At 41.0% G+C, this 72089-nt stretch overlaps 1 protein-coding gene across 2 annotated transcripts; it reads right to left on the bottom strand.

Moving 5' to 3' along the window:
• Window positions 1–29350: 29350 nt before the first annotated feature.
• Window positions 29351–71429, bottom strand: SLC25A36 (solute carrier family 25 member 36). 2 transcript variants are annotated; one of them, XM_028731040.2, is made up of 7 exons: window positions 71271–71429; window positions 53276–53446; window positions 48419–48496; window positions 43445–43545; window positions 35528–35594; window positions 34908–35197; window positions 29351–34186 (listed from the first exon to the last, which is right to left on the bottom strand). In XM_028731040.2, the coding sequence occupies exons 1-7, from the start codon at window positions 71309–71311 to the stop codon at window positions 33993–33995; spliced, it is 942 nt and encodes a 313-aa protein (XP_028586873.2). In that variant the 5' UTR covers window positions 71312–71429; the 3' UTR covers window positions 29351–33992. The 2 variants fall into 2 exon arrangements, with proteins under 2 accessions (XP_028586873.2, XP_028586874.2); XM_028731041.2 differs by lacking the exon at window positions 71271–71429 and adding an exon at window positions 67129–67528.
• Window positions 71430–72089: the final 660 nt, after the last annotated feature.

Here is a 72089-nt window from a genome sequence, read left to right as displayed (position 1 = left end):
CTATATTTTTTTTTGGGGGGATGAACGAATTCCTATGCCCCACAAATAACCCAGAGATGCATTTTAAATAAAAGGACACATTCTACTCATGTAAAAATACGCTGATTCCTGGACTGTCCGCAGGCCGGATTGAGAAGGCGATTGGGCTGGATCCAGCCCCCGGGCCTTAGATTGCCTACCCATACATTTAAAGCACCCTCCAAGAATTCTGGCAACTCACAGCACCATTAGCAAACTACAATTCCCAATATTCTTCGGGGGATGTGCTTTAAATGAATGGTGTGCTTGCAGCCTAGTCGTTTCAGAAATGTAGTTTTCATCAGGACCAAGGAAAGAATGAGTCCCCACCCCCAATTGCCTACAATGATCTGATATTTATCAGTCCCTCAGTTGTTATTTTTCTTACTTTTTCCTTTTAATTCAAAGACATTTAATGTCTTGCCTAATTTGGCCCTGAAATGCAGCTGAAATGTGACCTGCTCCAAAAGACTTCTTTATAAAACCAGTGTTTTGTAAAAGTGAAAGTTGTAAATCCCAATTCAGCTAATCTGAAACAGATTGCTAATTTTTTTAAAAGGCATGAATGAAAGGAGCAATTCTTCAAGGTGACTTTGGAAAAAGTTACACAGCATCAAATTGCTATGCAGGGAACTTTATTATAATTCCATTTTGATTACCCTGTGGCAGAGAAACTGTCAACAGGCTAGTGGGCAAGAAGAACTCTGAGTGATAGGGAAATAATCATAGGGGAACATGCAATCACCTGGGAAATGAAGCTTCTCCCAGAGCAATCGCACACGTACTTGTGGCAGCATAATGTGCCAAGAGCTATCCCCATCCCTTTTAAGAGCAATCACAGATGAATATATAAGTAAAGCTTCCCAGCATCCTCAGAACATCTGTTTCTCTTCAGAGTTTTTGTCCGAAAACATGCATACATACATCCAATCACTAAAGTGGGCACAAAATTCCCCGCCTTCTTTCCCTCATCACCACTGACTTACTAATTGCCCTCCTAAACCCCCATCTCAAGGCAATATACACAATAAGATAACCAAAAGCAGCTAAAAACACAAAAGCTAAAAACCAAAAACTGCAACTACATTTGAAAGACTAAAGTAGACACTTGTGGTAAAGACCCATTTATCCATATGGGAAGGCCTGTCAGAACAAACATGTTTTCAGTTGTTTCTGGAAAGTGCAATAGTGAGCACCTGGTGTATCTTGGCAGAAATGCTACTCCACAGAGCAGGGGCAGCCACACTAAAAGCTCTGCTCTGAGGTACTGCTAAGGAGGATATTTCTCTGTCAGCATCTGAATTCTAATAAGCTCAGATTCATGTGCAGTACAGTGGAAGCTTGGTTCCCAAATGCCTCCATTGCTGTACGGGTCGGTTCTCGAACGCCGAAAACCTGGAAGTAAATGCTTCCATTTTTGAACGTTTTTCAGAACCCAAACATGCAATGTGGCTTCCACTGAGTGCAAGGAGCTCTTGCAACCAATGGAAAGCCGCACCTCAGTTCCGGAAGCCGAACGGGCTTCTGGAACAGATTTCGTTCAAGAACCGAGATACCACTATATCACCAAATTGCAATGAGCCCTCACTACAGTGACATCTATACCATACATTTAAAGCGTTATTATGTCACTTTAACAGTCAAGGAGAATCCCAGGAACTGAAGTTTGTTAAGGGTGCTGGGAATTGTAGCTCTGTGAGCTCAGCATCTCTACTGCGTCGGCATGTCTAGAACTGTTAAGCATGATGACTCTGTATGGAGATAGCAGAAAACTGTTTCCCCGCGAGCTGCACTTGGTATAGTAAACATGCTTAAAATCTGATTTCCCCAATCAATTTGCATGTAGCTTATCTGCACATCAGTAGCACATGGCGCTGGCACTACTGGGACGGAATGCAGACATGGCATGCAATTGTGGAGACTCAAGCAGAAATTGGCTTTGAAACTATCACAGGGTTTTGCTTTCTGTCAATCTCCATTTCCATCAGCCCAAGACACATCACTATGCTACTGCATTTTGAAGTCTTAAATACACATCAACACTTTTGGGGTGCAATCCTAAGACTGCATACTTAGCTTCAGTGGGTTCAATATGGCCTACATCCAGCCAGCATGGATAGGATATACATATACATATACATATACATATACATATACATATACATATACATATACATATACATATACATATACATATACATATACATGCCTTGCTTAATCATAGGGATTCGTGAGGATCGGGCTATGTGCTTTCTAATTTAGAATTGTTAAAATCTATCTAGCTCAGCTCACTTTAAGAGAAAACACCCTGTTTATACTTCTCTAACTACAGAACATTTGTCCATGTTGAATGTATAGACAGCTGCTGTCCAGGCCTTTTGAATTATGTATGGAGCCACCTGGCATAGTGCAAGTTCAGTGAGATGCAGAATATATTTTCTCATATAGCAGACACAAGAAGAAGGATTCATTATCTTGGTGATCTGAAGTTTCTGCGATATCTCTGTAGATAGTCTCTCTAGTCTACAGCATAACTTCCAGCTGTCTTGGCATAGCCAAAATTTCTGAATATGCTGAAATGCAATTAAACCAGGGTCATAAGGTGACACTGGAACACACAGAGAATTTTGGATTAGCGGGTGGTTAAGCTGACCAAAGCTTAGATCATGGGAATGAGAATGCATTCACGTTATGGCCAGAGAAAATGGGTCTTATTCTGGGGCACACATCATAAATATCCGCTGATACTCCCTGAGAAGTTAGCAACTTGACTCTTTAAATGACAGCCTTTCATTTTACAGACACAGCAGTATTTGTATATCTGTAAAACCATATGCTGAGATGCTTACCTGCTACTGAGTGCCTAACCAAGAAGGATCTTGAATACAAAGCAATATATTTAGGATGCAGTTGTCCTGAAATTGCAACCTGGAGATACGGAGCCAGATAACAGACTCCACTTGTGATCATATAAAATCCACATATTTATTCTAATCATATTGCTGAAATGTCAATGAGTATGTTCGGGATGCAAAGTGTGCACAGAAGAATCTTTTCTGAGACAGAACAATAACCACGATAGACACATTGGCAGCATCACACTGGTTGTTTGCATATTCATGGTGAGATGCTGATTTCAATTCACATGAACCTTTTCATTGTATGGAACAGCTAACAGGGGAGTATGCAAAGTGGCAATTCCCCACAAATAGATGATGAATCTGACTAGGAAAGAGAGATGTTTCCTGCTGGGGCATTGTTGCTATTGTTGCTATGACTGGGTGGCCCTGTGGTCTGATTTTTCACTTGTGGAAGTGTTCCATTAGTTGAGGGTACCAACCAAGACTTTGCTATGGTTACTTTTTAAAGAGCTCGGAGTAGAAAGAAAACCAGAAAAACAACGTCTCAGAAAACAAACAAACTTGATTTAATGTTTTGGCAGATGTAAAACCCCTCATGCTTACCTATGTACAATATTACCACCTAAGTTTTCTATTTGTGTCTATCCCTAGCACATCCAACTTACACTTTCAAATTCCTTATAACTGAAACATAAATACTGAATTTTGATCATGGGCAATGTGTCTGAACTCCTCTGATGCAAATGGAAAAGCAAAGGCATCATAAAGTGCTTACTCTGGAGTAGAGATGGAAGATTCTGTCCATTTTGGGTCTCCCAGTTTCTCATTTTTCCAATCTTAAATTCAGTTATCCACATTTCTGTAGCAGTTTTCAATTTTTAAAGAAAGATCCTCTTGAAAAATTTTCAGCATTTCAGTGCAAATTTCTTATAATAAACACATTTTTATGCCATTTTGACTAATATACTCATCTTTCCAAGTGATTTTTTTGTAATAGCACTTTGATGTGCTATTTTCATTAATATTATCATTTTTAGGCACACATTTACCTAATATATGCATTTTTGAAAATAATGCTTAGCGAACTGCATGACAAAATTTGGACAAGTGTGCATTTTGACAGATGGCTGTGTTATGGTTCTCATATTGTTTTGGAAAGTGAGCATTTTAAAGATTTAAATGCGACTGAATTAAATTTCCCCCATCCCTACCTTGATGTATTCTGCCCCAAACTAGACCAGGACTAAGTGGTTTGAGACAGACTGAATTTTAACAGCTTTCAGGCTACAGTAAAATAATGTCGGAGAGCTCTGCAGGAAGCAAAACCTCACTCTGGATGATACATCATAATTTGCCTGATCTTGTGGCTGATTCAATGCTGTCACCTGTCACTATCTGAAAGTGCTTATCACATACAAATGCTGATACGCTCAGCGCTGTTGACGGAAGAGTAACAGCATGACCGCAATCTGCAGCTTCTCAGATAAGGAGACAAGTATGCTTATCATGTTGTAGGGGATCACCTGTCAGTTTCACAATAAGGAGAACAAAGTGCACGCTCTCTGGAATACAGGATGGGTGTGCATGTAGCATCCTCAGTTGTTATCTGAAACCCATCTTGTTTTTAAGTGGAAATTGTGTTAAAGAGTTCCACCTTTGTCTTTTGTCCTTTTTTGGGTGAGGTGGGGTGGAGTGTGTAGGGTTTTCTGTCCTTTTAATATATTCACATTGCACAGAAATTAAATTTCACCATCGAGTTCTTTTCAATTTTATTCTCAGTGACTACAAGTGTCTTTTACCAGCTCTGTTTGGTAAGACAGCTATGGCCATTTCTGGACTGGGATATCTTGACCACTGTTGCCAATGTGCTGGTAACTTCATTGGGGTGGAATATTGCCATCACATTGCATCACTACTGAAATAATTGCTTCCAGTTAGCTACTGGTTTGTGTTCAAGAGGTTGTTCTTGGCGTACAAAGACCTATGCATCTTGGAGCCAGGATATCAAAAGATCATCTCATCTCCGACACACCCAACTGGTTACTGCTTTATCCAGGAGAAGTCTTGATGTCAGAATTGGGCCTTGGAACTCCCTCTTGTTATATAGCAGCCAGGCAGCATCTCTCTTGTCCTCCATTGTCAAAGACAATTCTCTTTCAACAAGCCTCCTAAGTGAATTTTAAAAAATCCTACAGTGGTGCCTCGCAAGACGAAAAGAATCCGTTCCGCGATTCTCTTCATCTAGCGGTTTTTTCGTCTTGCGAAGCAACCCTATTAGCGGCTAAGCGGATTAGTGCTATTAGCGGTTTAGCGGCTTAGCGGCTATTAAAGGCTTAGCGGCTTAGCTGCTAAAAGGCTATTAGCGGCTTTGAAAAAGGGGGGGGGGCGGAAAAAAACCGCAAGACTCCCAAGACGTTTTTGTCTTGCGAAGCAAGCCCATAGGGAAAATAGTCTTGCGAAGCAACTCAAAAACGGAAAACCCTTTCGTCTAGCGGGTTTTCCGTCTTGCGGGGCACCACTGTATTTGGTATGTGAATTAGTTTCTCAAGCTTAGTTATGTTGAGATGGCGCTGTGTGAGAATGCATCTATTTAAGATAAGGCTTCAGCCAACACCTGGAATAAGGAGTATAGGATAGCTTTGTAAGTTATCTATCTTGACGTCCTAGCAGTCTTTCACTCTCAGATGGGAAACTCAGATGTCAGCTGTGACTTATGTAAACCCACCATCACTTTGGTGGGAACAGACCCCCAAGGGTATGTAAGCCCCAAGAACACCTTTGTGAGCTGGAACCTCTGTGTCAGGCTATCTCAAAAGCTCTGCATACCGGCAAGCTCCAGATGTGGAAGTCATACACATTGTCATTTGAGGGGTTCTCTGACAGTGCCAGGGGTGTAAGATGATGGCAATGCTTTGTAGATTTCTTTGAGCTATTTGATTACCCATTTGCTTGTTCACTGTGTTCCAAATTCAAAAAGAATTCCCCCTTTGGTAATACATCTGTTAATGGTGTTCACAGAAAAAGGTGCTAATATTATTAAAGATAGCACCAGCCCTGTTCAGATAGGACCATTCCCAGTGATCGTTCCCCAGCTAGCTCCACTTCTGACCTTCATATGTTCAGCATGAAGGTCCCAAGGGGGCTTCCAACAGTGTCCATTTGAGTGTCCTTAGAAGCCTCTTTGGTGATTGGTCAGCATTCCCAATAGGCCTATTCAGCTCAACAGAGTTGGTGCCCCTCAGGTCTTCACACTGAATGCATAGTGGTCAAAACTGGAGCTGATAACGATGTTACGGATGGCAAATAGCCCGCGTGTGAGTTATTTAATTCTGGTTCTAATAAGACCTGAATTGGGCTGATAGTCTATTGAAGCAGAGCTGGATTTAGGGGAGTTCAGCTGGTTCAGTTGCACTGGGCATAGAGCCTCAGAAGCTGGAGGTGCCACAACTATGAGGTAGAATGGAAAGCTGAGAGGTGGGGAGCGCCAAATTTTGATGTCACACAGGGAGCTGCTGAAATTTGGGTCCATTCACATGACATTGGATATCGCCCATGAATCTTTCTCCAACATGCACTTCCGGGATGATAGTGAAGTCCACAGCTAGAATCACAGATCCAATAGAATCTGGTATCAAACGGTTCTTCATTAAGTGTGGCTTTTAAGACAATAGAGTAGTTTTGGGAATCCAAAGCGTATGTTTCCCATAGCATGGAGAAGGAAGTCCTTCATCAGCCATTATTAGAGCCCTACATTTTCTTGCTCTTGATTTGACCACTAAAATTATCTTACAGCTCTAAACTTGGCTCACATCTATTTTAGGCTATATTTCTTTTTAATAGCACTAATAAAAATAGCATAACTGTGTTCTCTTGAATGTAAGTCATCGAGCTTCAGATTGTCAAAACAAATCAAATCAATTTGTTATGTGTTTGCATGAAGGGGTTGTGGCAAATCAGCGGTCCAAAGAAAAGGCTAAAAAAAGAGAGAGTTGTATAACATCTAAAATCAACACCAGCTATCAGTGGCCCTTTGAACTGCCATATGTAGTTTTATCTTCAATCTGCCTATTTCCGTTCAACCATGTCTTTTTTAAAAGCAGAAGTCAAGCAAATTGACATTTGGTCTTAGGATAAATTGTATTTTTACAAATCTGACATGGTATTTTGTCTATTTTGCTCTGGCATAGGATGTAATGACACAGGGCCAGCTTAAGGCTGCCAAGCGATGAATATACTTCCTTCCAAAGAGAAGACATCAATAGTATAAATCAATAGATGATAGCTGTGTACAAGGTAATCTGTTTGCAGCACAAAAGTGTCTCTCTTCTCACTCCAAATTCATTTGTGTTTGTCCTGAACATGCTGCTTTCACTCTGGATCCTGCCATACATAAGAGTGGTTGTGATCACTTGAAATCCATTTGAAAACCCTTCTCTTGGTTCGGTTATTCATACCTTTCCTCCCCAGCATACCCAGGAGAATGAAGGAGGAAGTGGTGATTGTGATCTAGGTACATGCCCTCACATAATGTCATTGGGCAAGGGTGAATACACGCCCCATTGCTGGGGCGACATACACCTGTTTTTAAATAAAGTGTCTTTAATAAAGTGTTCTATGCTGAATTGCCAGATTACATGACAACCTGAATGGGCTTAGGTTCTAGCCTAAGTCTCTCCTCTCTGGTCATACCTCTGCCACACCCCAGGAACACCCTTTGGGGAGGACTTGAACCAGCCTTGGCTTAGTCAGCTTTGACTTAACTGACTGAGCCAGGATGAGCCAAGTTATCCCAGCACATTTTCAGTTAAGCCAGGGTTGGGGGCTGAGCCCAAGATCTGCTATATCCTGAGCTGTTCAGTTTAGCAGATCTTGCCATATGATTACCGCCGCCCCCTTAAATGCTAACCACCCATTTGCCTTCATGATATATGGCTAAGGCATCCCTCACCCCTCCTCAAAGTGTTTCAGATAGAGCTTACTTCTAGATAAGCATGCATCTAAATTGCATTTTTGTGGTGTTTTTGTATGCATGGTTTCAGGATTACCATAGCGGATAACCCAAGCAGTGGTCCTGGCATGCCAGAGCTAAGTGTACACAACTACAGTAACTATAAACAGATTTTATTTTTATTTGTTTCTCTAAGATGCAATGCGCTTAATAAGGAACAAAATGTGTTAATAAACTGGCACAAAAGACTAAAGTGTATAAATTGTTGCTACGAATTAAGGGAATAGTTATTGCAAAGCACCTCCTCTTTCTCTCTTCGTATTATGGATGCTACCTACACAGTAGTGTGCAAATATCTCATAACGTACTTTATAGCACAAAAAGGACAGTAAAGAGAAGCCAAACATTTTATTTAAATCTCAGGGGGAGCTTAGTTAATGAAAGCACGATATAGTAAAACAAATCATAGCGCTCACTCAGAAATCTATGTAACTGAGAAGCTGTCCCTGCCTTCTAAATAATTGGTTGTGTTGTTCTCCTGTTACCTAGCATTTTTCAATAAAAATAATCAAAACGCTAGATTATTTTTAAAAAATTGGGTAAGAGTAATTGTAAACATAAATCTGATGAAGGAGCGCTACTCCAAAGGGCACAAAAGATCTAACGTGTTTGGTTTGGGGAAGCTTTTATAGGTTTTCATTTTTACTGTGCTTATTATAGTTTCAATCAGCTTTTATTATTCAGGAGGTTATTAGGAAGTATAAATAGGCTTGGCAATAAACTAAATAGGATGGTTTTAAGACTGAAATAAACAAGGCTAGAATGTAATTCGAGAAAAATGACGCATCTAATTTTTTTCTTCCATGTGCTCAAGCCCTGTTGGATAGGACCAAGGTTCCATCAAGTCTAACATTCTGTTTTCATATCATATGCTTCCAGGAAACCCACAAACAAGGTAGTATAGCAGCAACTTTTGTTGCCCTCTGCTAAGTGGCATGATGTTATGGACTGGCTGGATGCAGAGGAATAGAGGGAGGTGTCAGCTGGAGAACCCCCAAAGGGTAAAGGCTCAGAGCTCAGGGATTGGTGGTGGGATGATGTTGAGTGGTTAAAGGGAGAAGAGGGAGAAGATTGAGAGGAAGAGGTGTCCGAAGCTGAAGAGGTAGCAGGGTTTAGTGAGAGTCTGTAGCAGAGAGAAGTCCAGAATCTGAAGCAGGAGAAGAGGGAGGCTAAGAGGCAGAGATGAGTCAGGTTGTGAAGAAGCCAGGATGTCTTCTCCTCCTGGTGTGACCCTGGCAGCCCCTGGTCTGCCAGAACCTGAAGAGGTATGAAGAGGGAGGAGCAAAGACAGGCATATTGGCATAGCCTCAGATTGCTTGGGAAGGACCTAGGAGAGGAGAAGATTTAGGTAGCTGTGGGAAGGCTGGGACCTTTAGCCTCCACAGCTGCCTCATAGGGGTAAGACCTATCCAGAAGAGCTGCTGAACAGGCCTTGTTTCTTCCCAAAAAAATTAAACTTTGCATACGCTGTGTGATTTATTGCTGGCTGGCTCCCAGACACATACTGACTCCCTGCTTGTAATCCTGATTATTATCACCTCAACCCAGCAGATGTTATTTTCATTTAATACAACAACCCCTAAACACTTGCATATTAACTGAAAACCTCAGTCAAATACAGGACAGGCAAGCAGATCTAGGACATACAACAGACAATGAGGGTAGAGGAGCCAGTCTTGTGGACTAGCCTGCTAGCAGCCACATTAAAGAGCTTCCTGTTGCAGATTTGAGGAGCTTATACTGCCCAAAGAAAGCCACATGGCATTCAAGGAACTGCAGGATTGCTGAGTGAAAACTGACACTTCAATAGAATTAGCTAATGACAGAAATACATATATATGGAAATGCGTGTGATGGCACTGAAGCCTGCCTACACGAGTAGTTGATATCATTTTATGTCTCGGTGAGGGGAGTCGCAGGCTTATCAATTCCAGGCTATCGAGCTCGCTTTCCTCTGATAATAATGCATATCCCCGACTGAGCAGGTGAAGCGAATTAGGAAGAAAGGGTGGGCAGACTTACATAACATGGAAGACTTACATAACATGGAATTGCAGGATTCAGGCTCCTGCAGCTGGCTGGGTGGCTCTGATATCATCTGCATGTGCTGCTGTTATAATAATAATCATGGGAATGAATCATGGAAGTATTTGCAGTTTCTGTGCATAATTTCCCTTCTCTTCACCCCCCCACAACAAATGCTTTAATTTGGGTCAAAGCTTCCCATGATGGAGATGTCTCATTAGCCTATAATAGTTCTCCCCCTTACTCTCCTGCTCTTCATCTCATAACTATTATACCATTGAGGAAGGAGGAGGCGGGCTCCATCACAGCTCAAATCTCTTCAGAAATGCTACATAAGTAAATCCTATCCCTTCTATGTCCGATAACCATCCATTTCTTTACATATTGTAGAGTGGATTGGACAGGAGAGAGTTAATGGAGCTGGACAGCACCTTGGTATAGCTAAGTTACCATCACCTTCCTTTGTTGAAGAAGATTGTCTGATGGCAGTCTCAGTTGCTGGCCTTTTAAATGGCTGGGACCGGGGTAGTCAACACAATGCTCTCTAGATGTTTTGGACTACAACTTTCATGGTCTCTGACCATTAGCTGTTTTGGCCTGGGATTGATGGGAGTTGTGACCCTAACTACCTTGGCAACCACAAACAGTGACCCACAGTGTGGTGTAGTGACATTAGGTCACTACACACCGTCTGTGTACAAATTACTGGCTTACAACTAGGTTATTCTTTTTCTCAGGTTGCATCAAAATGCAGTATTTCATAAGAAATGACAGACTAGATCTGAATTGTGGGCAATGTCTTGTGCGAACTGCTTCCCCAACTAATGGTGGGATTGCACCGGATGCCGAGTAAATGAGATTGTGCACACAGCTTATGATGGCTGGGGACGCATGATCAAAGATGTGAGATCCCAAGAGAACATCTAGTTTTGTACCAACCGAATGGCTACAGGCAGGGTGCCAATGGCAGTAAAACACAACAGTTCCTGTTTGCCAAAGTATGTGACGAACATTTCCCCCTTACGTCTAGACTGAGAATGTTTTCTGCTGACACTCTAAGTTAGAAAATGAGGTGGCTATTACTAGAAGGTTGGATTGAAGTCAGTGGTGCATTCAAGTACTTTTAAAGCCATGTGCTCAATTGGAATCTCAGCGATAATAAGAATATGAAAATTGGATCGTAAAACATGTCTAAAGAAATAAGAGCAGACAATAATGAGATACTTAAAAATGTAAATGAATCGCTTTAGATTTCACAGGGTTTGCCACCCCCACCCCCAGAAGAATAATGAAACTGAACTTTGGTTATCAAGTAAAGTTCTCCATAAACTTATTTATTTTATAAAAGAACCGCTATGCCCTACAGTAAATGATTTGTCCCATTGGGGTATAACTCTTAATGATTTCAGCTAGAGAAATAGGCAAAATTAAAGCCACTTAATGTTTTATTGCTGGCTGATGCTTCCACATTGCTACTGGTCTTTCCCCTGTCTCACATGCTAGAGAAGTCTTCTCACACAGATAGGTCTGATTCAGTATAAGGCAGTTTCCTATGTTGCTAGGGTGTGAGAGTTCAACTGATCTGGATGTTTAAATAATGGCAGCTTCAAGTGAGTCATAGAAAACAGTAGTGAGATGCATTTTGATATGAAACCAGGTGTATTTTGACATACGGACACTTCCAACACGCAACCTCTTCCCTCCTGCTGATAACCACCCAAGAAACCAGGACAGCTTCTTGTGTCCAACAGATCTGCATTGGACAAGTGCTTTAAAACATGTTCATAAAGAATCTGGAGTTAAGGGTGGCGAGGTGTAATCTTTACTGACGACACCAAATTAATTATGTGTTGGAAATGGTGGAGTCAGACTCAATGGTAGCCAGATTTTGTCTCCATCCTCCTGCATTCTTCAAGGACAAAACTGAGACAAAGAAGAAGGGAGATCCACAAATGGGGCACAGCTACTCCATTCGGGACCAGGGAGTGTCCCACACCTGCCCTCCCCCTGTCCCCCAGAAACAGTACTTCTGTTTTGTCAGGATTCAACCTCAATCTGTTAGTTGCCAACCATCCTCCAACCACCTCCAGACACTCACATGGACAAGAGGAAGCGCGTCTTCGCACAATGCAAAGTGATGACTTGAAATTGGTTCTAATAGGGCTATTCATCATCATCATCAACTTTATTGCACTAGCCAAAGGCCATGGCATCATGCACAAAGGGAACAAAAAGAAAAGCAACAATAACCATTAAAACATCAGGCACTGCAGATACAATAAACCACAATCACGTTTCCTCAAAATTATTTGTTGCATACGATGGAATAGCAAGGGGTTCTCAGGTAGAATGTGCCAGCTTAAATGTCCAAATCACCTTTGCAATTGACCACTATTTTATCTAGTTCTTTTCTCCTGATCTTCTTAGCTGCCAACGCATATAGTGCTACTTTATAAGTTACGAAGTCATCAGTATCACTCAGCAGCCATTTCACCCTTTCCACCCTGTTCGAGTGTGTTCCATTCATGAGCAGGGGTTTTATATATTGGTCTCTTGGTTCTATATATAGCGGGCATTGCAATAAATAGTGGTACAGGCCCTCTACGCAAGGTTGCCCACACAGACAAAGTCTCTCCTTGTACTGTACTTTGCCATACTGACCATCCACCACCACCAAGGGAATCGATTGGAATCGTAATTCTGTAAAAGCGATTCTTAGTACGGCAAGTGGGAGCTTTGTCAAATAACTAGCTCGGATGTGCTCTGTTTTGATAAGTGGGAACCCTGGTGAACTTTTGGTAGAGGCAATCGTGGTTAAATCCCTTTCTGCATCAGACCTGAACAGACAATCTCTTAAGTGCCTCTTATCCCTCTTCATGATCACCTGAAGATCTTGTAATTGATATTGGGTCAAGAGGCGTTGGATTCAATTGCGATCTGGCTGCAACATCTGTGACCCCATTGATCACCAGGGTTGATTCGGCTGATCTGGCTGGCTAGGCGGGTGTCCCCTTCCTACCTCACTGCTCCATGTGCGTCCCTCCCGAAGCTGCGCGTTTGGTGGAAGAGGACAACCATCCTAGATAGAAGGAGTGTACCATTCTTCGGTCAAGGGTTCAAATAGGAGACTAGACAGATTCATGGAGGAGGAGAAAGCTATCAGTGGCTACTAGACATGCTAAATGTATGCTATGTTTGAAGTCTTTCTGTATGTAATTAGTTGGGCACTGTGAGGAACAGGGTGCTAGACTGGATAGTCTTATGTTGACATGATATTAAATGCACACCCTCCAACATTTTGAAGCAAAAATTTGGGACGACATCTTATCATATGGGTATCGAAGTTGCAACCTTGGCATTATCAGCGGCACACTCTAACCAACTGAGCTATCCATGTAACAAGAAAAGACTCCAAAGAAATCATCAGAAACATGAACAAGGCAAGCATCAAGGGGGAATTTGATTAAGGGTTTGCAACTTTGGTGTCTGTTTCCTCAAAGCTATCTTCGTATCTTGCGTAAGTGAGGGAGAACAAAAGAGCACTTCTACGACTTTAAAATATAATTTGACAAATGGCTGCCTCCTATTTTCCAATTTGAAGGAGGCTCATGAGTTGTGGAACAGGCACAAGTCTGACTACGTTGGATAAAAATAGATTGAAATCTCTACTGCAAACGGAAAGGATAGCCAAATGGTAGTTTTTATAGATATCTCATTGGCACACACTGTAAATTTATATCCGTTTGATGTCTAAATTGTTTCAAATAACGGCAAACAAAATGAATCTTCTCAAAAAGCAAACAAAAATTTGGCAGAAACCCATCAGCTTGCCAGAATCTCCAGTTGAAGATGACTTATTCCCCCCCTACAAAATGGTGCTTTTCCATCAGTATCAAGTCTGGAGTCAATACATCTTCATCCCAATTGACTACAAAAGTCAATAGTGCTTTTTAAAGGTTTTTGTGGTTGTTGGTGATACAATTCACAGCAGCAAATAATGGGGCCAGAGAAGCTTGCAGTCAAAATACAAGAGTAAAGGCCAAGCTTGACTTTCCTTCCATAAAGGTCATATAATATATAACTACTTTAATAAATGGACAGAGCAAACCAAAAGGAAAAGTGTGGGAAGGTAAACAGATGAACCGCCTTTCTCAGTGCCCCTCCTGAGGCATACTTTCGCCCTTTCTTGTATATATCATATCATCATATCATATCATAAACAGTTTCTAATATTGTGTAATATTGCATTTTAATATTAATGCTGTGTTTTGTTGGCATGTTTGTTTATTACATTTCTATTCCAGCTTTCCTCCAAGGAGCTCACATAGTTCTCCCCCCCCCCTTTTGATCCTTGCAACACCCCAGTGAGGTAGGTTAGGTTGAGAGAGTGTAACTGGCACAAGGACATGCAATGAGCTTAAAGGCCAAGTGGGAGCAGAACCCTGGTTGCCCAAGCCCTAGTCTGACACTCTGACCACTACACCACAACCCATCTGGGGATCTCATGTGATGGGTGGTGGTGATGGTGGTGATAAGTCTCTCTATCTTCTATCTATCAGCAGTCAAGGGCTGACATATGCTTTCTCCATTTGAGGGACATGTCTGAAGATTAGAATAGCTGTGGATCCTTCAGATCCATGCCTTTCACTGGATCACCCCCACTTTGCCTCTATAATGTTGGTGCTCAGAAGTTCAGAAGCTTCAGAAGTTGGAGCAGTGGTGGACAAAAGACCTCAAAAAGTTGGATTCCCCTGTCCTAGAGAAGATTTCAGTCTTTCTTCACCTGCATGGAAGGAGATCCAAAACAGCTTATGACCCCAGGGATGTCCTGAAGTGGCTTTCATGAGATACCTCTTAGCATCGGAATGTAATCTGAGTGGAACCCACACACATCCATGCCTTCTCTGATCTTTGAAAGACATATTTCTGAAATATAGTGTAAACTAATTTCTAACTACAGCATATAATGATCAACTGGCTGGACATTTGTTATATATGCATAGTGTTGGGAGCTGGTCTTCAGAGACAGCAGACTACCAATCACAACTCTCATATTTGTACGAGTTAATTGAACTATTAAATTCCTTAGTGGACTTGAAGGTTAAACTTAAGACCGCATTAGAGCACAGCATCATATTGCACAGAGAGGTATGAAAACTAAGATCTATGTTTTTTAGCTGCAGATTATTTATGTTACATAATAAAAGGCTATAACTTGTAAAAGGAAAACTCATCAATAGCTTGCTTCTTTATTTACTTGCATGCTTAAATATCCTATCTTTTCCCCAAGGTGATGTACATAGTTCTCCCCATCCCCATTTCCTCCTCAAGGAACCAATCCTATGAAGTAGGTTATGCTGAGAGGTGGTGGTTGGCCCAAGGATATGCAATGTGCTTCATAGCCAAGTCCAATACACTAACCACTACAAGTGTGCTCTATCCATTGTGACAACATTCAGTCCTACCCTCTGCTTCCCATTCTTAAGGCAGTGACCAACTCATAAGAAGGCTATCATCCCATGATGGCTAAGTTTGCTCAGTAGCCCTTAGTGAGGGTCTAGATTTTTGGCAGTACATGGCGGCTAGTGGATTCCACAAATGCACACGTTCCCTAACACTTTCAAAGACTCCTTCAAGGTTTCCAAGAAAGGACTTTGATTGCTGAAACCATACTGATTCTCCACAAGGCTTCTCCTTGGATGTGTTTTAATGCATCAATTTGTTGTTGTTGTTTAGCCGTTTAGTCATGTCTGACTCTTCGTGACCCCATGGACCAGAGCACGCCAGGCACTCCTGTCTTCCACTGCCTCCTGCAGTTTGGTCAAACTCATGCTGGTAGCTTCGAGAACACTATCCAGCCATCTCGTCCTCTGTCATCCCCTTCTCCTTGTGCCCTCCATCTTTCCCAGCATCAGGGTCTTTTCTAGGGAGTCTTCTCTTCTCATGAGGTGGCCAAAGTATTGGAGCCTCATAAGGACAAATGTTAAGCTTATAGGTGTTCTACCCCAGCACTGAACTGGACTTCCTGCCTGGCCACATCAAATACATAATTGTATTTCTACCATGATGTCACATGAAGAGGAAAAAGTCAAAAATACTTATGAGAATCACGACTGGAATCTGCTCAAACTGAAAGTGAATAATATGTTTATAGTTTAATTGCATTGTAGTCCCTGTTTAACAAACACAAAACCAAATAAGCCCCCCCCCACCTTTTTAAGCGCAGCTTTTGAAGAAGTCTGCATGCCATTCAAAGCAGCCAGCAAATTTGATGAGATGTACAGCAGAGACAATCTGAGTTAATTGCTATGGGTGCATAAAAGCTTAGCCATCTGTGCTATTTGATAACTATCAGATAAAATAGTTGGCTGATTATTCAAATTGTTTTCAAATAATTCATTGCAATTCTGCAAGCAACACCCAAAGAGATGCCATCATTATTACTATGCAAATTTTGAATGGCACATCACACCATAATTTTTGTTATACGCTTATGAAGAGTCTCCTTCTATCAACTCAAAAGCAAAATAAATAAATAAATAAGCTCAACTGGGGGAAAAACAAAAGAGAGTCGAAATGATTTCTGCTTGGCTTCCTGAAACAAGTTTGGTGAGGCATTTAGAATCATAGAATCATAGAATCATAGAGTTGGAAGAGACCACAAGGGCCATCGAGTCCAACCCCCTGCCAAGCAGGAAACACCATCAGAGCACTCCTGACATATGGTTGTCAAGCCTCTGCTTAAAGACCTCCAAAGAAGGAGACTCCACCACACTCCTTGGCAGCAAATTCCACTGTCGAACAGCTCTTACTGTCAGGAAGTTCTTCCTAATGTTTAGGTGGAATCTTCTTTCTTGTAGTTTGGATCCATTGCTCCGTGTCCGCTTCTCTGGAGCAGCAGAAAACAGCCTTTCTCCCTCCTCTATGTGACATCCTTTTATATATTTGAACATGGCTATCATATCACCCCTTAACCTCCTCTTCTCCAGGCTAAACATGCCCAGCTCCCTTAGCCGTTCCTCATAAGGCATCATTTCCAGGCCTTTGACCATTTTGGTTGCCCTCCTCTGGACACGTTCCAGTTTGTCAGTGTCCTTCTTGAACTGTGGTGCCCAGAACTGGACACAGTACTCCAGGTGAGGTCTGACCAGAGCAGAATACAGTGGCACTATTACTTCCCTTGATCTAGATGCTATACTCCTATTGATGAGGCCCAGAATTGCATTGGCTTTTTTAGCTGCCGCGTCACACTGTTGGCTCATGTCAAGTTTGTGGTCAACCAAGACTCCTAGATCCTTTTCACATGTACTGCTCTCAAGCCAGGTGTCACCCATCTTGTATTTGTGCCTCTCATTTTTTTTGCCCAAGTGCAATACTTTACATTTCTCCCTGTTAAAATTCATCGTTTGTTTTGGCCCAGTTATCTAATCTGTCAAGGTCGTTTTGAAGTGTGATCCTGTCCTCTGGGGTGTTAGCCACCCCTCCCAGTTTGGTGTCATCTGCAAATTTGATCAGGATGCCCTTGAGTCCATCATCCAAGTCATTGATAAAGATGTTGAATAAGACCGGGCCCAGGACAGAACCCTGTGGCACCCCACTAGTCACTCTTCTCCAGGATGAAGAGGAACCATTGATGAGCACCCTTTGGGTTCGGTCAGTCAGCCAGTTACAAATCCACTGAGTGGTAGCATAGTCAAGACCGCATTTTACCAGCTTCTTTACAAGAATATCATGGGGCACCTTGTCAAATGCCTTGCTGAAATCAAGGTAGACTACATCCACTGCGTTCCCTTCATCTACCAGGCTTGTAATTCTGTCAAAAAACGAGATCAGGTTAGTCTGACATGACTTATTTTTCAGAAATCCATGCTGACTATTGGTGATCACAGCATTCCTTTCTAGGTGCTCACAGACTGTTTGCTTAATGATCTGCTCCAGAATCTTCCCTGGTATTGATGTCAGACTGACTGGGCGGTAATTATTTGGGTCCTCTCTTTTCCCCTTTTTGAAAATAGGGACAACATTTGCCCTCTTCCAGTCTGCCGGGACTTCGCCTGTTCTCCAGGAATTCTCAAAGATGACTGCCAGTGGTTCTGAAATCACATCTGCCAGTTCTTTTAATACTCTTGGATGCAGTTCATCTGGCCCATTTGTGGTGTTTGAAAATGCTACTTTGGGATTGCTGTCAAGGCACCTTCCCCACCTACATGTGTTCAATTCACATGCAACTATGTATATATGCATGGCACTGGGAAATAATTAAATAACAAAACCACCACCAACAACAATTTATTATTTATACCCCGCCCATCTGGCTGGGTTTCCATTTAATCCATTTAAACTGCAAAAAGGCTCAAAAAGATGAGAAACAGCCAGAAAAGAGTGGGAGAACTGCAAAAAGAGTGTAAAAAATGGGAAAATAACTAGCAATCCCAAGCACTTTGAGGTATCAGTATACCCCCCCCCCCCGCTTGTCATTGTTTCCACGTTGTCCTCCAGCGGTGAGAAAGACGGAGAGTCACAATTGCCATCATTCATGCCAGTACAGTTGTTTTTTTCAAGGGCTTCCAGAGGTTTAAAGGGTCTTTACAGGCTTTTTAGATGATGTTCCCCACTATAGGTGATTTCACGTACCCTGGAATGTCGCCCTTGCATAAGTGGGGAGATATCTGCACATCAACACATACTGTAGACATCTTTTTTGGATTAGAAGAGAGCCATTTTTTAAAAAAAATCCACTGAGGAGTATCTGGAAAATAGCTGTCCTGCTCACGGCATTAGCATTGAAGCATGGCAGAGCTGGATTCCAGCTCTGAAATAACTTTTATCAGCCTACTACTGGCACAGACTTATTGTGGACAACCGCTATTGCCCTAACTGTGCCTCATTGCAAGTTGTCTGAGATCCTGCACCATCCAAAACAAAACTCCCAAATCACTCACAACTCTGTGGACTCTCCTCCTATGTCTGTCTACGCCATTTTACATATTGGGGCTCATCCCTAGGAAAGTGTGCATGGGCACCAAAGTCTGAGCTGCAGCCGTTGCATATACAAATACCTCCCTAAAGGCGTTCGGGATGTCCCTGCCAACAATACTTAACAGAAATGCCTCTGGTTATTCCAAACGTGTGTTTTTTTAGTGGCAAAGGGGTGTAAGGAAGCTATCCCGACAATAAGAGATTGGCATAACAAGCTACAGTGGTACCTCGGGTTAAGTACTTAATTCGTTCCGGAGGTCCGTACTTAACCTGAAACTCTTCTTAACCTGAAGCACCACTTTAGCTAATGGGGCCTCCTGCTGCTGCTGCGCCGCCGGAGCACAATTTCTGTTCTCATCCTGTAGCAAAGTTCTTAACGAGAAGCACTATTTCTGGGTTAATGGATTCTGTAACCTGAAGTGTATGTAACCTGAAGCGTATGTAACCCGAGGTACCACTGTACAAGAATTTGCTGAAATGGCGCAGTTGACAAATAGCCTGAGAGGCAATTCAAAGCAAAAATTTATGGAAAAGTGGGATAGATATAAGATATATGTTCAAAAATACAGTAAAGGTTCTCTATCTATGCTAGCATTGGAGAGAGCATTGGAGAGAGACTGAGTTGAGAAATAAGGCCAAGGATACATATTGATATAGGAATGTATTAGATAAAATGTAAAGAAATATACAATAATAAGAGTACATTCATCTGTAAAAAAAGGAATATACAACGGGATAGACAGGAAGCCCAAAGTGTTGGTACATATATGATTTTAGAATAGTTTTTTGTCCTTGGTTTTTTTCTTTAGGCATATAAACATTGTATATACCACTAAACTTTGTATACATGCTGAAAATTATAATAAGCCTTGTAATGTAGTATAATAATGTTTACCAATGTAAATAAGAACGTTAATAAATAAATAAAACTTTTTTTAAATAAAGGGAAGTGTGCATGGGACTGAAGCTTGAGGCATGTACCCGCGTCTTATACTGCCTGCATTTCACTGGACGACCCCTTTGTTCCAGTTCACCTGACTTGAAAAACATCTTTCACAAAAGATGAGAAATCACTTTAATGAATGGTTGGTACATTTTATTTTAGACTTAGGTTACTGCCTAAGCTGGCATTTTTACTTCACTTATTCTACTACTGACTGAACGACCTGACACATCCATGAGGAAGCACAGAAGAAAATGTAGCTACGTAAAGAGCCATGAAATGTGGCCTTTTGCCTCTGTCCCACACTTATTCTGCTGAGAAATGTTAAGCATTAGGGTAGAAACCATTTTTAATGGTATTACATAAAAGTCTGTTTCTTTTTATATAGAAGAGATGCACTTTCCCAATGAGAGGATTATTTTTGTGCTTGAACCATGTCACAATTTTGCCAGAGGTAGAATTTGCATCATTCACTCCACGATGAGCTAGGATAGCAGGGGACAGGAAAAAGAAAGAAAATATGCACTGATTTTTTAAAACAACAACAGCAACAAAACAACTTAAAGAACACACAGTCCTTTCTTAACTTATCTTTGTTCTAAGTACAGTGGTACCTCAGGTTAAGTACTTAATTCGTTCCAGAGGTCTATACTTAACCTGAAACTGTTCTTAACCTGAAGCACCACTTTTTCTAATGGGGGCCTCCCGCTGCCGCTGCACTGCTGGAGCACGATTTCTGTTCTCATCCTGAAGCAAAGTTCTTAACCCAAGGTACTATTTCTGGGTTAGTGGAGTCTGTAACCTGAAGCATATGTAACCTGAAGCGTATGTAACCCGAGGTACCACTGTATGCTATATTTTCAGTCAGCACAGCAAAGAGTAATCGTGGCCAAGGAATATTAGGGGGGGGGGGATATTTCACTTTCTCTAGCTCTTCTCAATTGTGCAAAAATATACTCACCTACTTTAATTTCTTCACTTTTAGCAACGATGAGCAAACCATTTGTTTCCACCACGACATCAAAATGCAAAAGAGATCAGGTGATCAATCCATTTCAGTGGCATAACTTACATTAGTATATGACAAGTTAATTCTGAAGTAAGTCAACTGCGAGGCAATTTACTGAAGCAGAAAAAATGTGAATCTCTTTGGATAGACAGCACATAAATTAACAGGCAGTGTAGTCCTCTTGAAATCAATGGCAAAGCTCCCATTGATTTAATGGAGCAGGGATTGCAGCAAAATACTGTAGTTTGTGTACTTCCTTACTACAGAGCCAAAATCTTCTGGAGGCCACTGATTGGAAATAGATGGCACACATCCAACAAAATGCACTGAAATCAACCTGGATTGGCTCTTGGCATGCTTCATTGAGACCTTAAAAAGCTTATCACAATAATATATATTCTGGACTTACTTCAGCATGTGCCATTCGCCTGAATATGACTGGCATTTACCTGTGACAGCATAGCTGGAAGCAGTGTAGATTGACTGAAAACTACACCTGCCATACGCAGCAGTTGGCAGCCAGGACCTTTCTGGGAGGCTTCAGGCAAGTCTGTTTCTCAGCGCTGGATATCATTAGGCAGAGTGATGTGGCGGCTGCCTCAGGCAACTGATTTGGGGTGTCATAGTAGGGCAGCAAGTTGCTATTAATTATTGTTGTGTTTTATTGCCAGTGTGGGAGAGAGGTTTCAATGGGATTTTCTGACTCGGGTACCAGAATAACTCAACTGGCCTTGGGTACTATCTACCCTGACAGGCAAGTCATTTGCTAATCCTCTGGCATAATAGTGTCTTGAGCCGGCCCTGTCAACTCCTTATCTGTACAATTGATCAAACTTAGTCTAAGGCAGCTTTATATGATCATGTTAATCATTTTACATGGGATTGTCCCCCTCCATGCATTGGGAACTTGCTCTTAATTTTTATTCATGTTGCTGCTACTTTATGGGAGACAGGTTTGAGAAGAAAACCAGCAACAGTCAGATCTACGACATATCCTTTCTTCAACAAGCATCAAGCAGATGGCTCTTAGGAGGTCTTCTAGCTAAGCAGCTTTTAAGAGAGAAGCCCACATGGCTTCTGTAGCGAAGCTATATCAGATGTCTTCAGACTATTGACTGGGCCAGAGCACAAACCTTGCTCAGACCTGCTTGCACCTAAGTTTCAATGAAACAATTTAGGTTTGAATCGATATAACAGCCTCTTGATATGAAAGTGGTTAACATTGGTTGTACTTGTTTGGACAAAGGTATATGGTATGGCTCCTTCATGGATCACTGCCTTGTTGTGGTGAAGGGGCTTGAATAACTCAGAGAAGCTATGAGCCATGCCGTGCAGGGACACCCAAGATATACAGGTCATAGTGGAGAGTTTTGACTAAACATGATCCACATGGAGCAGGAACTGGCAAGCCACTCCAGTATCCCTGCCAAGAAAACTCTATGGACAAAGACAACAGGCATATAAAAGTTATGACGCTGGAAGATGAGTCCCTCAGGTCAGAAGGCATCTAACATGCTACCGAGGAAGTGCGGAGGACAAGTACAAGTAGATTCAGAGCTGATGAAGCGGCTGGGCCAAAGCCGAAAGGTCGCTCATTTGCTGATATGCCTGGAAACGAAAGGAAAGTCCAATGCTGTAAAGAAAAATATTGCATAGGAACCTGGAATGTAAGAACCATGAACCTTGGTAAGCTGGATGTGGTCAAAAATGAGATGGCAAGAATATATATTGACATGGGCATCAGTGAACTAAATTGGACAGGAATGGGTGAAATGAGTTTGGATGGCCACGACTGGACCTAATGGTCAGGGGTCCCTTTACCTTTACCCTTAATCCAAATTTATGCACCAACTACTGGTGCTGAAGAAATTGAAATTGACCAATTCTGCAGATGGTGACAGCAGTCACGAAATTAAAAGACGCCTGCTTCTTGGGAGAAAAGCCGTGACAAACCTAGACAGCATCTTAAAAAGCAGAGACATCACCTTGCCAACAAAGGTCCGTATAGGTAAAGCTATGGTTTTCCCAGTAGTGATGTATGGAAGTGAGAGCTGGACCATAAAGAAGGCTGATCGCCGAAGAATTGATGCTTTTGAATTATGGTGCTGGAGGAGACTCTTGAGAGTCCCACAGACTGCAAGAAGATCAAACCTATCCATTCTTAAGGAAATCAGCCCTGAGTGCTCACTGGAAGGACAGATCCTGAAGCTGAGGCTCCGGTACTTTGGCCACCTCATGAGAAGAGAAGACTCCCTGGAAAAGACCCTGATGTTGGGAAAGATTGAGGGCACAAGGAGAAGGGGACGACAGAGGACGAGATGGTTGGACAGTGTTCTCGAAGCTACCAGCATGAATTTGAGCAGACTGCAGGAGGCAGTGGAAGACAGAAGTGCCTGGCGTGCTCTGGTCCATGGAGTCATGAAAACGTCGGACACGACTAAACAACTAAACAACAACAAATATGGTATGGCCGCAAAATGGGTCTTGGCAAACATTTATTCCTGAAAGTTCTTTACAATTTTGTTGCTTACATTTCCAATGCAAGAAGAACCGACAGCAACCAGTATGGTTCACTGCAATGAAGCTGGATTTTGGAAGATTCAGGGTGGATTTTAAAAAAAGTACTTCTTCATGCAGTGCACATGTCTATCTGAAGAAGTGTGCATGCACACGAAAGCTCATACCCAGAACAAACTTAGTTGGTCTCTAAGGTGCTATTGGACAATTTTTTAATTTTTATATTTATTTCGACTGCGTCAGACCAACACGGCTACCTACCTGAATGCAGTGCACAATTAAACTATGGAACTTGCTCCCACTGGAGACAGCCATCAGCTTAGATATCTTTAAAAAAGGATTAGACAAATTCATGGAGAACAAAGCTATCCATGGCTACTAGCCATGATGGATGTGTTCTGCCTCCGCTGCCAGAAAACCAGTTGCTGGGAATCACAGGTGGGCAGAGTGTTATTGCCCTCATGCCCAGCTTGCAGGCTTCCTACAGGCATCCGGCTGGCCACTGTGAGAACAGAATGCCATTAGCCCTATCCAACAGGCTCATCTTCTCTTTTTATCATAGGCAAATAAACTGTCACACACCATTGTCACAAAGATTCTGCTTTGGTAACAGCCCTAGGCTAGGCACTGAAGCATTTGAATCCCACTAGAATGAAACTGTGTTCTTTTCCCATTTGCTCCTCTTGAATAAACAGAGCAAAAATACACACAGCAGTTTTTACGGCACTATTTCACTACTTATTTGCCTCTCTTTATTATTCAGCTTCTGCATGATTTTTAATTCCCTTTACTCAATACCATATATTTAGTCTCCTTGAAGCCATAGGAACATAAGACCAGCCCTACTGGATCATACCAAAGGCTTATCGAGCCCCAAATTTTCTTTTTCCCACAGTGGCCAAAGAGATGCTCCTAGGAAGCTCAAAAGCAGAACATGAATGAACACAATACCATACTCCCTTGCTGCTGTTCTCTAGCAACAGAGAAGCATTTCAAACCACAGCTGGTGGTGAAGAGAGGTTTAACCATTCCCTCCCCAACGGTGATCACAATGGAAAGTGCCCCCATGCCACAATAAGCCTATATCTCCATTTTTCCCAATCATTAATTGCAGCAGGGCTGGAAAGGGAAGGGTTTAACCTTACCTCCCTGTGTGCTGTGGACTCAGTGGTAATTGGGGACTGCAAGACCTGGGAGAAAGATAGATGATAGATGTGGCCCCTGATGTGGCCACAATCCATGCAATTAATGTAACATGTAGCTGGGCCCTAATACAAGAGTTTCATGTATTCAGATGTAATACATGAATGTAGCAGATCTAGGGTGTGCATTGCCATCTGCAATCTTGAATGGAGGTTTTTGGCTTGAATACAACTGGATGGGTTGAATAATAGGATTAGATAATTCCTTTATGTAGTTTTCCTACAGCACCTGATTTGCTGTAGGGGAAAATCATATTCTGTTTGCATGGAATATACAAGCCCGGCCACTGAATCACTATTTTCCTTTCTCGAGTTAAAAGTTCAATATTTTTACACATGTCCAATATTTTGTTAGTGCTAAAAATGGCACTTAAATTTTTAATCCATTCCCTGGAAGGATGTCAAGATTTCAGACCACCCTTACAGCAAAATGAGATGGCTGTCATCTTGCAGCCTACCTAACCTCCTTGGTAATCATAATATATCATTTTTGTTGTGAGTAATTTGAGCCACGGTCCCAGGCCTTCAAGCATATCCAGTATCTATCTGCCTGGAAATCCCCTAAGCAACTTGTGAGTCATTCAATCACCAAAAAGGCTTGGAAGCATTTCTACTAGGAAAGAAATCCCTTACAACCTTTTATTATTACACATTTTTAAGCAGGCTTCGAAGAGAGAGAGACCTTGGGGAATGACGGATTTGTGGTTTATGCCAATACCTGTGAAAATAGCTGAGCAAAATTGTCATGAAAATTTACTTCCACGGGAACAAAACATACACAACTGCTTTTACCAGACGGTTAATGTTTCTTTAAAAAAATTAATTATATTTAACTTGAACATCCATCAAAGCAAACTCCCTTCAGGAAAGTAGACTAGTGCAAAGCTGTGTTTAGTTAAGAATTAGATAGCTTGTGAATTGGACAAGAAGAAAATAACCCATGCTCCAAATTGGAAAGTGAGCCCCATGGACCGACTGTTCCCTATAAAAGATTTTATAGGATGGGGTCTTTTTTTAAAAAAGGCCAAGGCACTTGGCCAACAACATTAAGGTATCTATTGAAGTAACAAATGCATTGTTTCTCCATGGAAATTGAACCCTTCCTGATAAACAAAATTGAATGCTGTGTCAGGATTCTTGGCAAGGTACAAACAGGTTATAGGAAGGATGGGCAAGAAAGAATAGGCCATGGATGGTGCCTTATAGCAGAAATGGGGAATCTGTGACCCTCCACTTATTGCTAGACCACAGCTCCCATAATCCCTGTGCAATGATGCTGGGGATTTGTAGACTGGGCAGTATCTGAAGGTCCACAGGTTCCTCAACTCTGGTTTATAGAAAGCTGCCATACCTTGATTCAGACCATTGGTCCCTCGAGCTCAGTAAGGCCCACACTGACTGGCAGTATCTCTCCATGGTTTCAAGAAGGGATGTGGAAAGGCTGGGGAGTGAACCTGGCACCCTTCTACATGAAAAGCATGTGCTCTACAACTGTGCCGTGTCTACAGCCTGCCTTTACTGTTGCTTCTCCTCACACCTGTTCTCTAATTGGATGCATTTCCTTAATTCGAACACCTCTTTCCCTCTGTTTCAGATCTCCAGTGTAACTCTCATCCTTCCTTCTCAGTGGATGTTCCAAGAGTGGATTCACTGGTGTGTTTTGTTCAGTCCAGACACTGAGGTCCAGCGCTGAGGGCCTTCTAGCAGTTCCCTCGCTGCGAGAAGCCAAGTTACAGGGAACCAGGCAGAGGGCCTTCTCGGTAGTGGCACCCACCCTGTGGAACTCCCTCCCATCAGATGTCAAAGAGAAAAATAACTACCAAACTTTTAGAAGACATCTGAAGGCAGCCCAGTTTAGGGAAATTTTTAATGTTTAATAGGTTATTGTATTTTAGTGTTTTGTTGGAAGCCGCCCAGAGTGGCTGGGGAAACCCAGCCAGATGGGCGGGGTATAAAAAAAAAAGTATTATTATTATTATTGTTGTTGTTGTTGTTGTTGTTGTTGTTGTTATTAAAAAACAGCTCGGAGAACAAAGATGGTGCCCCATTTTTACTGCAACAGTGGAACTAGAGATGGAGGGTGTTTAACCCATTCACTGTCTCTGATCAACAGCCTGCCCTGGAGGAGGAAAATGTTATCTATAACCGGAAAATAGGAACCTGCCCTATACTGAGTCAGACCATTGGACCATCTGGCTTTGTATTGTCTACTTTGACTGGCAGAAATTCTCCCGGGTTTCAGACAAGCTTTTCCCAGCCCTTCCTGGAGACATCAGTAAAGGTAAAGGGACCCCTGACCATTAGGTCCAGTCGTGGCCGACTCTGGGGTTGCGGCACTCAGTGTATAAGTGGCCTGGTATTATGCTGAGAATACAATACTGACCTACCTTAGTGATATCAGTGTCCTGATTAGAATACTATTTATGAAAATTGACTTTTTAAAACTCGATAAATAAATGCTAACTAGCTTGGGATGTTAAATAGGTGAAAGATTCAAGGAAAAATGGACACGGTCAGCTACAGCAGCTGAGTGCAATACTCCCTAATATTTTATATAGAAGTTCCTTCCTTAAGGGATTAGTGATGATGATGACTACGGTACTTGGAATCTGTTCCACAAGCAAGAGGCAAGCCCCAGCAGATGTAGCATCTCTGCACTAGCGACAAAACATCAAACCAAGGGAACAAGTGACATAAACATCTGGGCAAATTCAGCACCAGGGCAAACCAGGCTGCATCTCCCACCAGTGACCTAATAACTCTCAGGTAAACTGACATAATGGGTGTGCAAGTAGAAGACCAGCAGGGCTGTGATGTTGCATAGAAAGCCACATGTATGACTTATCTTCCTGCTTGACAGAAGTCATGGGTGCAATGAGTTTCCAGCCCACGGTGAACGAATACATTTCCTTGAGGCCAAGGCAGGTGATCTGGAGAGAGGCAGAGCGCTTGTGGAATCTGCCAGAGTTGGCTCAGGGGCAGCGATGGAGATAAAGATCAGGCCAGGAAGGTCCATCACCTTGCCTTGGGTACTGAGGGTCAAAAGCCAGTGTAATATGGAGAATCCATGATTAGATCACCTGACTTCTTAATAAGTAAGAGCATCTGCCTTGAATGTGAAGGTCTTAGGTTCAATTACTGATGTCTCCGGGACATGGGTGGCGCTGTGTGGGTTAAACCACAGAGCCTAGGACTTGCTGATAAGAAGGTCGGTGGTTTGAATCCCTGTGACGGGGTGAGCTCCCGTTGCTCGGTCCCAGCTCCTGCCCACCTAGCAGTTCGAAAGCACGTCAAAATGCAAGTAGATAAATAGGTACCGCTCCGGCGGGAAGGTAAACAGCGTTTCCGTGCGCTGCTCTGGTTCGCCAGAAGCGGCTTAGTCATGCTGGCCACATGACCCGGAAGCTGTACGCCGGCTCCCTCGGTCAATAAAGCGAGATGACTAAATCACTTCGATCATCCGGAGAAGCCTTCTCAATTGTCCCATTATGTCATAGTCATTTAGTTTATATGCAAACTAAAGCTTTTGGCATAGTGGTGCCAGTACTTTGGAACACTGTTCTCATTGGAATCAGCAGCCAACAACGATTCTGATATTTTACCACCGGCTGAAAACGTTTCTCGTTTCATCAAATATGATTAGGGGATGAGACTGATTCAGAGTTGGCCATTTCTTTTGCACCTTATTCTTTTGCAATGCTTTAATTATTGTACTCTATACCACCATGGTATTTCCCCGAGTGTTGGTTTAAAAACTCTCCTGTAAATAAAATTAATTGCACAGAGGTGTGTATGCTTGTGTGATGGAAACAAGGTAGCGGCTTACCTAGTGAATTCATAGCCATGGTGACATTTGAGCCAGAGACTTCTCGACCCCCAGTTTCTGGCCTGAGGCTGATCTAACTGGATTATTATTATTTTGGGATAAACCATTAAAAACACTTGATGACCTTGCTAAAATGGATAAATGGCCCCAAATCAGTAAGTGTGATATCCTCCAAGGGCAAAGTAGCAGTTTCTCTTAATGAATATTGGCAAACTTTAACCCCCGCTCCCAAGGTCAGTTGAACAGTTCCATGGGGATTTAGCAGGAGTTGCAGTTGCACAGCTTGCAAGACAAGTAAGGCACTAGATGCCTCACTAATAAAACTTCATTGCATCTAAGTTCAGGCACTCTCCTTTGACTTCCTACTACTTTTGCCCACTTTTTCCACACAATGCAAAATTTTACAAAGTATTCCTATTGTAATATTCCATTTAAAAATAAAGAAATAAAATATTGAAACCATGGTTTCCCCCCTATATTAATCTTGTATTAAATTTTATGCTTTTCATCTTGTCAGACTGATCTGGAATATTGTCCTAATGGAAGTTCACCCAATTCCCTCTTCACTGTCTTTTAGACAAACTGAATATGTTTCTTTTATTTCAACACTTTCTGTGTCACTGTTTTTAGACTGTTTTTGACTACCACTTTTAAATTGTCTTCTTTTAAAATGTGCATTTTTTTTTGTAATGAGAGACTTGTTTTATTTTATTTTATTTTGGCGTAAGGTGCTTTGGGTGCTCTATGACCGGATAAGTGAGGTACAAAAATATTAAGCTAAAATCCCCCTTTAGCGTTTCAGCCTTTGCTGAATTCCCCCCACCACCACCACCAATTGAAACTCATTAAGCAGTCTGTATAAGGCAAATAAACAGCAAAGTAGGGCATGGAGGATATATTTTTGGCCAGTATTCCATTACAAAAGGGGGGGGGGGGAGGAAACTTCATGCAAGGCTAACGGATTTGAATAAACACATTTTATTTTTGAAGTTTTGAGCAGTCCAAACAAAAAGTTGTCGGTATAATATAAATACAAAAGTATTTAAAGCACATCATTGACAGCCAACTACATGGTATGCAAGAACTATAGCAAACCACAGGAGCAGCAGAATATTGGAATATTGGTAAATAACAATGGTTTCCTAGGGCATCACGGTATGTTCACATATACAGGGTATGCAGACTTTTTGAAATAAAACTGAAATTGTACAGAACTTCAGGTCTTTTCAGAAACAGATCAGCATTTTTAAAAGAGAGTAATACATTTACATAGGCACACATCAGTGTTCTGCTTGTTTCAAGAAGGTAAAAAGAAACTTGATAAAGAGAGTCTCCAATTTGTAGGTCTCCATCATTCTTTAAGAATACTGCTATCAGAAAGAATACAACTATTAAGATAAAAACAAACAGAATGGAAAACAAACAAACAAATTCAACATCTGAGATTTGAGTATAGGCGTGGAGCATTCTAACATTGGGCTGGGATTCAGACAAACAAGATACACAACTCCATATGCCCAAGCAGGTTTGGCTTTATGTTTCTTAGGTTGCAGCTTCCCAATGTCATATGGCAAACCACTTTTCACACTAAGGAGAGTTTCAAGACAGCTTGCAAAAAAAGGAAGTAAATAAATGAATTGGGCACATCTAAAGTAGGGCTCTAGTTCCAAGCCCTGGATTAAAATCCAAGACACTTGTCAGAAAATCCCTTTCTGATAAAAGAGACTTTAAGCCAAATAGTATTTTGCATTGGTGCCTTATAATGACAAATTAGTCATGTGTGTTACTTGTTTGTTGTGTAAATCAAAAACCTTTATTCAAACCATTTGTGTATATCCAAGAACAAAGTTTATTTATAATGATTTTAAAAATTATAAACCAAAGCTGACTTTGAAGTTTCTCTTTCAATTCTAGCTGTGCAATACGCATGTTTATTCCTTGGTTTAATGTTGTTTTGTGTTGAATTTTAAAAACAGGAACAAAAATTTAGAAAGTACAGGTTTACTTGTTTAAAAGCATCTGTTATGGCTCATTCCCACAATGTGTATGGCACTCAACCAAATATTTTTCAAGAGCAGAACACAAAACAGTTTGACACACCAGATATTATTTCAAGGATGCATCCTTCCTGCATTGGCATGTACTATAGTGCCACCTTCTGGTCAAGCCTACTGTATACTCACAGCCTCACAGCAAGTTTTCAATTATAGTGTGTAAATTGGGTGTTTGAAGTAGTTCAAATATTGATTTTCCAAGGCATTGTGGTTGAACTCCACTTTATCAAAGATATATTTTACTAACATAGCCAAATCACAATTAGGACGGGAAGAATTTCTCCTTGAATTAAAATGGTGTTAATTTCCTACCCGACCGATCATTGACAATATTTCAACCATGTTTTTGTTATAATTATACAAGGAAAGCTATGGACAGTTTTTGGGAAAGAGTTCAGAGGTATCAATAGTTTAAAAACATATAATTGGTTTAATAATAGCTGCATTTAAAGAAGTACCCTGTGAAATGCTAGAAGCCAAATGTGAAGGCTGAAAAGATAGGATTTTAATATCAAGAGTCTGCAATCTAGTGTTATTTCTAAGACGGTTAAATGGAAGAAACATCAACTGTCTTAGAGACTCTAACCAGTAAAGAGAATTACTTTCTTACGGATTCAAATTTTGCTACTATTAGGATCATGGGGTAAGTGAAGTATAGTGGCGATGGCAAATATGTTTAGAGAAAATTGTTCACTTCATTAAATAACCACTTCCCAATTTGTTACATACGATAAATGTAATATGTAATAAATTTATTACATATGAGGGGAGTGTAAACTTATTACAACCCACATTCAACAAATGTAGACCTTTCCAATTGGAAAGGTAACATTTTTTATTATCAGGCAAAATCATGAACTTGTGATAATTGAAAGTGAAGCTCCCACGGTGACACTAAAACATCTCCATTAAACCCAGGGGTAGTTGTGGTCATATAGGGATAGAGTGGTCTGTTTTGAAGGAGCAGAGAATGTGGGTTCATGTAGTTGACTTTGTGTGACTGCATGCAATTTCAAAGTCATTGAAATAGCTTCTGAAAGGGTTTCCATTCCTGTGACAGATTTGGTAAGTCACATAGTAAACTAGATCTGACTGTTCAGAACAAGTATGGTTCACTAAATTTGTTTAGACAATTTATTACCATTGGAATTCCACTCACAACCACTACACAATGGGGGGAACTCTTGGCTGCCCAAATCCACCTGAGTGTTGACTTTTAGAAAAACCAAAAACACAGAAAACTCCCCCCTCCCCCGAAGTAACTCAGGCTTATAATTAAACAATTTAACATTCCACACTTTGGCCTTTGTGTTGCCCTTTAGCACATCTGCCATTTCTTACCCATGGATGTCAGCAGCAAAATCTACAAATATTTATATGCAGGAAGAAACTAGCTTAAAACAGAGGTTATTGAAGAGCAGTTCCTTTAAATAGGTTTTCATATTAATCACTAAAGGAATATGACTACATTTGCCAAGTTTATGGTAATGTGCGTATAATGGCTATAATGAGATCACTTACAACATTAAGGAAAAGAAGTAGACTTGTTTGCTCCCTACTGAAAAAATCTGACAGGTCACTGTTCTTCATTAGTGACTCTAGCAAGGAGTAGTGCTGAACACTATCTTCAGACCAACGGTTTGCAAGCCTACATTGAGACATTTCTGCCACAGGCCAGAGGACACATAAACCAAAAGAAACTGCTGTTCGGACTGTGAACACATTTGACAGTTCCAGCATTATTTGGCCTAGCAAAATAAAGCCATGATATGCCTGTTTCTGCACAGTTCACAGAGGAATAAAATGTCACATTTTTTTTACAACTTTTGCATGAGCTGAGCATTACAAAGATTAGGGTACAGGACTGCCAAGAGGAAGCACTTACGTTTAATTGCTTTAAGTGAGTGAGATATAAACACACTCAACATTTATCTGCTTTAGGGTGCAATCCTATAAAGATTTAACTGGGAAGAAGTCCTATTGAACTCAACAAGGATTATTCCCAAGGAGAAAAGCGTCAGATTGCACTCTGAAAGTACTAGACTTTGGGCAGGGTTGTGCTCTAAATTACAAATCTTCTCCCCTGGTGTCATTACCATCTAACACAGCTACATTGTAATGACAGGATGTATGTTAAAAGGTAAAAATGTAGGGTGTGTTTATTGTTAGAACCAACAGGTTATCTGCATTATTTCGAATGGCCTGCTTTATCGATGTTGCTTTTCAGAGATAATGTGAATCATGCAAATGTCTGCTTTTATACAGCAGTGAATGCTGTATAAGAAGCATTAAGATGTTCAAAGCCAAACATTGGGAAAAACCACTTGTGTGGTTTTCTGCAAAGTGCTTCAGGAGGAAGCAAGGAATAAAGCAAAAGGCGATGCCTAAACCCCAAGATATTCAATTATCTTCTCTGCTTCATTCTAAGCCACAATCTTAGCACTCAATTTTGGACATGGCCGAAGTGTGCCCTATGTGTTACTGAAATCTAGTAGAGTTTGGTATTCTAGTTACTGCAGTATTAGGTTAGTTCAGGTAAAAGCCCTAGATGAACTTAAGTTTGTTTAAAGCGAGCACAATGCTGCATAAGCACCCGATATCCTGCTGTTTAATCACATACTGTTTGTTGGTTTTCAAGGATTTAAAAGCAGCATGCGAAAAGCCCTTCCAACACACCAAGCCAATTTCTCTTTGCTGGTGGTTTGCTCCACAATGCTGTGATCCTTAATACATTTAGAGGTGTTTTAAGTTCCAAAGGGATTTATGGACACAAATTGTACAAAACTGAAGACAGGAAGATTTGGTTTCAGGTGGATCTTAAGGCTCTTCTCTATTTCCACGGTAGAAAATACTCAGGGCAATTAAAACAGTATACTGCTGCAACACTAGAAATCCCAGGGTCTGATATTAAAGCAACTGGAACTCGATACAAAACGAAACAGCCTGTCCCCCATCTTCACCTCGACAAATAAAGGCCACCTTTTCTGTAGTAAGAAACCTAAGTTCCCTGTCAGATCCCCTGAGGTAGTAAAGTGGGAAGCTTAGTGAATCTTCGTCTTTCATTTTATTTCAGACTGCAAAAGTGGAGTTTCAAGAGATAAGCATTTATGAATCTGCTTTAAATGTACACAGGCATACCCTTCAAACTGGCTACTGTGCAGTAACAGAAAATGAATTTTAAACCAGCAATGAACACGAATCGGAAAAGAGATGTACGCTTTCCAGTGAGAACACACATGTTGTTATGCCTCTCCTTGCTCACAACCAAGTGTCTGATGCTCACTGCATAGCGTTAGAAAAGTTGACACAATAGGAGAAAATTGCAATGTTGAAATATGAGGAGTTTAAAGGCAATCCTTTAGGAGCAGCTTCAGATCATCACATTGCAAAAGATGCCATATGATGAGGCAGCATGACTGCCTACCAGCCTTCCATTTTGTCCATAGCTGCATGTTCTTGATAGATTTACTCCTACCTACCCACACTGAGAGTTCATGGTCCACTGCAAGCTTTTGGTCTTCCATCTTCCTGAACACAGCTGGTAATATTGCTATCCATTCAGTAAGTAGACTACCACTTCATACGTAGACATCATTATAGCTGTGTTTGGAATCTGTCTAATCAGATGCGTTGTTAGGCCACGGTATAGGGCATTATAGCCTTCTTCTCGCACAAGCAAAGACAGTGTCTGGAAAAAAGACCTGTACTTTGTTCCTTCTTCCCGTAGTCTTGTTCGTACAACCTCTGCATCAAAAAAGGAGAAAACATTTTATCTTGAGGACAGCTTTCCACAATCTTGGAAGGATTACAACGCTTGCCTACTTCTACAATGCATTACTTATTTCATCTGTTGTAGGACCCTCGTACCCACGGGACCGCCTCTCCTGGTATGCCCCACGGAGGACCTTAAGGTCCATAAGGTCAACACCCTAGAGGTCCCGGGCCCTAAGGAAGTTAGATTATCCTCAACCAGAGCCAGGGCCTTTTCAACACTGGCTCCGGCCTGGTGGAACGCTCTGTCTCATGAGACCAGGGCCCTGCAGGATCTGATTTCTTTCCGCAGGGCCTGTAAGACAGAGTTATTCCGCATGGCCTTTGGCTTAGAATCAGTTTGATTCCCTCCCCATCTTTCTTTTTCCCTTTCTCCTCCAGTGAAGAGGCTGCATCTTAATGTTTTAATGTTGTATTTTAATCTTGTTTTTAAATGTTATTTTAATCAACTTGTTTTTATAATTGGTTATTAGCCGCCCTGAGCCCGGTCTTGGCTGGGGAGGGCGGGGTAAATAAAATTTACTATTATTTTTATTATTATTAGCCAAAACAGTACTCAAAAGCAACATATTAGACAACTTGTGCACAGTTCTCAAAGGCAAAACGTGATGAATGTATTGAAAGTAACTTATCTCTTGGACCGGAAAAAAATAATAATTTGGTTGCTGATTTGCTTAACAAAAGCCTCCCTTACCATGTGGATAGGCTATGGATGTAGCACAAGTTTTCGAAGTAGCTGCAGCCATCATCATGCCAACAAAGTCAGATGCTTCTTTGACAGTTTCATCTTCCTCATCCATAGCAGAAGCAGACTTATACTCCAAAAGTTTTCGCTTAATACTCTCATAAATAACAAAGTGAATAACAGTTTCTGATATGCCTGCATAGCTCGCAGACATTCCTCGGTAAAAGCCTTTAATTCCATCTGTCTGATAAACCCTGCGCACACATTCAAAAGCGCTCATCCGTTTTTCTCCACGATTCCTGAAAGAGGGGGGAGAAATTCAATACTCAGAAGAGCTTTATTATATTTTGCCAGATGCAGACACCACTCACCATATCTGTAAAGTTTCCCATTTCATTATTTCATTTCATGAGTCTACTTGCAAGCTACAGAAAACATACACCTTTATTATGAACACTGAAATGATATCTAAAACTAACCCAGATCTACTGAAGCAGTTTTCAGGTTATACTGATTCAGATGTTACAGAAATCATAAGAGGTACTGATGATACCTCACACCCAACAACTTCATAAAGATATCAAATAGCATTGGGGACAATATTTACATTTTTTTAAAGAGTTCAATACCTTGCATCAAGTTGTAATCGTGTCTTTATTAGCCAAATTGGATTGGTTGCAGTGATTGCAGTGAAACCTAAATAAATATTAAAAAAGAAAGATTAGTTTTGCAAACATAATGAAAAACAGCAAAGCTAAAACATGAATAAAGATACAAGTTGATACAAACTGACCTGTGCTATGCTAATGGTTAAAAACCAAAAGTAGGCATCTTGACATTTTATTGTTTTTTTCCAGTCCACGTAGCCAATATTTGTTTTTGCAAGATTTCAATAAAGTAAAATAAAGCCTCTTTATTCTTCTTAGTAACTAGCCATAAGTACATCTAGAACCCAATTTGTGCCCATTTATTCATACAAATCCCTTTTTGACACCTTTCAAACAGCCAGAGTGAGACTAGGCTAACTGAATTTAAATGCACTCCAAACAAAAGCAAACTGCAGTGAAACTAAAGCATGCCAGAAGAGTCTAAAATGTTCTCTGCAAATTTAATTTATAAAACAAATCAGATCATAAAAACACGTTAACTACTTAATGTTGTACAGCTCAGAGACACGTTACTGTACATCAACACAGTATAGTTTATACAGTATAATTTAGCAGGATGTTGTATTAATTGTGCCAGTGAGTTCCACTAGCAGTAAAAGCAAGGATTTTTGGTTGGTCCCAGGAATACTTGTACAAACATACAAAAGTGAGTTGTGAAAGGAAAGCAGCTACTCAAAATCTAAACGGTATTAACAGCGAATAGTGTGATTGTTTTGCCACTTGCAAATAATATCTCCTACACTACACTACCATAAAGAATAGAAAAACAGTACAGGAGGGCAGCTTTTGAGAACTGTACAGTTATAATATAAAATGCATTGTATATCAGGTAAAATGTCTGCAGAAGGGAGGTTGGGAATTTGTTGTGCTCAAAATACCCAATTTATTACTATTTATTCAACTGGAATGACAAGCAAATCATTCCTCTAACCATGCAAATCCTGCTCTCCTCTTGCAGAAGTGAGTGTTCAGGAGCACCTTGTGCAGTGCATCTCCCATGCACATTTCAAAACAGAATGGAAAAGCCTGCTAGTGAACTACACAAAAAGGAATGTTTGCAAACCAGTTTCCCGCCCCCCCCCCCTGAACAATCTCTATTGGTATTCACATGGGGGGGGAAATGTGAATGAAAAGGTTAAAAAAAGAACTGCCAAAGGATCTTAACTGTTTTAAGGTTTAGTTAACATTACAAAACTTTCTCTTACTTCATGTCACAAAAAGCACACTTTAATTACTTGCACAGAAGCAGAACTGGTAATTAATATTGTTTGGCTAAATGGCAATATGCCTAGCTAATGTTAAGCTCCTTTTAATGTTTGCATCCCCCAAGTCATTGTTCTTCCTAAACACAGGCATCATCTTTAGCTTTTAGCCACAGAAATACTGCGTAAGTGAATTAATGGTGGGAGGGTTTTTTTTGTTTCATACGTGTTCAAACAAATCAACAAACCTGGAGAATTGGTTTAGACATTGCCCATGCATACGGGATATAACACAGGACACAAAAGGAACTGTGCCCTAGCTGCCCTAGATTAATCACTATGAAATGGTTTTATGGAGAGTTAACTAAATGGTCTGTCTGCCAGTGATGTTTACTGCCTACAGCACATGCAAACACAGGTCTACTAAGAAGCAAGCTCCACTGAGTACAAGGCGGCTAACTTCCAGGTAAGTGTGTAAAGGTCTGTAGCCTTAATGTATTTCTAATTGGTAATCTAAAGGGGAATAGAGGCAGAGAAGAGACTGGGTACAACATTCCATGAACCCAACTTCAAGTCCTGGGTATAAATGCAATCAAACATGCTTATACTTAGCATCTTTGGAACCTATACAAGCCTAAAAAGGAAGAGAATCAAGACACTGCATATGTTGGACAATGTTTATGTCCCTTGTTCCATCTGAGGAAATAACAAAGTACTTAATGCAACTCAGAAGAGTATTTAGCATTGGGCAGATTGTGCCCTGTTTTTACTTTTAAGACTTAAGCAATGTTCAGCTTTACATAATCCCAAATTTAAAAGCACTAAGGTGCTTGGACACAAAAAACTGCTGGAAGGTAAGTTCACAAATACAAATGCACATGCTACAAAAGAGGGATTACTCTTTTGGCAGTTGTTGAATCAATCCATCAGATCATGTTTAAAACTTGGCTAAATTTTAAAAGGTATTATGAGGGTTCAAATGCTGCTCATAGGAATGTCTCATACCAAAATGCATTTGAACAGTGACTACATATGACTTCAGCTTTGATCCAGCTACATATCTATAGGGCTGGATCCAAATTTTCCATGATCAGAGGAAAGTGAAGAGATTTTTTTTGCCAATTCCTTCTTTTCCCTGAACGTCTGCTCCAGAGGATAGGAGAATACCAGAACAGCATGGGAGTGGTGCTAGGGGGCGGGGAATCAGCAAAAATGACCTTTTCTAACTCTCCATCCTCCAGTAGGAGCCTCCATTGGATCAGAGTCCCTTATGTGAATGGAAGAAGCCCTTTAGTTTGTGTAAACACATAATGTTTTAGTTAATTATTATCTTTAAATACTGGAATTCAATGCAAAATATTTAAGGCCATTTATATGGCTCCATTAAAACAAAATGAAACAAAACAAGAAGTTGCTCAGTGCAATCCTATGTATATATTTATATTTTACTCAGAAGTCCTAGTATGCAATGGGAATTATAGGCCTTATTTCAGTTTGCTGTTTATTTCTAAAAGCAATTCATGTGAACCTCTAACCAAAGAAGGAGAGCGCTCTCTCTCTCTCTCTCTCTCTCTCTCTCTCTCTCTCTCAAGATTTTTAGAGCAAAACAAGCTTAAAAATAAAACAGCTAAGATCCCAGGTATGCATCTGCATTGTCTTTGTTTGCAAGGGATAATGTATTGATAAATGCATGTGAATACATATTATGCCAACAAAATTTAAATAGAAAGGAAAGAGTGTGGTGACACATACAGTTAACTGTACTATTATTTAAGGGCAGTTCTGAAATACTTTGCCTAAATAAAATAGAAATATATAAATTAAAGGTAGGAATCCTACGGATTGTCAATAAGGAATGTAATTTCACCAACTTGGCTAAACACGCAACAGTAGTCCATAAAACTGTTTTTCCACCTTTCCCCAGGCTGCACTGGAAGGAATAGCTGGGTGATGTATTAAAACAATGTATACAACTGGAATTCAAATAAAAATATTCCCCTTACATTGTTTGTTTAAGAGTGGTTACAAACCCAAGGTGTGGTTCTTACGCTAGAGGCTGCAAGAGACGCTCAGTTCAGTACTCACGAGGTTTAAGTTAGTCCATATTTCTGCAGGAAGTGACCTGCGGATGGGGAGCATGAGATGACACGATCTCACTCTTTTCACGGGAGAAATGTACAGTAAATGCCTAAAATAGACACAGGCTTTTCTGTATCATAACAACAAGCAGTGACCTCATCAGACATATGTGACAAAACTGAATCCCAATGGAAGGATTTGTGAATTAGTAAATGTGAGATCTAACTTTTTAAAAAAGTTTAGAACAATAAAAAAGGAAAAAAGGTAGTACAGGCCACAGGTATTTTTTTAAAAAAGTTTTGCAAAATGCACTGAGTACTGAAATTTCTGCCATCTGCAGCAGTTTAACCATTTAACAGCTTGCAAAATACTTACCTATACTTATTTTTAAAAGCCCAAAGTGCTGGGTGTGTATGTGCGCATGTCAAATAAAAATGCTAACCTTGTCACAATGGGCAGAAAAAACAAGCCTTAATGTCAGGTTGAAACCAGTTTACTTTAAAATTTGAGACATGCCTGAACTGAATAACTTGTACCTATTTTACAAATGTTTGAAGTTATAGATTAAGCTAATTTGGAGTCTTTGGGAAGTATAAAGCAAAGGGAAGACAGACAAAATTAGAACAGACCATATAATTCAATTAAGCCATTATCTTCCCTCTTTGGCTCAAAATGGGCTATAACGGAAAGCCGGACTAAGCGTAACTTGACAAAAGATCTTCCATACAACTTTTTAAACTTTGTCTATGAGTTGGTTCTATGAAAACAGCAAATGACTTGAAAGGACCTGAAGTTATCAAAGATTACAGAGCATGTTGTAGTTGATGGAATAGGAATGCTCCTTAGAACACAACAGCTTCCAACTGTTCCATCAAACAGTTGGGTGTATAGTGTCAACAAAATCAGAAAAGAAAGTGTCACTGCTCTTTAACCCAAAGTAGCATTGCTCTCCATTACATGAGAAACTCTGAAATTCACAATGCACTACCTCACCGCAACACCACCTCAAAGGACAAGGTAGAATGAAATGCCCAGCTTCCATACGTTCAAGAGGGTATATTATACTAAACCGAATCATGTAATTCTGTGCCATGGACTGGCTGGACACAGTGGAATGGTGGGAGGCACCAGGAAGAAGGCATCTCAGAGCCCAGGTGGTACGATGATGAGTGGTCAGAGAGAGAAGAGAGTGAAGACTAGGAGAAGGTGCTGCTGGAAGCTGAAGAGGTAACAGGGTTTAGTGAGCAGGAAGTCTAGCAGAGAGAAGTCCAGAATCTGAAGCAGGAGCAGATGGAGACCAAGGGACAGAGATGAGTCAGACTGGTGAAGAAGCCAGGGTGTCTCCTCTTCTGCTGTGACAAGCTCCCTTCCCCCTGGTCTCACAGGACCCAAAGTGGTATGAAGAGGAAAGAGCAGAGACAGACATGTCGGTGGAGTCTCAGATTGCTTGGGAAGGACTCGTGAAAGGAGGAGACTTAACCAACTACAGAAAGGTGGGGATCTTCAGTCCCCACAACTGCCTCATAGGGACAAGATTTACCAGGAAGAGTTGCTGTGCTAATTAGACCTGGCTCCTCTGAGCAGGCTTTGTTTCTGCTAATAGTTAACTTCACGTACTCCTTGTGATTTATTGCTGGCTGGCTTCCTGACATTCTGTATGCACACTGGAGTGTATGCAAGGCTTTAGACTGAGATGATAGACTCATTTTGGAACTAGCTTTTTTTGTAACTGAGGCAACTAAATATCTTTGAGGAGTTCTGTTAATTTCCCTGTACAAGTATAGTTTGCAAAGGGGAAAAAATCCAATTAGGCTTTCTTTACATTCTTAGACTACAGTTTATTTTTGCTATTTCTATTCAGCAAAACAAATGGAGCTTAAAAAATAAGGCATTTTGTTGACTGAACTCATTAGGCAACATATTGAGGGTGGAATGGGAGCATGATGGCAGTCTGGCTGGCTAAGGGTCCCCTGGGTTCTGCAGCAATTCTATCGCTGAATACAAGTGGCCCTGTATACTTGTCTAACTTAACCCCGAATACATTCCAGAATGAAGGATGATAAGCAACTCCAATAAGGATTGTGAAAAAATGTCTGACAAAAATGCTTCTCCTTCGTTAGACAGTAAAAGTACAATAAAGACTAGGTACAGAATAGCATGAATTTTAAACATTTCAGACTTTGAAAGATTGTTGTTTTTTTAGAAATTTAAAAAGGAATACTGTCTACAAGGTTTCAAATAAAAGCTAATTTAAAAAATAGTTCACAACCGAAACAGAGTATAGCAATATTTTGAGTGTGTAGTTTTGAGACTGTTTTGGTGTCAAGTGACTCAAATCAAATGGTATATATATTTACAATTGCTAGTGATATGAAAGCAATAAAAACATCTATAAACAAGGTTTCAATAAAATATATTTTTTTTGAGAAGCTAAGACAGAAAAAAGCCTCATACTTCTTAATTGTTCAAGCAACTTTGAATTTTAAGCCAAAACAGACTTTGTGGGTACAATTGTTAATAGCATAATGTAGTGCATTCAATGAAAGTTTTAAGAAGCAATTAGAAAAGTGACAAGGTTAGCATTTTTTCTCACAAGCTATGTTAACGGCCCTTTATATTAGTTATATGGCTACACAGCCAACACTATGAATCAGTATTTTATGCATCTTTAGCGGAGGTTTTAAAATGGAGTCTATGGGATTTCTAGCATCCTAAAGCTATGCTAGTTCAAGAGGAAAAAAATAGCTACCTTCCGAGCCAATCTGCATGGGACATTCTTTCACCAACCATGTGGTTTAGGTGCATAACTGCAAAGCTGAACGTTAATGCTCCGTCAGTATTGCATGAGCACAAGAGCAAAATAATTTCAAGTGGTAAGATCAAAGCCACAGGAGTGCAAAAGAGGCAGCTTCGCATTTTAAAAGCAGAATAAAATATGTACAGGTCTTGAAATGACAAACAGAAAAATCTAAGTGTCTCAAGAGATTCAAAATTTAAGTTTCGTAAACCCAGGGTTTAAATAGCAAAAATTCAAATACCAATACAGAAATTATTACTGGACATGTATGTAGATATGAAACCTGGCAACAAATCAGATTTTCACATTTATTTAACTGGGCAAAGATGCACATCTCTTACGAAAAACAGATAAGGAACCTTTAAGTTAGTTCTGAATAACCTTTTGTGTGCAATATACATTGCATAAACTAAAAAATAATCTTAAGATTACTAATCCATTTTCTTATCTTCTGCTCTGCTCTTTTGTCAAGAGAAATAACATTTCTTTAGAAATTTCTCTGGAGGAAAAAAAAACACAAGTAACAGAATAGTCTTTCATATTAACAAAGCCTCTGAAGCAATTAATTGAGGTGCAGTTTCAAAAGAATAGCCATTCACACAGTTATCCCTCTCCCACCAAACCCATTTCATTCCCCATGGATTCCTTCGGTGGAGTGTAAAAAGAGATAAACTATATTAGAAGTACAGTTCTAAGCATGCCAGACAATTATCTTAAGAACACAGTTTTCTTTTCTATTCATTTCTTAGATCTAACATTTTTAAGTTTTAAAAAAAGAACATTTGGGCTACAGTGCCCAGTTGGGGAGAAACCCTATGCTACAGGGTTGGTTAAATTATTGGGCTATTATAATTTTCTTTCATCAGATCTATTTGTGAGCCACTCTAAAAATGTCTAAAAATATCTGTATGCTATATAGAGAAGATTCACAGCAGAAGCTATCATATTCCCTGCAAGTGTCATAGAGTATTAAGACCCATTATGTCCCACTTTAGCCCCATTCTTCTCTTTTGAAGAAACAGAAATAAAAAACTTTACAAAACACGTCATGGCTGTTATGCTGGAGGAAGTACACAAAAAGAATCTACATTTAAGCTATGAACTGAAACATTCAGTAAATCCCCCTGGTTCAGGTGGGGCTACTCTTGGGGGAAAGGGTACAGCATTGTACCCACAGGCTGTAAAACCATGCACAATGACTCTGGAGTAAAGTTCATGAAGTCAGCAGTACTGCAAAGAATTGTGCTGGATTGCATTTTTATTTCCCTCTTTCCCCAAGAGGCTTATTCACCTCCAAAACAGGAAAAACATATTTACTGGCTTTCTATCGCCTTATCAGAGGGGGCGGGGGGACCAGATTACCTAATACTGCAGCAAATTTTAAATATTTCAAGCATAGGTGACCAAAATCTGTTGGTATATTATTACAGAAAGTCAGAGCAGTTGTCTTAACACAGGAAGGAGTTTCAAAATAAAATGAAGGGGCAAGGAGAAGTCTCATTGCTGGCTTCTTTAGTTCCTATAAAATTTGCTTAGCAAATCTGAAATTAAGTCCACATGACTTAGCTATCTGGAATGACAGCAAGCAAGTCTGTTCATATCCCATAAATTCTCTATTCATTCTCAAGCCATAAACTTTCATACATAGCATTTAAGACCAGAAGATAGTCTGCCCAGCCATTCTGCCACTATACCCCGAACCAACCATTTCCTGTATTTCTGCAGTTCCCCATTCACCATAGCCACTCTAACACTAAAAGGCTTTCCACATAATTAAAGCACAAAGTTACAGATCCTTACCTGCTACTCCAGCTGAGGTCATGTGTACCTTGGTAGATTCTGGCTCAAATATATTATTCAGCATTTCCTTGCAATTGGAGTATGCAGCAAAATATATTGCTCTGAAAGGAAAACAAGTTAAATATATCAATACAATATAGCTTTGTAGTAAAACTAGTAACAGTGGTGATAGTTGCATGGAAGTGCATGCCAAGCAGATAGGTCTCTTTCTCCATTGGAATATAAATGTACCATTGAAAGCAATAAAAGGAAGCAGTGCTAGTTCTTTCAGATGTTCTGCAGAAAGACCCCACCACACTCTGAACTTCCAATTCCTCTTAGATATGCATCATAGGAATTACTAGAACCTGCTGTTAAGGGCTGGGTGGGGTGGAAACAACACACCATTTAGAATAGTACTGTAATCACAAGACAATGACCACCTTCCCTCAGACCTAAAAAGTTCTGACTTACAAAATGGCTAGGTCTGAACTATGACAAGTTGGTATCTTTCACCCTCTGTTGGATTCTTCAAGAGCACCAAGCAAGGGCAATACAGTGGTGCCTCTGGTTATGAACTTAATTTCTTAAACTGAAACCGCTCTTATCTTGAGGCGCGCTTTCGCTAATGGGGCCTCTTGCTGCGTGCGATTTCCGTTTGCATCCTGGGGCAAAAGTTCGCAACCAGGAGCAGCTACGTCTGGGTTAGCGGGGCTCATAACCTGAAGCGTTCGTAACCAGGAGTGTTCGTAACCAGAGGTACCACTGTACTGAGATGCTGCCATACATTTGTACCTTGGTTCTTGAACGTGCTGGTACTCGTACGTTTTGGCTCCCAAACGCAGAAAACCCAAAGTAAGTGTTCCGTTTTTCAACGTTCTTTGGAAGCCAAATGTCTGACGCAGCTTCCGCTTGAGTGCAGGAAGCTCTTGCAGCCAATCGGAAGCCGTGCCTTGGTTTGTGAATGGTTCCAGGAGTCGAACGGACTCCTGGAATGGATTAAGTTCGACAACCAAGGTACCACTGTATTATGAAGTCGTTTCAATACAGTTCTTTATTTACAAAAAAGAGAAGAGATTTAGAAACTATCTTACATTGCCAAATGGAACATTACAAATAAAAATCAAATGCAAAATGCAGCCACATTTAAAGCTGCAAGATAGAAAAAAAATATTATTCTAATCAAAACAAGAGACATCCACAAGGGGGCCTTGCTTACAGCTGCAAGTTAACCCAAGCAATAAAATGTTTTGGATGTTCAAAAGCGTTATGAATCACCTGCTATCACAGTTTCTCTCTCCACAGTCACTGAAGACAAAGAAAGTTGACCAGGCAACAGCTACATGTAGTAGGAGCACACAATGTACTTGCTAACACAGCTGGTGAATACAATTTTGTATTTTTATTTTGTGAACCACCCTGTGATCTTCAGATGAAGGCCAGTATACAAATTTAATTAACTAATTAGAACTAAGTAGTAAAAAGTTCTTTAACACTTGAGCTAGGATTCTTAAAAAATCCAGCGTTTTAAAAAAAGTGGTCCACTTTTTTAAAAAGGGACTTAAAATTGACACAGAGCACACCCAAGCCCTTCCTTTCTCAACCTGTGGGTCCCCAGATGTTGTTGAACTATAACTCCCATCACCCCTAGCTAGCAAGGCCAGAGCTCAGGGATGATGGGAGTTGTAGTCCAACAACATCTGGGGAACAGCTGCAAGCCATTTCCTGAAGAAGCTATTTACATCCAGCACAAAAACTAGTGCTTCACTTCATTTTCATGTTGAGATGTTTTAAAGTGCCTGATAGGCAAGTATATATATTTAGTTTTAAATGTTTAAAGCAGATAACAAACTACCCTGGTAAATACATATTTGTTGCAAAAAAATAATAATTTAAAAAATCATGTAATCAACTTTTTGCAACATAGATAATCTTGCCACAAGGGGGCAGGAGAGAATTTTCTACAATATTTATTATATATACTATTTTAACAGCTTTGTTTCAAATTTGTGCTATTCTAATTACCTAAGAAGTCCCTTAAAACATATTTAATGTACAAATAGTAATTAAGCACACACCAAGGAATACTTCTGTAATACTCTAAAATTTAACTGATGTACATTGACTTTTGAATGGTAGTAACATTTTGCATGTTGTAACAAAAAAACAACAACACATACAATCACCAGAGGTTGCTATATGAACAGCCTCTAAGTCTTCATGAAACAGAACATTAAGTTAACATCATTAGCTCCTCAAACATGTGGCCTTTCACAAGGACCTGATAAAGTGGTTGTTTTACGTGATGTAATGAACAAAATGGAATCCATAATCAATGGTGTATGCTATACATGTTAAGAAACAAGCTTATTCAAACAGAGAGAAGCTGTTAAAGCTACTTAGTGGATGTTTAAATGAAACAAAAAAGTATTTGTCCATGGTTGATGACTGGAAAAAGTGTGCTATGTTCATTCATAAGCCTGAGAATACATTAGCAAATGGACAAGCCTAGCATGATAATTGGGTAAAGTCCACAGCCACATTTTTAGGAGAAAGAGAGAGAAACAGGTTAAGTTATTTCCTGAGGTTAATCTGAGTCACAAAATACACAAGACTGCCTGCGCTTTTCTATGGCTTAAGGAGCTATACACCAAACAATTGCATTAAACTTATTAGAATACTAGTCCCATCTTATGTGATGCACCTTTCTTTTGCCCACTTTCCTTGCAAATTCATGCAAGATGGCTTCTACAGAATAATCTCTTATTGACAAGTTTAAAAGGAAAGCATCTGGTGGGTGAGGAAAAATGAACCGTTCGCCTTCAAGCCTCTTCCAGCTGCACTCATATTACAGACACAAATTTATGGGCCACAATGTTAAAAAATACTGTGCACAACAGCACCCCCAAATATTTGGGAAAGGGCTAGGTATAAAGAAAAATGTTGTTTCAGCAGAAACTTTTAGTAAGGAGTGGAGGTTGCAATACTAGGATCTATCAAGACAGAAACCTATTTCATTTTTATATTGCTGTGGTTTGTATTGTCTGTTATTTTGCACAATAAATGTGATTTATATGAGGCACTAACCAGCCAGAAATTAACTTTGGCTGAATTCCAACCCTAAAGTCAGGGTTTTAATATTAAGAAGCAAAGAGAATGGCTGTGAAGGAATCAGATACAGCTGCAATTTCTGAATGAGGAACAAGACAAAAAAAAGTTTTTACAATGTTATTTTGTAGACACAATTCCATTAAAATCAGCCATAATGATTTTTTTACACAAGATGCCTGGGACTGCTGTATTAGTCCACTATTGTAATCTACACTTTGTTTTAAGGATATACAAATGGTCCTTCTTCCCTCTGCTTACCAAACAACTACAATTATTTGCCTACGTGGCAACAGCTTACAGCAGAACAAAAGCAAACAGTATTTAGCATTATTGAAACTTTAAGCAGAGCAATATCCAAAATGGAAATGATACAGTACTGCAAAAGCAAAATGTTGCACACAAAGCAAAAAAACTACCTAGAATAATAATATCATGTCTGAATACATCCATGATGTCTAAAGTGCTTCCCAGCAACCAAGTGAGAGTGGGCTGAAAGTTGGACCTGCCAGAATCAAATCTTTATTTCGTACAAAAGGTGGCTGGAGTGAATTCAGAGGAAACAGATCACTGCCTCTTAGTGCGCATCCAAAACTGGGCGTGCAGCCACTGTGACTCATGCACAAAACAGCTGTTTCTTGGCATATGCCTCCACCACTTTTGACATTACAATCTAATGATTTTTTTTCCATCGCTCATTGCATGCATTTATTGTCTTCTACAGAAACAAAGCAACAAATTATTTGCATTAAGTCTATTCTTCTGTTTCACTTGAGTATTTTGTACAGCATAAAAAACAGAAAACCTCTAGGACTTGTTGTCGACCTCCAAATGAAATGAACATCAGTTTCACAGTGTAATCCTAGCCCTGTGTTGCTGACTGTGGGGGAGAAGTGGGGAGTAGGATGCCAACTAGGTGCTGCTCTGCTGGCCTCCACCAGCAGAGGAAGAGGAGTGGTGATGGGCTTCACCATGGCAGAGATCACAGCTGCAGCCTAACAGGTGGAAAGCTATCACTGGTGATAGTAAGTGGAAAGCCCTGAAATGGGGAGATTCAGGTGACAAGCACTAGTGGCTTTGGATTCAAATCCCCATGGATCCTCCAATGGACCCAGAACTCAGGTCACTCAGCAATCAGCACAGGCATAGCAGTATGGAAGGAATCACTGCCCTGCACTTCTGCTTCTGGTCAGTGCAAACTCACAGGGCTTTTTTGCAAATTTGATGCACTGGTCCTCCAATGTTAACATTGCTCTGCCAGTCTTTCTTTGGCAAAAATGGTATATACAGTGGTACCTCTGGTTACATACACTTCAGGTTACATACGCTTCAGGTTACAGACTCCGCTAACCCAGAAATAGTACCTCGGGTTAAGAACTTTGCTTCAGGATGAGAACAGAAATCGTGCTCCGGCAGCGTGGCAGCAGCAGGAGGCCCCATTAGCTAAAGTGGTGCTTCAGGTTAAGAACAGTTTCAGGTTAAGAACGGACCTCCGGAACAAATTAATTACTTAACCCGAGGTACCACTGTAATAGCCTTTATGCTTTAGGGGAACAACACCACAAAGTTAAAATTGATCATAAAAAAAAAAATACATTTGACAACCATGGAGCATGTTTCAACTCAAAAAGCATGCTCATTTTGTGAAAATGTTGTTGGTCCAATAAACACATTGTCTGGAGGCTGGTGGGGAAGGAAATGGCAGGAATCGCCTACCCCAGCAAAATCTGGAGACAAATCATTCACTAACCCCACAAAAATGTTGCCCAGTGGCTTCAAAAGAACGAAAAGTATTAGAAGATTTATTTGTGTGATAACATGATTACTTTGAAAACTCTGCACATCTTCTAATCCTAAATAAGCTATGATAACATTTGTTCATTTTACCTGGATGGAGCCACGCCTACCAAATTAGGACCCAATCCCCGGAAAAGTGAGCGAGGGCCTTCCTTCTGTAAAATCATCCTGCAAAAGAAGCACACATGTAATAAAATACATATTTAGGAATACTGAAGTTATATTGAATCAACCAATTTTATTTTGAAGCACTAAACATATACAAACAGGCGTATGTATACACTGCATTTTTCTACACCATAGAAACTAAACAAATGTTGGGGGCTCTTTTGTAATTTTGTACATTTTTCTTTTTTTAAACAAGTCCCACACTCATTTGCAGCCCAGCACAACTTCCATGTATTACATCATCCCACCCCTGTCCTACTGGGGATCTTGTCTACAAAGAGTTCTGAACTACTGTAAGCAAGTACTCCCCACCACCACCTTCCATAGTTCTTCCTCCACTCTCACCCCCAGCCACACCATTCACTTCTTTTTTCCTACATTGCATGCTGCATTGCTGCAGCCTCGCTCCTTAAGCAACAACCATTCCTGTGTATGCACTGTGCATGCAGAGAGCAGCTGCTGTTAGTATCTGTCCAACCACAGGATACTGTGGTCTTGAGGCCCACTGGTGGCCCTGGTCCACAGTTTGAGAATGCTGACTTAACTGTTCTTGAGTCTACCCTACAATTACTCGCATGCAGGGAACCAGGGCTAAAACTGCAACACATAATGTCACTGCTGATTTTAATGTGCTTTTATGATTGAATGGTCCTGGTGATTTTATTCTTGCACAATTGTTTAATTTTGTGTTGTTGGCTGCCCTGTGCTAGAGGAAAGGTGGGATACAAGAATAATTTAAACTTGCAGTTGCTGAGAGCTGGGGCAGCTGCAACTGTTCTTGGATGACACATATTAGTTAGACATGTTCTAGTCTGGGCTCAGGCCTCGCCATTGGAATTAGTCTCCCTTGGCTGCCCTGAGGCATGACCTTTTTACAGAGAACAGGACAAGCTCCTGCTTTTTATGAATATTTTTTGATTATTTTTAATACCTGTTTTTAACTATTATTATTACTGCAAACTACTTGGAGGATTTTTTTTTAATTAAAAAAAATCAAGCAGTACAGGCACACCCACCCACACACCATCGTTTAGTTCACACGTAGCCTCAGAAAGCCAGAAGTGGGGGGAGAGACCTGATGAGCCTTAGCAAAGCCCCATTGCTTTGCCAGCTGGCAAGCAGACCCTCCCCAGTCTGAAGTGGACATCCTCTTTAGGCTCCAGGGAGAGTCTCCTGGTGAGTCAGAGGGACAGCAGGGCTTCCTTGACCAACTCAAATGATGTGTGGGGAATCTTCTTCTGTGTGCAACAGCAGAGCTTTGTTGAGCTGACAGGCAGCTCCTCATTTCACGCAATTTCACTGATGTATGCGAGGGTTCAGAACATAACCTCCGTGTAAACGGGAAGTCGCCTATAAATTTTGTTAAATAAAAACTAAAAACTGGCCACATCAAAAAGTGCCTTTAAAGAGAAATCACATTTCCTAAGAAGTCAGCACAGAATTTGTTTACAGCTGGATGAGAAGAGTTACATGATACAGGCACTTAACATTTGGGTATTTAAATTATAACCCTTAAAATATAGTGCTCCAAGGGCACTAGGAATTCAGGATGAATTCAGGTAACTTTAGGTTCAAAGCCAAACTTGTTATCTAATCAGCATGTTGCAATATGCACCATATTATGCTTATCAATACAGATAAAGTGTCCAATAATGTCAAATTTTCTTTAAAGCACTTCGTGTTCAAACAGAAATACAGGTTAATGACATAAAACACTAAGCAATCTACAAACAATGTTGCAAGAGACATTCACTTGGAACTGTTTGAACTGATCCAAGTACCTACATTCATTTCAACACAGTGGTTTAAAGATTCAGTTTATTTATGCAGGCTGCACTAGAATAAAAATCTCGTTCTGCCTCATTCTTCTATCCAAGTGCAAGATCAGAAGTCACGTTTGAAGCATGTAGTTTTAAAAGGGATTTGCTTGTAAATTACACTGTGCCATTTGTAATCACCACTGAGAGGTCTGAGGTATGTTGCACAGCTGGATTCCTGAATGCCAATGCATCTAAGATTCATTATGTAAGGCATGATTTTGCAATCTTAACTATGGAGTATGTCACTGCACAACAGCAACAACAAACAGTACAGCAAGCAATACATGAAAGATACTGCAGGAATTGTAGTTAATTTCATTGTCATGTTTAAAGCCATTTCTTAATCTTAAAAGACAAACTTTCATTCAGGTTGAAATTGTCAAGCATGCCACCATTAAGTATCCCACAGGGTGCAGATCCTGATTCTACAACTAAGACCCCACGAGGAATACAGCAGCCTTCCAGGCACTTTAGTTGCCACTCCTTAACATTGCTCAGTCCCATAAGCACAAATAATTATTTAAGTGAGTGAAGTATGAAAGGCTCAGTATCCCACAGTTGCTTATGCTTTAGAAAACTTTAGAAAAGGCAGCACGATTGAAGATAACCCATCAGCCCATTCTCAGCACAGGAGGCTGGCTGGAGTTTGTCATCCTTGTTAGACACCGGAGGATGCTTAGGACATCATACATTTCTGGATCCCTCTTCTTACTATGACATTGTAAGGCGGGTCATTTTTACCTATCCATGTTGTAGATGGGATGAGGTGGCTGGGGCTGAAAAGACAGAATGCCCAAAGTAGGGCTTCCTAGTTCAACACAACCATTAGCTAAAAACAAAACTGTAAAAGCAACTACTTTGTACAAGTCACTTACTGTCTGAGAAATGCTGATGAAAATACATTTTAATCTACTTCTTCTTTATGGGTTTTCTGCCAAATGATTTCTCTGCGCTTTTCTATCAGAACCGTTTTGTCCTTTGGACTCAGATCTAAATTTGTAATCCTACTTACATAAGCACTACATAAACTGTTCACAGTTCATATTGAAAGATGCCCGAATCATTCCATGTTATAGATCCTACAACTGCAAGCTGCAAAGAAAACTCAAGAACACAACGCTGTATTCTCAAAAATTAATAAACATATTATTTCAAAAATAGCAACACTTGGGTTCTTCATGCAGTGGTTGTTCATAGTCGCACCTTAACTCAAATCAGCAGCAATCTTTCATCTGTCTGATAGCCAGACCACTTCAGATTCCTTTAAACTATGGTGAGAAACTGTTTGCAGCCTATATAACAGACTTTTCCACCTGATGCCCTCCAGACATTTTAGACAACACCTGCCTAATAAGTTACAGCCCCAAACATATAGAGGGCACCAAGCTAGGAAAGGGTGGAATAAAATAATTGCCCCGCCAAGGAGGGAGGGACACAGCACGGTCCCCACCACTATGACACTAGCTTTGCAATGGAATAGCTTGTTATGCAAATGCTAAATTGTGGAATTCCTTCCCCACAGGTGAGCATCTGGCATCTTTAATGTACATTAAAGGTAATGTACATTAAAGATGCCAGATGCTCACCTGTGGGGAAGGAATTCCACAATTTAGGGGCTGTCACAGAAAATGCCTTCTCTTGGATTACTCCTTCCCTCATGCTCTGAGGGTGATGGAACTACCAAGAGGTAGTCTTAAACACCCAAGAATGTATGTAGGAAGGAGGCAGTTATGCTATGCTCTAAACTGGACTGATGGCCAAACAGCTGTCACACTGAAGAGATAGAATTATAATTCCGAAATATTGTTACAGAACTCTTTCTAGAGAACAATTGTATCTCAAGACAGGAAGCCAAAATGCAAAGGATTGTGCAGCAGGCCATTATTATTATTATTATTATTAATTTCAAGGACTTAAGTTTCCTCCAAGAAATACAAATTTGCTAGAGCCAGAAGACAACCATTTCCCCCCAAAACAAATATTTAACCTTCAAAAGAGTGAATGAAATATAGATTAATAGTTAACACTAACATCCAGAGACTCCAGGGTATCCAGTATGAATTATTGTCAACAATCAGATATCAGTGCAAGAAAAATTGGAGAAGGCAAGACCCCGTTTATCCATGACAAGTATATCAGAGCACAGTAATCAGATACTTTTGTTTTTGGTAGCCATTAAAGATGGATTAAAATGGTGGGTTTCAGCTGGCAGGGCGCATTCTTGTCTGCAAATAGGATTGCACCTTGTCTTAAGTATGGGAGGTTGTGCACAAACCGTGACCTGGAGCTTACTTTCTAAAATCTGAAAACTCAAGCACAGAAGCAACGAAGGTGCCATAAAGATAACAGAAGAAAAGTCATTTATTGTTCGTTTATGATGTACCAATGACCCATGACAGGAATTTGTGGCACGCCCACCCTAGTAAGATGTGTCTGTCTCCCTCATTATTGGCTTTCAAGAGAAATTTAAAAACATTCCTGTTTACCTAGGCATGTGATGGCTGAAAGACATTGTTCTTGGCAACCCTGAGATAACTGATTGAGAATGTTTTAAACTGCTTTTTAGAATGTTTTAAAAAAAAATTTTGTATTTAAAAAATATATTTTGTGACTGCTGTGTCTGCTGCTCTGGGCTCCTTCCTCTGGGAAGGGTGGGATATAAAGCAAATAAATAAAGTAATGAACATAAGATACTGTGTACTCTGGTTTACCATATAACCGAAGATAGTCACATTTTTACAGTAATATCAAAATCCTGCAGAACCTCACATTTCAGGTCAAAGGAGTAAGGATAAGCCAAAGAAGACTACCTACAGCAGATGAAGTGCATCTCCAGCATGTCTTATTTGAATTTTTCTTTTTATAATTTTCTCTTTTCAAGGGGCATAAGGGTATATAGCATAAGGGCACCTTTTAGCAGACTTAAAAACAGGAAAACTCAAGGAGGGTTGGTACTCACTTTAAGCAATGGAGAGGCCCTGGGGAAACTCTAGTTACACGATTAACACTGGCACCATTCACAGTATTCAGCTGAACTTCAGAGATGTAGAGTGTAACAGAGGAAGACTGCAGCCGTGTTTTCACAACTTCTAGTGGACATGTCAGAATCGCACCTACGGTGCCCCCACATCTGCAAAGAAGAAGAAAATAGTAGGAATCAAGGAATGTGGAATGTCTACAATCAAGCAATTTTACAAGATGGTATAAGATAGCCAGGAACTGTGGCAAGACTCTTGGCAGAGGAATACTTCCTTCCAAAAGTAGCAAAGCTTTGATGCAGTATTGCCCTTCTGTTATGCTCTCTGTAGGCAGTGCATGCATGTACGACATTTAACAGAGACATGCACTTCCTGTAAGAAATCCTCAGCAAATTGGTTAATATGAATTTCAGTATTGCTTCCGTACTGAAACAACTAAAGATTGCAACTCATTCTTTTTTAAAAAGTTCTTTGTTGACAGCTCCTTTCATAAGCATTCAGTACTTAATTTCTATCATTAGTTTAATCTTGTAAATATGGCTGAATAGCTAAGGCTTCTAATATTCGTTATCAGATCTAACTCAAGTTGAAGTTGATTGCATTCTCTCAATCTTCTTTTAAGTTACCCAAGGTATACAGTTAGACTTTCTAGTTCAGTTGTTTAAAATTACATCATACAATATTCCAGTGTTTTCCTATATGATTTTGCATGCAATACTGTGCTATATTAGCAGAATTATGATAGTGTTAGGGAGGGGTAGAGAGAGACTTTTGAATGCTGGTGAGGAGTGATGTTTGGATGAACATTTGAAAGGGGTTTTCAATGTTGGGGGTATGACACTTGAGAGTCAGTGGAGTGGAGAGTGGAGCTGAGAAAGGGTGTGAAAGTTGGTGGAGAATGGGAAGCATGGTTTGTTAGTCAAGAACTACAGGGAAACATTATAATAGCAATTGATGTCACTGTAATAAGATAACAATTAATAATAAGATGTTATTACATCTGTAATAAGATAACAATTAAAATCATATGCCTCAAATAATCATATAACCTTTGTTTATTATTTCTCTTTAACAAATCAACTGTCATTACACTGCATGTCTCTTACTTGGCTCTCTCAAAAGTGAAGTCTTTAGATAAATATTATCTGTGGTGGCAGCAGAAATAAAGAAGAATGAGTGAAATAACCATCAAAAAACCCCTCAGCTCATAGCTGTACATCTTATTAAGAATGAAAGTGGTACAGGGCTGAGTGGGGAGTGCCAGAGCATCTCAGAGAAGGAGGGGTGGAGGCTACAACACATGCATGCTGAAAAATTGCCTGCTGTGTAAATGTTTAGTTTCTTGGACTAGTTATTCTAGTAACAAACTACTGTAACTTGGCATATGTTCAAATACACCACATCAGCACATGAAAAACTGCCAGAAAATAAGCAAAAATAGAAAGTCAACAAAGCACAGTGGACATATTCAAATATTGTGCTACAAAAATAAAATGTGCACCTTAATTTGAGGCATGCTCAATGCTATTCTTAAAATTTAGAAAGCTCTAATCTTTGAGGCCTTTGGTGCTGAAAGGGCCAACCAAATTGAAACTATAGGCTTCTCTGTTTTTCACTTGCCACCTTCCATCATGGTGAATGCTCTATAGCTCGCTGGCAAGCAACCACTGTCCCTCCCAAGCATGAAGCTGCAAAGATGGATGGGAATCATCCCAAGAGCTGTGCCTGCTGCTTCCCCCAGCTTAAGTATCAGAGGAAGTCTAGAAGTTATTTGGCAAATGTGTGGCCAAGGATCCTGCTCTTTGACTACAGCTTGGTGAGGTCACTACAGGCACCTCTGCCAAGCAGTGGTCAAAGCTGCCATACTTTCTCTGCTCCCTGCCCCTTTTTCCTGAAAGAAAAGGGGACTAGCTCCCTTGATAAAGGCAATCTAAATTAAGCTGGTAGAGAAGGCGGGGAAACAACCTGGTGACCACAATTTTTGGCTTGGATATTGAGCCTAGGCAAAAACTGTGGTCCCCTAATGGTTGCAGAATGCTATCAGTCAAATGCTCTTTGCTGCTCAAGTGTCCTTCAAATTGGAATCTGCCTCCTCATGAAAACCAAGTAGATTAAATTTCTGCATTTTTAAAGAGATAACACTTGTTTGTGAGCAGCACAGGAGCACTAGGCTTTTGTCATTAAGTCTGTCATTAGGTCTACAGGCGAACACTCAAGCATAATTAATTGAGGCATAAAGACAACAATAAACTCTCATCTAGATTACGTTTCATGCCAATGACCTAGATGTATCACTTTACCAACCCTTTCAACTATCTTGTCTTTGCACCAACACCAAAGTAGCATCAAGTAAGCTTCCAAGTTTATAAATAGAAATGAATTACAATGTGCATTTTCAATTTCATTCATGTGATTTACCCTCTGGTGAAGAGACATTCTCTCAATGACAGCAAATGATACCACGCCATGCAGCGTTTTAACATTATTTTACTAGTTCTGGAAAAAACTTAATATGGACTCTAAATGGCCAAAATATTGTGAAATTTTAGAACATGATGGTGAAAGGGTTAAACTCCAGAGTTATGAGAAATTAAAGTCCAAAGTTCGAGATTGGTTGCATTACCATCAGATAAATGAGACATTTAAACAGGACAGGAAAATAGGATTTCAGAAGGAGAGGTCAAAACTAGAAACAGAATTGTTAGAACCCAATACTAAGAACCTGTCAAGAATGTATAATTTGCTGTTGAAATGGAATACACATGAATGAAACGGTGAAATCAGCTATGATTAAATGGGCACAAGATATCGGTCATGACATTATGTTTGCAGACTGGGAACAGTTATGGACCACCGGTGTTAAATTTACGGCATGTAATGCCTTAAAAGAAAACATAATGAAAATGATCTACAGGTGGTACATGACCCCAGTCAAGCTTGCAAAAATTTATCATTTGCCCAATAACAAATGTTGGAAATGTAATGAGACTGAAGGTACTTTTTACCACCTTTGGTGGACCTGCCCGAGGATTAAAGCCTTTTGGGAAATGATCTATAATGAAATTAAGAAAGTCCTTAAGTGGACCTTTCCTAAGAAACCTGAGGCTTTTCTCCTGGGCATGGTTGGCCAATTGGTGCCAAAGAAGGACAGGACCTTTTTTATGTACGCTACCACAGCAGCAAGAATTCTTCTGGCAAAGTATTGGAAGATGCAAGAACTACCTACTCTGGAAGAATGGCAGATAAAGGTGACTGACTTTATGGGACTGGCAGAGATGACTGGCAGAATCCGCGACCAGGGGAAAGAGACAGTGGAAGAGGATTGGAAGAAATTTAAAATGTATCTTAAAAACTGTTGTAAAATTGAGGAGTGTTAAGATGTCAAGGGGTAAGAAGCAGAGAATTACAGCTGTAACTAACAAATTAAAGAAAACTCAATGAAAGGGAAGTAAATAGATAAATTGACCAAAGGGTTGCTAAAAAATGGTAAAATAAGGATGCAGCGAAAGGGAGGTATGGGGAAGTCGGGTGAAAGAAGGTGCATGAAATTAAGAGTATGAAATTATACATGTTTAAATGTGTTGTATGTTTCTGTTCTGTGTTGTGTTTGTTTTTTTATTATGTGTTTGAAAAATGAATAAAAATTATAATAAAAAAAAAACATTATTTTACTAGTTCTGACTATGAGATGCTTTTATGAACAACTACTTGTGTGATCTATACAGAATAATGTTTCAGAATTTCCTTCGAACCCTGCCTGGGACCTATTTTTACCCTCCATTTATAATCCTATTTTGTTGCATTCAATTTTCCCCAAATGATCAAAATTATAGGCTGCTTGCGTAGATAAAACTTCACACTTGAATGCCACTTTAGGCATGAACAAGCGTAAGGAAGCCTTGGGCTCTCATGCTTCCTCCTCCCCAGTGTGATTGGAAGGAGAAGGAAACTGGAAGCTTTCACTCCTCTTGTCAGTCAAACTAGGGAAGATGAAGGGAAGGGGGGACACAAGCCAGAGATTTAACTATGCTTGCTGATGTTACACTAGTTTAGTGTGACATCCTAATGTGGCTGTTCCATACTTAAAGAAGTGAGAATCTAGAACAATGTAAAAACACTGTAGCCAAAGTGGGAAACATTGGACTAGGTAGTCATATAGGTTAATCTGGTTTAACGACAGCTTCTGATGCCGTTCTCTGGTGGTACAGCCTCATGAATGGACCATATCAGAAGAACTGAAGCTGCTAGTTTCAACAACACAGAATGAACTGCTTTCTGCCTGAGCTACAAGGAACTGGAATCATTTGGTACAAAGAACTAAACACATTTTACACATATATACGTATGTTTACTGCCCTGCAGTTCGTACTTCAGGTACATGTTTTTCTAAAATGAAGTTTCCCAAAATAAGATCTGCACACAAAAACTGAAAGCATTCAACAGAGCTCTTAAAGAAAACAAATGTTATTTCTGTACAAATTAGTCAGACAGCCAGGTGCCTAAAATGGGACTAAAGTGTCTACTCTTAACAGAACATGGGGGACTCTGTATTGAAAGATTCTTTTTTCCCTACCTGGACTGTTTATTTACCAAGCTTGTTACCAGAAATATAGCAAAGGAAGCAACAAGTGATTTGTCTGCATCAACCTGGAAGGTCATTAAGACAAACAGGTACCAGCAGTACTGCAAACAAAATCTATACATATACAGCCACAAATACTTTTTATTATAGGTTGGACTCTTAATAAGCAGTCAGCTTAAAAAGTTCAATAGCTCCTATTTTCTGTTATCACATAGCATTAAGCTATTTTAACTGCATTAGCAGAGCATTATCTCTACAACATGAAGTGTTAATAATATTATTTGGGTTTGACTTAGCTCAGTGACCAGCACAGATAAATATATGAACTGTGCTAGGTGAACAGCTAAAGTACCTGCGCAATACCAAATGAAGAAAACAAAATAGTAAGTTCCCTTTCTCAGTTCTTTATACCTTTTCTTGCATCTAACAAAACCTTTGAAACAGGTAACAGAACTCATTATGAATAAGAATATCTCAGGAAACAAGCTTAACTCCCACATTTCAAGGTCAGTTTGCAGAGCTGAAACTTAAAAGATCTGTTATGCATCTACGCATAAAAAGAGTCATTGGATGCACTTCTTCCTATTCTCTGCTTTACAGAACAAAAAAAATTCCTTCCAGTAGCACCTTAAAGACCAACTAAGTCTTTACAGCTCTTTTACAGAGTGCTTTACAATCTCTGTGTGTGCATACACATTGTCTCCATTATTTAGCCTGTCAATAATCAGCCAGGTTCAGGACTAATTACTGTGAGTGGGACAGATATTTTATTTAAAAAAATAATGAGTATACAAAAATGAAGGGAGAGGCTTCGAATGTCACACAGAGTAGTCATCAACCTGTGCCTCCATTTTATGTATTTTGTATATCAAGTGAAAAGAAATCAAAGAATTACAGAATCATGGAATTGTAGAGTTGAAACGCACAAACTACTCTTATATTAGCTCTCCTTCCCATATTCTGTGTAACACTCAAAGCAGCTCTAAAATATATGAGCTTTTGAAAGTGGGGCTTCCCTTTCAGATTGTTTGGAAGCTGCAACAACCACAGAATGCAGCAACAAGGCTGAGTGTAGGCATTTCAAGCCAAATACACACATTCTGCTGGTACCGAAATATATATATTCTGGTTGCCAATCCACTACTGTGCACAGTTTAAGATGCCAACACTTCCAAATTACACCTATAGGACCTGGTGCGAAATATTTGCACTTTCACCCATTGACAACTACATAATATTTCAATACATTATCTGCCAACTGAGTACCGCTCACTACCTTGCTTCCTCTCTAAGCACTTTAGTATGGTGGCAACTACCCTTCGGAACTCCCTCCCACTGCATATCAGAAGCCTTCTGTATGGTTTTTCCAGAATGTACTATAGATGTTCCTCTTTCAACAAACCTTTTAAAATACATATTGCATTTGGTATCTTTCTTTGGAACTAAATTGATTTTATGTACGGTATGTGCTGTTGCTTTAAACTATATTAATCATTTTTTTTAAGAAAATGTAATTGTTTTAAAGGTTATATGTGTGTTATTATGTGGTGAATCAATTCAGGATGCTCCATGGGAAGTGATTCATAAATGAAACAAAAAACTACCAAGCTATTGCTGGATCTATGAGAGGAGTATTCGTCTATTGGTTAGTTTACATGGACATAAAAATGTGAGTTGCTTTCCTGGATCAGGCTAAAGCTTTAATGAAATGAGAGCTATTTCTGCGAGCGATCAGTGAGATGCCACCAAACAACTAGCACAACGAACGTCAAGGAAGAGATAATCACTCTGTTTGCCCTGAAACTTCATAGTGTTATGAACATGGAGATTCCATTATTGGTTGGAGCTATAAAAGTAACCCCTCCTCATCGAAGAATTTGTTGATTAAAAAAAAAAAAATGCCATCTACATCAGTGGCCCATGACATGGCACCAGTGCATCATTTAGAGACGTAGATGGTGAAACATATGAGGAGGACTAAGTTTGCTGACATTTGGCAGGAAAGGTAAGGTTCGAAATGACATTCATTTTTTAAAAAATCCTAATATAAGTAAAATAAGAACAGTCAAGGCTTTGGTACTATTTTCAAGACAAACTGTGTTTTTCTGAGAAATTAGCAATGACTCAAATAATCTAGGCCAACACCAATATTAAGCAAAAGTGCATTTCTAATTTTCAGAAACCATATCAGGTTTTTCATCAACCTCAAATGACCCTGGAAGGAAAGTCTAACTCTAACAAGAATCTTATTGTGACAGTTAAGGTAATAGTTACCTATAAAGCAAAGTTAACAGACAGACCTAAAGAAGAGCTGTAAAAACTTTATTTTGAACATACGTATTTCTAAAACCTGCAGGTGGTAAGCACTATCTTAAGAGGCATTATTTCTTTAATTGGACAGCTGTGGTATGAGAGCCACAAAACAAGTCTAAAACAGATTCACAGTTGGAATAATCATATCGTTTTTAGGAAGGAACTATAAATGATGGAATTGGGTATCAAGATTTGAGTGTTAATACTGACGGGGGTTTTTAAATTGCAGACTTGCACATACACAGAGGGGAGGGGAGGCACTGTTGACATTTATGAAGAATTGAACACAGAACTCAATATTCTTATAGGATTCCCTCTTTCCTCACATCCAACTCTAGGAAGACTTTCCACAACACATACTATATTGCTACAATAATGAAACAACCCAGGTGCCAGGCTCTGGACATTATTGGCAGAAACTGCTTGCATCCAAGCTCACTTTCAACCTCCTGCAACAGACGATAGTAATGGGCTGTAAGAAATTTACTACATCCAGGCAACCGTCAAGCTTCAGAAATCCACAAGTAAATGATTAGCCATACAAGCTGCTGAAAGCTCAGGCAAAAACCGTATTTGTACAGCAACACAGGAAGAAGCCTATTGTTGTCAAGAAAGTTTTTGTTAAAAAAAATAAAAAATAAGAGACAGGCATTTAGAAGATAAAGGTCCCCTTCCCCCACAACACAGCTTTCCAGTCCTATAAATACTTTTATCTACCTGCTTTAAATGACGGGTGACTTCCAATGTCACATGATGGACTTTCCCTTTTGTCCCTTTCTCCACTGCAATTCCCCAAGCAGCCCAAATCTACTGAAGAGAGTCCCTCAACCCCCTAGAACAGATATTGGTGGGACATCTGCAGTAGAGAAGAAGAATCTGTTCCACCAACAGAGTCTTATTCAGATGGTGGATGGGCACAATTTGATTTCTCCAGAAGTCTGAAGCCATTATACCTCAGGCCTGCCATATCTGCTCTATCATCAGTTTCCCTTCTAGGAAAATATGCCTCAAGTGTAAATCTAAGGCTTAAGATGCCTGCAGTTTGAATTCACACACCTGAAAAAAGTGGTTTATAGTGAACAGTTATATTCTGAGGAGAGGAAGTCACATATACAGAGCACGACAACATCACAACGTTCAACCTTTGCGTAATACCACCATGCTGAAAAGAGAAATGTTTTGCAATGTGACCACTACAAACTATTTCTTAATGTTACTTTTGTTGAATAATCCTATACACATTTAACTCACAGCTCAAGCAGCACACATGCCTTCTTTCTTCTTCGGCGATCACTTGTAGCAGAGTAAGATTGTCTTTCATGAACATGGTCTTAACAGTGAGTTCGTAAGTGACTGTGGAGGCCAATTCTGGATCCAAACATCCTTCCACAGTGAGGACATTGGTTTCTGGGTGGGAGTTGATCACGGTGAGGGTTTGCCAAACGTGCCTTCCTCTTAGCATGTTTCTTCCTTTCGTCCTGAGTTTGAGCATCTTCAAAGTCCATGACACCTTTGGTAAAGGCTGTTCTCCAACTGGAGCGCTCATAGGCCATTGCTTCCCAATTCTCAGTGTTTATATTACATTTTTAAAATCTGCCTTGAGAGAGTCTTTAAATCACTTTTGTTGACCACCAGCATTACGCTCCAGTGGGGAGTTTCCCTTCAACAAAGTGTAGCATCATGGCAATGAAAATAGAGTTGGGGTGATAACACATCCCTGTTTAATACTTGATCCCACTGTACATGGTTCACTTTGAGAGCCATTGTTATCTGCTATTGTTGCTGTCATATTATGGAGGAGCTGAAGGATGTTCACAAATTTATCTGGGCAGCCAATTTTCAGAAGGACAGTCCACAGGACACTACAATTTACAGTGTTGAAGGCCCTAGTCAGGTCAATAAACACCATATATAGGGGTTGGTTTTGCTTTCTGCATTCTTCTTGAAGCTGTTGAGCAGTAAAAATCATATCCACTGTCCCCCTAGAAGGTCAAAAACCATTTTGGGATTCAGAAAGGGTAGCCTCAGATATTGTTAGGAGACGGTTTGCTAAGATCCTTACAAGAATTTTGCCAGCCGCAGCTAATGAAGAGATGCCTTGACGCAGTCGATTCTATCACCTTTTTAAAAGAGATTGATAATTTTGGCATCCCTAAAGTCTGCTGGGATCTCTTTTCCCAGATTTTTTTTGATGAGCTTGTGAAGTTATTGTGTAAGTTCAATTCCGTCCACTTTGAAGACTTCGGCAGGTATCCCACCAGGTCCACTGGCTTTGTTGTTTTTCATCTGGTTAACAGCTGTACACAACTCTCGCATTAGAGATATTGCAAGCTCATCTCTAATTTGTATTTGTGGAATTTGTGAGAGGAGATGCTGGTAATGTTCTTTCCAGTGCAGTGCAATACTGTAGTTTCTTTACCTTTTAGTAGAAGTGTGGTACCATCTGTTGAGTGTAGGGGGCATATGCCATGATTTATTGGCCCATAGATGGTCTTTGTGGCTTTAAAGAAACTCTGTGCATCATGAGTGTCAGCTAAGTGCTGGATCTCTTGAACTTTTTTTATCCACCAGGTGTTCTTTAGTTCTCTGGTTCTTCTTTGAACCTCAGCCTTAATGTTAGCATAGGGGGGTTTTTTAGCAACGCCGTTTCTCTCTTTGACAGATCTGAAAGGCCTTCCTTTTCTTGTCAATAACACATTCAATCTTACTGTCATTCTCATCAAACCAGTCCTGGTGTTTCTTGGTTTGGTAGCCAATAGTTTTTTCACAGGCTGCAATAATGGATGTTTTTAGCTTGGTCCAGTGTTCTTGCTCAGGTAGACCTTTCCAGAAGAATGTGTAGCCTCCTTTTTCTTCCTTCAGTTGTCCCTCACCTGCTCTTCGAGTTTCTTGAAGCGCTGCAATATTGATGTTAAAAGTCACAATTCTCTTGCAATGATGGCAGTCCTGCGTTCAAGATGTTCATTGTCTGTGTTATCCAACAAAGTTCGTATATTCCATGTTCCAAAGTTCAATTGTCTTTTACGACCACAGGGTAGTGACCCCACTTGATGCGGTCAGGGGAAAAGGGAGGCAGACTATGTTTAGGATACATTTTCTAGCCCCTCCCCCTATTCAGGGTGAGCAGAGTAGATTCTAACTAGGACTGCTCAATCATGGGATACAGCTGCCGAGCTACTCAACTGCCGCATTCCTTGAATGAGAACAACTGAATCTGTATCCACTGCCCATGTGCCGGTTCATGACTAAAGGTTTCCAAATTTCACGGTCCTGCCCCCATTACCATTTGCCGATTGCCATGGGACTTGTTTGGGATGGGTTTTTGGAAGACACCTGTGCATGAATTTGTTTTATGTGTGTAAATTAGTGCATGCTGACCAACACAGAGTCTTCACAGTAAGGCTCTATGCATGAGTATCACGACGACTGGTAGATTCTTATCTGCTGCAGTCTTCACCCACCTTCACAGCTGTTGTAACATACCACTTGTTATCTTCCGCCTGTTCTGCTACTGAGGACTTATTGGATCATTCCTTGTCCAGCTCCTCCCCTTTGACCTTACCGCCTTGGGTGACCCTGCTGGGAGTACGAGACTCCCAATGGCTTCACTCACAAGGGTCATAGGAACGTGCAAGCCCACTCACCACAACAAGGTGATGATCCAGTGAGTGAGAGCATGCATGCCACTTAACCAGGCAGTGTGGTGTAGCGATCAAGAGTGTCTGACTAGGACTGCAAGGACCTAGATTCGACTGGTGACCTAAACTCTCAGTCTAACCCAGGGGTCTGCAACCTTTAAGACAAAAAGAGCCACTTGGACCCGTTTCCGAAGAAAAAACAACAACTGGGAGCCGCAAAACCATTGCGACATTTAAAACAAATATATCTCAGGAGCCGCGATCTGACAGCGGGCAGGAAGGTGACGTCGGGACGGTGCGTGACTAACGCACGCACTGCCCCTATGCGACGTCACAGCCAGTACAGCGCCCGCCACAGTGAGGAGTGTCGGGGCGCACAATGCGCCTCCTCCCCTCGCTAGTATCTGCCCCGGAGCCGCAGCAAAGATGTAAAAGAGCCACATGCGGCTCCAGAGCCGCGGGTTGCAGACCCTTGGTCTAACTGTGTCACAGGGTTGTTGTGAGATCATAAGAGGGGAGAGGGGACCATGAAAGCAACCTTGAGCTCCTTAGAGGGAAGGTAGGATATACCACTTTGAGGGGCTTTTTTGCAATCAATAAGCGTTTATGAAATAAATAATAAAATATAAATGTAATAAATATATTACAAATGTAGAAATAAGTCCTAGTAAACTACCACTTTTAGCTTAGTGTTATCTATTGCCAGGGGGAGGGATCTATTTGTAAGTCATTTAGGACCTATGGATGCTCAAAATTCCACCCTTCCTTTATTGTACATTCCCTGCCATTGCTGCTACTGAAAGTTAAGTTTTGGGCAAAGAAAACGGGTGAGGGAAGAAAGCTTCCCAGACTCACCAGGAAAAAGAAAGGGGGTCGGTGTTGTTACATGGGGGAACAAGAACAAGGTAGTCTCTCCTACAGCCATTTCTTCTTCTCCTTTCCCTTGACAAGAAAGCTTGGGAAAGCAGAAAGTAGAGAAAGTGACTGCAAGAAAGATTGGGAACAAGTTGTCTGAAAAATATTTGCAATAAGTAAGGTTTTCTGAAAATACCCTGCAAAATGGAGCTTTCTCCAATAATTGCCTGAAACAAGCTTCAAAAGATCAGCACCACCCAACCAAAGTTAGAAACTATCCAATTAACATATTTACAAGCCAATAAGATTTGAAGAAAAAAAGTTTCCCTTTGGTGCTGCTGTTTTGGTATTATCAGCTCCTTTGTCTATCTCAAATATATACTGTATAGTCAAGGGTAATGATCAATACAAGTGACATACAGCTGCTATGTGTATTCGGTAGTCAAGATAAAATGGGAGAGAGAAGCATGCCACTCGAGAAATGATGCCAGAGAGCATTCCCCAGCAGCTAGGTAACAAAAATAGTTGAGACAGATGACCCTGAGTTACTTTCACACTGCTATGCATGTAACTATATGCATATTTTGCAGCTCTGCCAATCCAGGGTTTGGGGATAAACGTTCAGCTGCTACTCCTAGAACAGGAATCTCAAGGTCTCTACCGTATCTTCTACACAATATGAACTTTGGCCAATTCCATGGGACCTTGAAGCAGAAAACAGATTCTAGCTCAGCCATCTTCCAAAAAAAGTGGAAAATTACTAGCTTCAAGCAAGTGTCATGTGTCTCTAAACCCGTTATCTAGTTATACAACGCTGGTTTTCATCCACACACAAAACAAAAGGGGTGTAGAAAAATGTGCATTTGTGGAGGAGACAGAATAGGAAGAAATATTTGTAGTTGGTCTGTTCAAAAGCAGCACAATAAAGAAGATGAATAGTAAAACCTGTGACCATTCAGAAAAGGAAGGCTAAGATACTATTTTCTCTTATCAGAAAAAGGACAGCGACAACAAATGTGTTTCCCAAGAAAGTAGATGAGATAACATTGGTCTCCTGCTACTCAGAGCTCCCTGGAAAAACAGACCATACAGCACAGTGTCATTCACCCAACACAAAGCAGTTTTCCAGAGAGTTAAGGCTAGAGTTTCCATTTACAACTAACAAGTCCTACCACATTGACATAAAACCACACATAATCATCCCATTGCCTTCAAGATTCAGTGACAGTAGATTCTTTTGTAGGTTAGCTCCTGAACTCTACCCCTAAAGTTACTTATAGATACAAGGAGGCCCATGTTTAAAGCAACTTAAATATCTGCTTTTTAGTTCACAATAAAACACAAAGCTTTTATTTATTTATTTGAAAAATGTCAGCAAGATACTTACAAACTAATCCTTAAAAAGAAAGGATCCTTTAAAAAAGGTGCAGACGTATTCAATGAGGCTTATTCCTACATACATCCAGGATATGTATGTATACTTCCCAACAGTATAATCCTATGTATGCCTACTCAGAAGTATGTCACCTTGAGTTTAATGGGTTTATTCCAGATATATGTGACAGGCCTATTTACTAGTTATGTAGAAGACAACAGTATTACAGTAAATTTATTCCAAGATGCCATGAAGCCAATCTAGAAAGAAGAACACTGTGTAAGGCAATGTGAAGTATGCTTGATCCCTCCCTTTCCCTTATCAAAATAAAAGCTACTACTTTTATGTCACTGCTCTGCTAGGATTACAGCTCCCTTCAACACAGCAAATTTGGGTGGCTGAACACCTATCACTCTGGAAACACCCCCCCCCCCCAAAAAAAAAAACCCCTAGCAGTTTCTGCATACCCAGAAAACTTCCTAGGGACATGAATACATTTTCAAATTTAAAATCCCAAACGCAGCCTCACAATGATGGGTGAGTTGCCACATCTTACATAATGTCAAAATCACTTGAGCAGGGAAACAAAAGAAACCGATAGGTGCAAATTTAGAAGAAAATGGTTAAAGCCTTAAATTATAGGAGGTATTTTGGAGAAGGGAGATTGCAATCTGACCCAAAACACTCCCTTCCCAACACTATAGAGGACTGTATTCTGGAGATTTTCCTGCAGGTCCCACTTGTAACTATTTAATAGAAATGCTGATTTAGCCACCACTGGTGATGCATAAAGATTATCTACATAAGCAGGCCAAAATCAACCCAATAAAAACAGCAGTTCTGTCTCCCGGCGCCCGAGGCGAGTCTCCTCTATCCCGTTCTACACATTCTGGGCAGAAGAACTGACATTTCCTCAGTCACCCCAACCAAGTAAGTTTCGTTTTCCCTCAGCACTTGAATGCTGAGGGAGAAGGTATGAGTTGTGAAGAAACGATAGAAAGGGAACGAGGGAGAGAAAAAGGGAAGGAGGAGGAGGAGAAGGGCAAAAGGCCAGTGACAATTCCCACCTACCCTCCAGCAAACAGGTGCACGAAAGTGTCTTTCTGGTTCATCTTCTCATGCTCGTCCCAGGAAGACACTCGAGGGGAAGGCGGCGAGAGGATCAGCCTCCGCCCGGCGCTCCTGGGCAGCCTGAGGAGAGAGGAGGACGCGGGGCCAGGAGCGTGGCCATCGACCTCGGAGAGGAAGGCAGCCCAGGAGGGAGCAGCCTCGGCCCTGCCGCGCTCAGGGGCCCCCACACGACCCTCTCCCAAACGGTTCCTCCTGCCTCAGCCCCGGAGAACTTCCCACCCCGCCGCCGCCGCCGCCTCCTTCCGCCTCCTCGCCCAGCCGGGGATACGCAGCGACAGGCAGCTTCCAAGGCACCAAACGGCCAGGCCCGCTCGCTTCTTCCAACGCGAAACGAGGCCCAATATAAACAGACGCCGCCATTGGCTCGCGGGCGACGTGACGTCGCCGGCCCAAGCTTTAATCAGGCTTTGCGCACGTGATCGGAGGCGCTCAGCGCAGCCAGCGCATCAATGGAAGGGAAGGAGGCGGAGGAGGAGGAGGAGGAGGAACACGATGTATTTGCAAAAGCTCTAGAGGAGGGAGACAGCGTGCTAAAAGAAGCTGTAGCTTAGGGCCCCACTCTCTTGGGGGACCCGCAAAATTTAATTGTATTTCACTATTAATATACTTCTTAATTGTATTTCATTTTAATAATTCCTTTGATAAAATACATATTTTGTTATGTGCAAGTGGCTTTAGATACCTATTAGGTCCATAAATTATCATATAGCATATATTCAGCACAAAAAAACAGCGGCAGTTTGTTGTTGACAAAGGACAGCTGGACATATAAAGGGCCCCAGTAGCTTAGCCTCATCAAACCTAAATCCGGGCCAGATCCTATGCCCGCGCTTATTTGGGAGCAAGCAATGCCCGTTGGACTTTTCGGGAGTTGCTACCCCCCCCCCCCCAATACTTGAGCACTGAGACGTGCGGTTCACAAGGGAACGTTTAAGCGCGCTATCTGCCTGGATTCCGCAGCAAGGAAAACGCTCACAAGCGTTATCTGCCCGGATTAGAGCGCTATCTCTCCACCTTTGGCTCTTGCAGGTAAAGGGGGACGGACACCCGGGCTGTGCACGCCGCCAGTCTTTTGCAACTCGGCTGCGTGTCCTCGGGCCAGGAGGAAAGGGAAAGGAAGTGATCCTTGTTCAAATCGTTCCTAGACTTTACGAGATTTATGCTCCTTAAACCAGAGGTTTCACCCCAAAGCCAATTCCATCTGCCTAGGAGAGGATCTGCAAGCAAACAGGGTTGTTTTGTTGGGTTTTTTCCCGGGGCGGGCTGCTTATTCAACACCAGTCAACATCTATATTGGAATTTCTTTTAATGTTTTTTATTTTGTCACTTTTTTTTTTACTGCCCTGGGCTACCGAGGGAGGGAGGGCTAGATGTGAATTTAATAAACAAACCCCAAGTTACAGATTGGTTCCCTCAAAACCAAGATCAGATTTTTAAGACTTGGAGGAAAAGCAAATGGTACCCTTCTCCAGCTTACTGTTCTGCCTACTTCTGTCAGATCATGCAAGTGTTTGATAAATACTAAAGGCGAGTGTGGTGGGGGAAGGTTACATTCACTTTTAGAGATTTATAGTTTCCCCACCATTTTAAGCTTCCTGCCCCAATGGTGTTCAGCAGCCAGGCAACCCCTGCTCTTAGGGCATTTTCCAAACTACTTGCTTCTTTCATGCAATATTTAGTAATTCTTACTGGGCCACAGGATCTTGGAGAAATAGGATTCCCCCATTAACACTCCAAAAGCATGATTAGTGTTGAATGGGATTGCACAAGCACCATAAAAATAACATAGGTGTCACTCTACGCCCCTCCTTCAGCCACCACATGGGCGTTGGGATTGCACTGCTAGGCTACAATTCTTACCTGGGAGTCAGCCCCACTGAATTCAGTATATTTTAGACATGTATAAGATTACATTAACGTTTCAATTGCCCCCCCCCCTTCGTTTTGCTTCAGCTTTACACCCAACACATTCTTGTGTCCTTTTGGCCTATCAATTAGCTGAACCCAAATGAATCCAGTAACTATGAGAATGGAAATCCTTTTAAGTCAGACACATTTGTGCTTTTGTCTTGTATTTTTATGTTGTGAACTGCCCTGAGATCTACGGATTAGGGACAGTATACAAATTTAATAAACAAATAAAAATAAATAAATGGAATCTGGCTTAATCAAGAGCAACATCTCATGAAGAAAAGCCTTTCCTTGTTCATAAACCTTATATAATTCCAGCTCTATGCACACTTACCCAAAATCAAACCCCATTGAATCAAGAGGGCTTTATTCCTGAATAAAAAAGCAGAGGCTCTGGCTATAGAAAAGTGTCCTTAGGATAATTTGGGGGAGGGGAGGGAAGCAGATGACCACATTACATGAATCAATTGGCAGAATTAGAAACACAAAATAAATAGGCCACAGTATAGAAGAGAAACTAAGCTGAATAGGTATAAAAGTTGGGTCTAGCCCAGGAATAGGTAATTATTATTTTTCAGCTTGAAGGCCACATTCCTTTCTGGATGCCACATATGTAAAACCTGATGAATGATGAATTTTTGTGGTGAACTGCCCTGTGATCTTTGGATGAAGGGCAGTACACAAATAATAAAGAATGAATGTAAATTCTCCCTTTATACAGTAGGCAGGTTTCTACACACATGCATTCAAACTCCTCTTTATCTACCATCCAGTGACCTAAGCAGCATTGTCAGAGGTAAAAGACATGTTTTAAACCATGCAAAAACATGAGAGTTAGGAAGCAGGGTGGCTAAGGAGGGGGGGGGGGGGCTGCAGAGAATCCAGAGGGGATAATCATATACAGTGGTACCTCAGGTTAAGTACTTAATTCATTCCGGAGATCCGTACTTAACCTGAAACTGTTCTTAACCTGAAGCACCACTTTAGCTAATGGGGCCTCCCGTTGCTGCCGCACCGCCGGAGCCCGATTTCTGTTCTCATCCTGAAGCAAAGTTCTTAACCTGAAGCACTATTTCTAGGTTAGCGGAGGCTGTAACCTGAAGCGTATGTAACCTGAGGTACCACTGTAGAGACCAGGAGGGCCACATTTGCCTCCCAGCCCCCAGGCCTGAGGTTCCACATCCCTGATGTGGGTTTTTAAAGCTGAAAGCGACATAATATAATTTGAAACACACACACACACAAAATTCTTCCAACTCTACAATTCTATGACATTTTCAGCAGCACACACTGAAAAATTTGCTCGGTTTTCCCCATAAATGGTTGTTCCTGTACTACCATGAAGTAAGGGGTCCTACATCAATAGTCCAAATATTGACACCTTCCTCTTCAGGGTACCTGTGTGCGCAACCCTAACCCCACTTGTCTGGAGGTAAAACCCCACCAACTTCAACATAACTTGCTTCTGAGTAGTTGTGGTCAGGATTGCAGAATGTTGCTTAATTAAGTCCCACACAAAACCAACCGGTGTAGAGCCACTGTCTCCTCCCCTTTCCCCCAAGCGCAACATACAACCCCAAAAGGTGACGTCACGGCCTTCCCAATTAAGGATGCGAAAGCGGGGGAGGGGGGGGGGGAGAAGAGAGAGATACGGAAGGAAGAGGCTCCTCCGCCCAAAGTCAACACAAGGCGAGAGATTCCGAGAGATTCTGCTCCTTTGCTACCTTCCCACCCCACTCGGGCACTGGATCAGGCCGGGTGCCTGTGCAAAGCGTCTCTTGTTTTGTCAGGAAATCAGCCCTGCCGGATTTCAGAGGGATCCGGATTGCAAGCCTTAGCGCCTACCCCACCCTGCAGCAGTTGCTGCTCCTGCTCCATTTGCACCGCGGCTGCCGCAGCCCAACCAAAAAGCAGAAGGGAAGGTTTTCTCCGGAACGCCGCCTCGGGTCTCTCCCCAGGCGGGCCCGCTTCCCTCCGGGAGTCCCATTAACACCCCCAGCCAGTCGCCTTTTTCCTCCCCGGCAGGCCTTGTGCAAGCAAACCGATCTGGCCCGCTTGCTCCCCGAGCGGATCTCTCTCGCGCTCCTGCAGGGGCAGAGGTGCTGCGTTCACACGTTCCTCCCTCTCCCGCGCGCGCCCCCGGCAGCCCCCGCCCGCCCACTCGCACCTACCCTCCAGCAAACAGATGCACCAGGGTGTCTCTCTGGCTCATTCTCTCTCATTCTCGTCCCCAGCAAAACGGGAGGGAGGCCGGGGAAGGGAAGGACGCGAGGCGGCGCAGCGCACTTCCTTTTCTCCCAGGCTGCTCAATGGCGCAGCGCCGAAGGAGGGGCTCTGCCGGCCGCCCCCTGCCGGCTGAGGAGCGAACCGCGTCTCTGCGGGAAGAGGAGCGAGCGCGTGCCAAAGGAGGAATCCATACTGAAGTGGAGATAAAGGGGCGTGCAATAGCAGACGCTAACCTACGGATCATCTGCCCAGCTAACCCCGTTTCCTTCCGTCGCGCAGGCTCGTGGGTTTGTGCCCAGCATTGGGATGGATAAATAAATAAATAATCCTGCATTGCAGGCGGTTGGACTAGATGACACTAGTTTGCCCTTTCAACTACAGTGGTACCTCGGGTTAAGTACTTAGTTCGTTCCGGAGGTCCCTTCTTAACCTGAAACTGCTCTTAACCTGAAGCACCACTTTAGCTAATGGGACCTCCTGCTGCTGCCGCGCCGCTGGAGCACGATTTCTGTTCTCACCCTGAAGCAAAGTTCTTAACCTGAAGCTCTATTTCTGGGTTAGCGGAGTCTGTAACCTAAAGCGTATGTAACCCGAGGTACCACTGTATTGTATACAATTCCATGCTGAGCTCATGGAACTGCTTTATAACGAACTGCCAGTGGAGCCCAAACTGGGCAGTAGCGCCGCCAGGAGGAGCGCAGTGGAATTACCTAGAGGGGCCGCTGAAGGTGTACTATCGGCCTTCGAAAAGCGGCTGGCTACCA

This window comes from Podarcis muralis, chromosome 6, assembly GCF_964188315.1.
Source record: "Podarcis muralis chromosome 6, rPodMur119.hap1.1, whole genome shotgun sequence".
Taxonomy (NCBI): Eukaryota; Metazoa; Chordata; class Lepidosauria; order Squamata; family Lacertidae; genus Podarcis; species Podarcis muralis.
Note: the sequence above shows the minus strand (reverse complement) of the source record. Positions and strands in the feature narration are given on the sequence as shown.

Bases quoted from the DNA above. Each gene is read 5' to 3' on its own strand.
- SLC25A36 (XM_028731040.2), bottom strand. From the start codon at position 71,311: ATGAGCCAGAGAGACACCCTGGTGCATCTGTTTGCTGGAGG. The intron at 53,447-71,270 runs GTAGGTGCGAGT...TCTTCTTTGCAG, and splicing joins GTGCATCTGTTTGCTGGAGG to ATGTGGGGGCACCGTAGGTG. The intron at 35,595-43,444 runs GTAAGGATCTGT...ATATTTATTTAG, and splicing joins GACCTCAGCTGGAGTAGCAG to GTTTCACTGCAATCACTGCA.